The 66,573-nt window shown below is 44.3% G+C and overlaps 1 protein-coding gene across 2 annotated transcripts; it reads right to left on the reverse strand.

Moving 5' to 3' along the window:
- Nucleotides 1-13,285: 13,285 nt before the first annotated feature.
- Nucleotides 13,286-52,126, reverse strand: LOC139239486 (uncharacterized). Of its 2 annotated transcripts, XM_070868279.1 has the most exons (6): nt 52,039-52,126; nt 51,758-51,865; nt 43,774-44,220; nt 34,738-34,896; nt 18,081-18,171; nt 13,286-13,916 (listed from the first exon to the last, which is right to left on the reverse strand). In XM_070868279.1, exons 2-6 carry the CDS (start codon nt 51,816-51,818, stop codon nt 13,745-13,747), a joined length of 930 nt encoding a protein of 309 aa, XP_070724380.1. In that variant the 5' UTR covers nt 51,819-51,865; nt 52,039-52,126; the 3' UTR covers nt 13,286-13,744. The 2 variants fall into 2 exon arrangements, with proteins under 2 accessions (XP_070724380.1, XP_070724372.1); XM_070868271.1 differs by lacking the exon at nt 52,039-52,126 and having other exon boundaries at nt 51,758-52,013.
- Nucleotides 52,127-66,573: the final 14,447 nt, after the last annotated feature.

A 66,573-nucleotide genomic window follows, 5' to 3' on the forward strand; every position in this document is an offset into this window, starting at 1 on the left:
AAAATTCGAATTGGAAACTGACCATAAGCCACTTATATTCCTGTTTTCCGAGAGTAAAGGGATAAATACCAACGCATCGGCCCGCATCCAGAGATGGGCGCTCACGTTGTCTGCATACAACTACGCCATCCGCCACAGGCCAGGCACAGAAAACTGCGCTGATGCTCTTAGTAGGCTGCCATTGCCCACCACGGGGATGGAAATGGACCAGCCCGCAGATCTAGCCATGGTTATGGAAGCATTTGAGAGTGAGCAATCACCCGTCACTGCCCGGCAGATCAAAACCTGGACAAGCCAGGACCCCTTATTATCTCTAGTCAAAAGCTGTGTGCTTCACGGGAGCTGGTCCAGTGTCCCAGTGGAAATGCAGGAAGAGATAAAGCCGTTCCAGCAGCGCAAAGATGAAATGTCTATCCAGGCAGACTGCCTTCTGTGAGGCAATCGAGTACTGGTCCCTAAGAAAGGCAGAGATACCTTCATCAATGACCTCCACAGGACCTACCCAGGCATCATAATGATGAAAGCGATAGCCAGATCCCACATGTGGTGGCCCGGTATCGATGCGGACTTAGAGTCCTGCGTTCACAGATGTAATACATGCTCGCAGTTAAGCAATGCACCCAGGGAGGCGCCGCTAAGTTTATGGTCTTGGCCCTCCAAACCGTGGTCTAGGGTACACGTTGACTATGCAGGCCCGTTCTTGGGTAAAATGTTCCTTGCGGTTGTAGACGCGTACTCAAAGTGGATTGAATGTGAGATAATGTCGGCTAGCACGTCCGCTGCCACTGCTGAAAGCCTGCGGGCCATGTTTGCCACACACGGCTTACACGATGTCCCGGTGAGCGACAATGGGCATGTTTTACCAGTGCTAAGTTCAAAGAATTCATGACCCGTAACAGGATCAAACATGTCACATCTGCCCCGTTTAAACCAGCGTCCAATGGTCAGGCAGAGAGAGCAGTGCAAACCATCAAGCAAGGCTTGAAGAGGGTAACTCAAGGCTCACGGCCTATCCTGACTCCTGCTTAGCTACCGCACCAGACCCCACTCACTCACTGGGATCCCACCTGCTGAACTGCTCATGAAAAGAGCACTTAAGACAAGGGTCTCGTTAGTTCACCCTGATCTACATGAACAGGTAGAGAGCAGGCGGCTTCAACAAAGTGTATACCATGATAGCGCAAATGTGTCACGCGAGATTGAAATCAATGACCCTGTATTTGTGTTAAATTATGGACAAGGTCCCATGTGGCTTCCCGGCACTGTCACGGCCAAAGAGGGGAGCAGGGTGTTTTGGGTCAAACTTTCAAATGGACTCATTCACCGGAAACACTTGGACCAAATCAAACTCAGATTCACGGACTATTCTGAGCAACCCACCTTGGACCCTATCTTTTTTGATCCCCCAACATACACACCAATGGCAACCGGCACCACGGTTGACCACGAAGCAGAACCCATCATCCACAGCAGCCCAGCAGGGCCCAACACATCAGGCAGCCCAGCAAGGTCAGCTGCACAGCAGCCCAGCGGGGGCCCAACAAATGATTCAACAACACCAGCTTTCACACCGAGACGATCAACTAGGGCAAGAAGGGCCCCAGATCGATTCACATTGTAAATAGTTACACAATTGACTTTGGGGGGGGGGGGGAAGAGTGTTGTTATATATGTATACTTGTATTTACTCTGTACAGCCACCAGAGGGCTCATCCCCTGGAGTCTCAAGGGATCTTATAATCCCTTGGGAGCACAGGTATTTAAGGAAGCTTCACAGGATGGAGAGGCACTCTGGAGACCTGCAATAAAAGACTAAGGTCACACTTTACTTTGCGCTCACAGTGTTCAGTCCGACTCTTCTTGCATACACAACAAAAACATTCTATATCATCTGGACAAAGTGGGACTCAGGCTGAAATGTTCGAAGTACGTCTTCAAGGCACCGGAAGTCGAATTTCTGGGGAGGAAGATTGCTGCTGATGGCATCAGGTCTACGAACTCGAAAACCAAGGCCATCAAAAATGCACCCAGACCTCAGAATGTGACGGAGCTGCGTTCGTTCCTTGGTCTACTCAACTACTTCGGTTAATTTCTTACCTAGATTGAGCACTTTATTAGAGCCACTGCACATGCTGCTCAGAAAAGGTGACAAGTGGGTTTGGGCTGTGTCTCAAGGTAGAGCTTTCGAGAAAGCTACAAATCTGCTTTGCTCTAACAAGTTGCTGGTACATTATGATCCGTGAAAGCGTCTAGTATTGGCTTGTGATGCTTCATCATATGGGGTTGGCTGCGTGCTCCAACAAGCTAATGAGTCGGGTAAACTACAACCTGTTGCGTATGCTTCGAAGAGTTTGTCAAAGGCAGAAAGAGCCTACCAACATGGTAGAAAATGAAGCTTTAGCCTGTGTGTATGGGGTTAAAAAGATGTATCAGCAACTGTTTGGTCTTCGTTTTGAACTCGAAATAGATCACAAGCCACTCATTTCATTGTTTTTGGAAAACAAAGGTATCGATACCAATGCATCGTCCCACATCCAGAGGTGGGCGCTGACATTATCTGCCTATGATTATGTCATTCGCCATAGACCTGGCACTGAGAATTGTGCCGATGCCACTGAGCCGTCTGCCTTTGCCCACACCGGAGGTGGAGACGCCACAACCTGCAGATCTACTGTTAGTTATGGATGCTTTTGAGAATGAAGGAACCCCTGTCACTGCTCAACAAGTTAGGACCTGGACCAGACAGGACCCGATTTTATCGGTTGTAAAACGTTGTGTCCTTAGTGGTGATTGGTCTGCCATACCTATAGAAATGTGTGATGAGACCAAACCTTACAACCGTCGCAAAGATGAACTATCTATTCAGTCAGATTGTTTACTGAAGGGTAGTCGTGTTGTTATGCCTAAGAACGGCAGAGAGAAATTTGTACGTGATCTACACAGCACTCATCCCGGTATTGTCATGATAAAAGCCATTGCCAGATCTCATGTATGGTGGTCTGGAATTGACTCTGATCTGGAATCATGTGTGCATCAGTACAACACTTGCATGCAGCTAAGCAAAATACCAGTGGAATCTCCGCTGAGTCTATGGTCATGGCCATCCAAACCATGGTCAAGGATCCACATCGACTTTGCGGGTCCTTTCCTAGGTAAGATGTTTTTTGCTGTGGTAGGTGCATATTCCAAGTGGATAGAGTGTATAATCATGTCATCCAGTACATCCACAGCTACCATTGAGAGCATTCGTGTCATGTTTACTACTCATGGTCTGGCTGACATCGTTGTGAGCAACAACGGATCTTGCTTCACATGTCTGGAGTTTCAAGAGTTCATGAAACTCAATGGTATTAAACATGTGATGTCAGCACCATTCAAACCTGCTTCTAATGGTCAAGCAGAGCATGCTGTCCAAACAATCAAGCAGAGTATGAAAAGTGTAACTCAGGGTTCACTGCAGACTCGCTTGTCATGCATAATGCTTAGTTATATGACAAGACCCTAAACGCTTACTGGGGTCTCCCCTGCTGAACTATTGATGAAGAGAGATCTCAAGACCAAGCTCTCTCTCATCCAATCTGACTTGAACGATCGTGTTGAAAACAGACGTCAAAATCAGCAGTGGTATCATGATCATGCTGTTGTGTCACACGACATCTCTGTTAACGATCCTGTGTATGTGCTAAATTATGGTCAAGGTCCCAAATGGGTCGCCGGTACTGTTATGGCCAAGGAGGGTAACAGTGTTTATTGTCATGCTCAAGAATGAGCAAACATGCAGGAAACATATTGATCAGATAAAGCTCTGATCAGATGAACTAGAACAAGTTGAGGAAGATACGATCAGTGGCCAACCAACCTATATTCATTCATTAGAGGACTCCGCCGTCATCAATGAATCTGGACTTTCAATCTCTGACATGGTCATTGCCACTCCCATCAGATCGGCTACCCAGCCTCCAGTCATAACTGACTCAGAACGCTCGCCCAGAACTGGAGTTGAACTGAGACGATCAATTTGTGAGCAGAAAGCCCCGGACCGTCTTAACTTTTAAAAAGACTGCAAGAAGGCAACTGGACCCACCTCAGATGTTCAGAACTGGGACTTGCCTGGAATCCCCAAAATTGTTGGCAGTTATGTTTTTTTCAATCCCCTGGTAAAAGGGTACATACAGCATGTTTCCGGGGTATAGAGCCTTGACATCTCCCGCCCTCTCTCCACCACCCCCCTCCCCACTCCACCCCTGAAGCAGGCAACCTCTGTTGCAGTTTGTGCTAGTGTCAGCATCTCATTGAGAAAAAGAGACTACAATCTGATCTTGATGCGATGGGGGACTGGGCCTGCATCTGACTGATGTCATTTAACGTAGATAAATGTAGTGTCATGCATATGAGTGGGGCTAACACCAAGCATATATATTAAAAGGGACCTTGGAATTATAGTACGAGCCTCTGAAGATGCACGACCAGTGCTGAGGCAATTGCAAAGGCAAATAGAGTACTAGGATGTATATAACAAGGACGATCAAGAACCATAGTGTTCTTGTACAAGACCCTGGTTAGGCCTCGTCTGGAACAACTGTGCCCAGTTTTGGTCCCCGCACATGGTGGGTGATTTTGAGACCCTGGAAAAGGTTCAAAGAAGGACTATTAGAATGATTCCCAGTTTAAAAGCCTTTAGTTATCACGATAGTTTTACAGAGTTGGGACTCTTTACACTTGAAAGGTGTAGATTTTGGGTTGATTTAATTGATGTATTTAAAATTAGAAAGGGACCAGAACGTATCTGTGTGGACAAACTATTTGAACTAGTTAGGTTAGGTAAAATAAGGGGTCGTGCATGTAAGCTATGTAAGAATAAATGTCAGGAATATTTCCTATATGCAGAGGGTCATAGACCTTTGGAATTCCCTGTGGCTGGCAGATTCGCTGGACAATTCAAAAAGAAGCTGGATGAGTCCCTTGCTGCAGCTAATATAACTGCGTACAAAAGTGAAGTGGGTGTTGAGTATGTACCTCGAGGTCACAGTGATCTCCGGAACTTGTTTTGGGGTCAGAGAGGAATTTCCCAGATTTCTTTTCCCTGAATTGGCCTAGGGTTTTTGGTTAATTTGTTTTCTTCTCCTCTCTGGAGATTAGGTGACTGCTGATGAGAAGGAACATTAGGAGTCGTGATGCTTAGTTGTGTCATGACAGTTTGGGACAGGCTCAATGGACCAGCTGGTATTTTCCTGTCCATCTTTTTGTATGTTTGCATGTTCTATGTGACTGACTTTTAATGCCATCTAAAATGACTTAGTATGCCACTCAGAAGGTGGCCTTCTCAAGGCAACTAGTCATGGCAGTATATGCAGCCTTGACCGCATCACCCCACAACCTGACACCAAATTAAAATCGCAGTTAGAAACATAGAAGTTTACATCACAGGAGGCCATTCTGTTAGAGCGATGCTAAACTAGTCCCACACCCCTGCTTTCTGCCCATAGCCCTATGTTTTCCTCTTTTAAAATTGTTTTATCTACTCTTCCCTTAAAAGATGCAGTGATCTCAACTACACCCTATGGCAACATATTCCACGTTCTAACAATTCTGCAAGAGAGATCAATGGCAAGTAGCTTTAAATTCATCCATTTCAAAAGTAATTGATGTGGCAGAGTAACGCTTGCCATGGGCAACATCTCTACTCAGAACCAATAGGATCAGTATATTGAGACATTGCTGGCTGTCTACTTTTGCTATTTTCTTTTGTTCAGAGTTTTACCACAAGGAGGCCTCAGTTGAGCATAGAGTTCTCCGAGGTTGTGTCGAACCAGCATGTCCATTTCTTTGTAACAGTCAAATACAGGACTCTACAGAGGTTAGATGTAAATGTGAAAACTAGGAATTAATTCTAAAAATTAAAAAATAAGCTCCATGGCAGGCATGTTTAGAGGCAAATTGTTACCTATTCTGCTCCTTTAAGACAGGAGAATTCTATGATGCATCTATCAATGCCTTACTTTATTTTTCTTAAATTCTTCCTTTGCATTCAGTACTGTATTTTATGCAGGTTTAGGATGAGCAAGTATAAAGGTCCATCTGAGAGTCCAAATAATGCAGTAATTTTGTACTTTGTTAATAAAGCAACAGTCTTTGAGGAACAGTACTTTTGATTTACCCCAGTTGGATTTGGTTGCAATTATAATGCATGTTAGTATTGACTTAGGTGTGCATCAATGCAAAAGTAGCGATGTAATCTCAAATCAGGTCACGATCAAACTCCAGAATGTTCTGAAGCTAAGCACTTCCAGACCCCTTCAGGAGGCCATATTACACCACTTGAGCTTGGCAACATATTTGGAAATCAGTGATGGGATCGGTCCAAGTCAGCATGGATTTATGAAAGGGAAATCCTGCTTGACAAATCTTCTAGAACTTTTTGAGGATGTAACTGGTAGAGTGGACAAGGGAGAACCAGTGGATCTGGTGTATTTGAACTTTCAAAAGGCTTTTGACAAGGTCCTACACAAGAGATTGGTGTGCAAAATTAAAGCACATGGTATTGGGGGTAATGTACTGACGTAGATAGAGAACTGGTTGGCAGACAGGAAGCAGAGAGTCGGGATAAACGGGTCCTTTTCAGAATGGCAGGCAGTGACTAGGGGATGCCGCAGGGCTCAGTGCTGGGATCCCAGCTATTTACAATATACATTAATGATTTGGATGAGGGAATTGATTGTAATATCTCCAAGTTTGCAGATGACACTAAGCTGGGTGGCGGTGTGAGCTGTGAGGAGGACGCAAAAAGGCTGCAGGGTGACTTGGACAGGTTAGGTGAGTGGGCAAACGCGTGGCAGATGCAGTATAATGTGGATAAATGTGGGGTTATCCACTTTGGTGGCAAAAACACGAAGGCAGAATATTATCTTAATCGCGGAAGATTAGGAAAAGGGGAGGTGCAAAGAGACCTGGGTGTCATGGTACATCGGTCATTGAAAGTTGGCATGCAGATACAGCAGACGGTGAAGGCGGCAAATGGTATATTTGCCTTCATAGCTAGGGGATTTGAGTATGGGAACAGGGAGGTCTTACTGCAGTTGTACAGGGCCTTAGTGAGACCTCACCTGGAATATTGTGTTCACTTTTGGTCTCCTAATCTGAGGAAGGATGTTCTTGCTATTGAGGGAGTGCAACGAAGATTCACAAGACTGATTCCCGGGATGGCAAGACTGACATATGAGGAGAGACTGGATCGACTGGGCCTGTAATCACTGGAGTCTAGAAGGATGGGTTTAGAGGGGATCTCATAGAAACATATAAAATTCTGACGGGACTGGACAGGTTAGATGCAGGAAGAATGTTCCCGATGTGGGGAAGTCCAGGACCAGGGGACATAGTCTAAGGATAAGGGGTAAGCCATTTAGGACTGAGATGAGTAGAAACTTCTTCACTCAGAGAGTTGTTAACCTGTGGAATTCCCTACCGCAGAGAGTTGTTGATGCCAGTTCATTGGATATATTCAAGACAGAGTTAGATATGGCCCTTACGGCTAAAGGGATCAAGGGGTAGAGAGAAAGCAGGAAAGGGGTACTGAGGTGAATGATCAGCCATGATCTTCTTGAATGGTGGTGCAGGCTCGAAGGGCCGAATGGCCTACTCCTGCACCTATTTTCTATGTTTCTATTACAAACAACTCCAATCAGGTATATTGTTGGGTTCATAGAATCATAGAAGTTTACAGCACGGAAGGAGGCCATTTCGGCCCGTCGTGTAAAAACTGGTCAGGCCATCAATTGGATCTCCTTGGCCTTTTATAAACTTAGTACTGAATCTTTTTATTGTTATGATAAAACAGATATTGCTGCCTGTGTTCTCCTACCACCAAAAAAATAACAACGAGGAGGTGGGCAGAGCACTACACATGTGTCTCATCATGCACTCGCACACCTCACCAACACACTGTTTTTCATAGTTCACAACCTGGACTTGCCAGCCATATTTTGTACTCTATAGTTATCGGTCGTAGGCATTATATCTGCTGCCTTTAGTGTCCCTAGATTTTACATTCTCAAAGATTAGTTCCAGTATCAGTTTTAATGAGGTGAGCAATTTGGGTTTCATAGTAACCTTAGAAGGCCAATTGCGTACAGACAAATTGTAACAAGATCCCGTGGCACCGGATGAGCAGTGTGTGTCCTGACGACTATAGCAAAAAAAGTTGCAACACTAAAGCTACTTTTATACTGACCTTAGAGGAGTGCTAGTGCCGCTGGCACCCGGTAATGCAGGTTTTATGCAGCCAATAGCAACTTCAATGTAAACTCGCTGATCTTGCTGTGTCCAGCTGTTAGGAACTCCCAGTAAAAGCAGCCTGGGTGCTGGGTTTTTGCAAATCTACAGTAGACACCTCAAGTCGCTGGAGAAATACCACCAACGATGCCTCCGCAAATCCTACAAATCCCTTGGGAGGACAGACGCACCAACCTTAGCGTTCTCAACGAGGCCAACGTCCCCAGCATTGAAGCACTGACCACACTCGATCAGCTCTGCTGGGCAGGCCACATTGTTCGCATGCCAGACACAAGACTCCCAAAGCCAGCGCTCTACTCGGAACTCCTTTACGGTAAACGAGCCAAAGGTGGGCAGAGGAAATGTTACAAGGATACCCTCAAAGCCTCCCTGATAAAGTGCAACATCCCCACCGACACCTGGGAGTCCCTGGCCAAAAACCGCCCTAAGTGGAGGAAGTGCATCCAGGAGGGCACTGAGCACCTAGAGTCTCATCGCTGAGAGAATGTAGAAAACAAGCGCAGGCAGTGGAAAGAGCGTGCGGCAAATCTGTCCCACCTTCCCTTATCCTCAACGACTATCTGTCCCACTGTGACAGGGACTGTGGCTCTCGTATTGGACTGTTCAGCCACCTAAGGACTCATTCTAAGAGTGGAAGCAAGTCATCCTCGATTCCGAGGAACTGCCTATGATGATGATGAGTTTACATTGGAATTATCTCCAATTGTGCAGGACCTACACTGTCAGGTACTGATAGTAATAACACCCTCAGCATAGTATTTAAAGCACAGTACAATCATGTGCTGTCTCCCCTTTAACAAAAGAGTTCCTTTATACCATTCATTCTTTAGGATACACGAGGTGCCTAGTGGAAGGCGATCAGCTAAGTTTAAGCTCATGTTAAAATGATTTAAATTTATAATTATAGAATAAGCAAAATCATTCATCAAACTTTGTATTAAACTGACATAGGTTATTTATACCCTTTGTTTGAATTAAGTGTTTTGTGGAGTACTATCAATGGTGTAAATTCATTTAATCCTATCATTTTCACCATTGTCCTAAAGGAAAGTATCTCAGGTAGTGTCATTCGAATTCAGCAACCTGTTTCATTGGTTTCTCTCTGAAGCCTGGGCTGTCACTCAACCCAGATCAATGACTTCTCCATGTATAATCCTACCTCCCCTTACTAGTAATCTATCATATTGGATATACACAATTTTACTCCATAAGTCTTACGCCCATTCATCATAAACTGTGCCTTCACCTCTTCCAAGGAAATACATCTCTGCTTATAGCATTCTAGTTTCTTACTCAACTGCATGATTTACATGTTTTAAGTTATCTTTAAAAATCTGAAATACAAACAATTTTAATAAGTACGAGTGCATCTCTAGTGACATTGCTCACATAGCTTGGAGTATAGTTGAGATGTTTATCTTCTAAGATGGCGCTGTGCCTGTCATTTTAAGAGCACTCCCTGTGGGGAAGTGACCTACATTGGCAAATCCAAGTAATTATAGTTGTACCGATATCCCTGAGGTGCTTGAAGTAGCTGCTTGTGTAAATTCCAGGCTCCAGCTCATTAGAACACAGATTTCCCTGTGTTATGTATTTATGCTTGGGGTCACCAGATACCAGGGGGGCGCCACTGTCGGAGGTCATCGGGCTGTACGTGCGCGGTCACTATTATATAAGCGTGGGTACCATGTCATGCGGGTTACTTTGGGCGCAAATAAAGCTGGATCAGGTTTACGCCTGAGGCAGTTTAAAGTAACAAGTTTTGTGAGTCATTACATTCATTACGCCCTGACTGGGCTTCTTTCTCTTTTTAAGATAGTTTAGCACCTGTATCAAACTGTGACATCTAGATAATGATAGACTGATCTTTATATAATACAGATATAGGCCCCGGTATTTACGGGGGGGGGGGTTGTGGGAAAGCGCGGTAGCGCAGTAGCATGAGGAAAACTCGGCAAGCTTGGGGACGCAGAGGTGCTGCCGCATTTAATGGCAGGACCTCATAATCTTTTTCTTCCATTTCCCACCTGGCAGCCAGCCAAATTGACAAGCTGGCCGGCAGCCAGGCGGTAAAACCAGTGGGAGGAGGCCACAGCCACGGATCCTTAGGGACAGCATTGGGAGGGAAGGAGGGAGGAAGGGAACGAGAGATCAGGGTTTAGTGGGCAGGGGGCGGGGGGTAAAAAGAGCGGTAATTGGGGGGGGTGGGGGTGCGGACAGAGATCGGGACTTGGTAGGAGGTGGGGAAGAATGGTAATTGGGAGGGAGCCAGAGATCGAGGCTGATAGCAGGGATGGGGGGGGGGCATTCTCCAATCATGGCAGGGGGGGGAGAGAGAGGCCATGATCGGTGAGACAAGGCCGAAGGCTTCCTTGAGGAGCTGGGGGCAGCACTCCTGCTTCTTCTGGTTCACAAGGAATGCTGGCACATATTCTTGAGGCGGTAGTCCCACCTCCCTTTCACTGCTGGGTTTTTGAGCCCTGGGAAATCCACGTGGCAACTGTTAAATTTAAATCAGTCTCCTAATTGCACTGTGGAAGCCTAATTTAAATATATTAATGAAGTGTCCCACCTTGCACGGCTCGTGAAAATGGCAACAGGCGCGAATGTGGCAGGTTGGGGACGTGATCCCTATTTAACTGATGGTACATCAGTCATTGAAGGTTGGCATGCAGGTACAGCAGGCGGTTAAGAAAGCAAATGGCATGTTGGCCTTCATAGCGAGGGGATTTGAGTACAGGGGCAGGGAGGTGTTGCTACAGTTGTACAGGGCCTTGGTGAGGCCACACCTGGAGTATTGTGTACAGTTTTGGTCTCCTAACCTGAGGAAGGACATTCTTGCTATTGAGGGAGTGCAGCGAAGGTTCACCAGACTGATTCCCGGGATGGTGGGACTGACATATCAAGAAAGACTGGATCAACTGGGCTTTATTCACTGGAGTTCAGAAGAATGAGAGGGGACCTCATAGAAACATTTAGAATTCTGACGGGTTTAGACAGGTTAGATGCAGGAAGAATGTTCCCAATGTTGGGGAAGTCCAGAACCAGGGGTCACAGTCTAAGGATAAGGGGTAAGCCATTTAGGACTGAGATGAGGAGAAACTTCTTCACCCAGAGAGTGGTGAACCTGTGGAATTCTCTACCACAGAAAGTTGTTGAGGCCAATTCACTAAATATATTCAAAAAGGAGTTAGATGAAGTCCTTACTACTAGGGGGATCAAGGGGTATGGCGAGAAAGCAGGAATGGGGTACTGATGTTCAGCCATGAACTCATTGAATGGCGGTGCAGGCTAGAAGGGCCGAATGGCCTACTCCTGCACCTATTTTCTATGTTTCTATGTTAACATTCTTAACCGCTCTCCCGCTCATCAAGGTCAGGGTTAATATCGAAGCCATAATCACAATTAACTTTGCAGGATTTATTTGTAAAAGAAAATGATCAGAATGAGATTTCTGTTCGTGCCAATTCTGGTAACTCAGTGCTCTGTAAACAAAATATACTTTTAGAGCTGTCCAAGTAAGTGGTTAACTGCAGACTTGAATTTTTGCAAGGTTGACCTGATCTCCTGCCGTTACTTCAGCAGAAGCCCTTGGACAAATGGCATAAATGGGTATTTTCAGCTATTTATGACATTTATTCATAGAAACAGGTCTGTTGATCTCCTGCTGAATTTACGGTGGGAGATCGGGATAATCCCGGTGGACATGCAGACATTTGCTTTTATAAATTTTGATGAAATATCTCCAGTTCGTTAAAACACAGATAAAGTAATTTAATCCTGTGTTGAATAAGCATAGTTTAATTCAATTATTAGAAATCCTAATTAATTATGTATACAGAATAAAAGAAAAACTGTTCATTTTACTCACACTCTACAATTGTCAGGCCAGATACAATAACAAAAACAATAATCAGGCTATTACATCCGTGCATGGACCATGGACTCTACAGGAAATAGGGTTAACTTGCAAGGGCATGGATGACACATTACTATAATATTTCCAAACCAGCATATATCCAAAATAATGGAAATGTGTATGCTGGGAGTATATATTGGGAATTCACTTGTGCACACCCCACGAGTTTCCATCTATTTCCATTCATTGTAACCTGGATTGGCGGAGAAGATAAATCAAGCAGGGAGCTGGTCTGGTGGATTTCCACAATTTTCTGGTGGAGGTCATGTCAATTGTTTATAACATCTTCCCAAATATGGACAGACGTATAGCCACTGCCGTAATGTAGGAAAATGCAGCAGCCAAGGTCCCTCATACAGTAATGAGAAAAATTACCAGATAATGTTTTAGTGGTGTTGATTGAGATATAAATACTGGCCAACACACCAAGAGAAATCCTCTGCTCCTCTTTGTTTACTCCCACAGTCTTATAGCGCATCTGGGAGGGCAGATAGGATCTTGTATTAATGTCTTATCTGAAAGTACCGCACTTCTTCAGTACTGCACTGAAGTATCAGTCTAGATTATGCGCTCAAGACTCTGGAGTGGGACTTGAACTCGCAACCTTTAGAGTCTGAGGCGAGAGTACTACCACTGAGCCAAGGCTGACATCATAAAGGCTTTGCTATTTTTTTCATGGCCCTTCTGCATTTATATTGAGATTGAGGATAGTTAAATTGATTTGCTGGTCAAACATTAAAGTTAAAAGAAAGTGTAAGGATTCAATTACAGGTTGGACCTCTCTGGTCTGGCACCTTTGGGACCTGACTGGTGCCGGAACAGAGAATTTTCCGAACCACGGGAGGTCATGCCGAGCCGAGGCCTCCCGGTACCTGCAGACAGCGCCCAGGCTCCTGAACGCCACAGGTACGATGGGCCGAATGGCCTCCTTCTGTGCTGTAAGTTTCTATCATCCTATTAAATGATTTTTGTAAGATCAGGAGCAGCATTAAAGCTCTTCCTGGCCCCACAAAAATCAACTTCCGCCCTCCACAGCTCACCCCAACACATTAACCCCTCCCCCTCCCCCCCCTTTAAATTACTTGGACTGGCTGGGCTCCGCAGTGGAGCCGCCAGATTTCCCACTCCTTCCAGTCAGCAGGCTGCTCCAAAAGTGCTAACAGCTCACTGAGGAAAAGCTAATGAGGCCAAAACCATGAAAATGGTTCTGGCCTTAGACCACTTCCAACGGGTTGGCCGCGCCACCCTCCTTCCCACCCGACGGATGCGGTTACGTGAAATTCAACCCCATAATTCTGAGATCTTCTACAGGGTTATTTTGCAAAGAACTAAAATCATGGAAAACAGTCCGTTCTCCCAGAGTGACAGGCAGACTTGCAGAACAGGCTATTTTCACCCCACCCCCCAAAAGTGAAATAATGGCCTCATTCTGCAGTATCTAACCCACTGTCAGGGCACACAATATCGATACTGTAGAATGAGGCTGTACTTCACCATAGTTGGCAGGTCTGGTCCAACAACATAACAGTTGCCATCTTAATTGTTGTCAAAAAGAGGTGTTATCTTGCCATCTTTCCATTCAATCAGTATTTCTCCATGTCTTAAAGATGGGGAGCGAGAAGCATCATGTTGGAGTTTGAGTCCCGTTGTCAAGGATGTTTTTTCATCTGCTGAGTCAGCAACAATTCCAGCACTTAACTTCTTTTTACTGTTAAGAGAAGTCAAGACACACATGCTTAACAGTATTATTGATAAATATGGTTTGAGTTCATTACATGGTTAAGGTAAAGCTTTACCACTTGTGCCTTAAAATCTACAATTAAATTGATTAAAATTACAAAGTTAAAAACAGATTACCCTCTTCTTAAAATTTAAAATTTCAACTAATCATGTACCAAATCCTGTTTATAACAGTGGGAAATAAACAACATTCAACCTCCAGTCTGTAAAAAAAAAGTTTATTGTATGCAGTGTTTTCCTTCATCAAAACAAAATCTGGTTGAGGGAAGCCTGTTGCTGGAACCTCAGGAGAACTCCTTGTTCTTCTTCAAGTCGCGGCATAGGAGGTGGTGGATGGTATGTCATGGTGTGGTGGGTAAAAGAAGCCACTAACGGCTGAAGGCTGCACTTGGGATGCAGCTTTAGAGAAAATGTGGTCCTCGTCAGCTCCCTTACCATCCATTCACCACTGATTCATGCTTCTCTATACTCTCTCGCTCATATCACTTACCCTACCCCTTCATCTTCCCGCTACCACTTCACTTCCTATCACTCCCATCACTACCTCGATTTATTCTGTGAACTATCTGCTCAATTCCTGTATCATCACTCTCCCTTGTTCCACCGTCATTCACCTCACCCTTAACCCTCTATCCAGTTATCCTCTCCACTTCCACTTGCTTTCTCCAAAAGCAGGTTGCAAGAGGCCAGAGGCCTTCTGATTCTCAACCTACTGCCCTTCTACCTCCCTTTTTGCCTCAAAGAGACTTTGTTTGCTATCAAAATTCAACAATCTTTTTGTGGAATATATCAATGATCTAGACTTGAATGCAGGGGGTATGATTAAGAAATTTGCAGATGATACTAAAATCGGCTGTGTGGTTGATAATGAAGAAGAAAGCTGCGGACTGCAAGAAGATATCAATAGGTCAGGTGGGCAAAACAGTGGCAAATGGAATTCAATCTGGATAAATGTGAGGTAATGCATTTTGGGAGGGTTAACAAGGCAAGGGAATACACATTAAATGGTAGGACACTGAAAAGTGTAGAGGAACAAAGGGACCTTGGAGTGCAGGTCCACAGATCCCTGAAGGTAGCAGGCCAGGTAGATAAGGTGGTTAAGAAGGCATACGGAATAATTGTTTTTATTAGCCAAGGCATAGAATACAAGAGCAGGGAGGTTATGCTTGAACTGTATAAAACACTAGTCAGGCCACAGCTAGAATACTGCGTGCAGTTCTGGTCACCACATTACAGGAAAGATGTGATTGCACTGGAGAGGGTACAGAGGAGATTTACGAGGATGTTGCCGGGACTGGAGAATTTTAGCTATGAGGAAAGATTGAATAGACTGGATTGTTTTCTTTGGAACAGAGGAGGCTGAGGGGAAACCTTATTGAGGTGTATAAAATTATGAGGGGCTTAGATAGAGTGGATAGGGTGGACATATTTCCCTTAGCAGAGGGGTCAACAGCTAAGAGGCACAGATTTAAAGTAATTGGTAGAAGGATTAGAGGGGATTTGAGGGGAAATTTCTTCACCCAGAGGGTGGTGAAGGTCTGGAACCCACTGCCTGAAAGGGTGATAGAGGCAGAAACCCTCACCACATTTAAAAAGTACTTAGATGTGCACTTGAAGTGCCGTAACCTACAGGGCTACGGACCAAGAGCTGGAAAGTGGGGTTAGGTTGGATAGCTCTTTGTTGGCTGGTGCGGAATGGCCTCCTTCTGTGCTGTAAATTTCTATGATTCTATGATTAAAAGAAGAAATCAAATTAAAATGAGGAAAGAAACTGCCTACCTTCCTGTTCCAAGTTTTGGGTATATCATAGATATGCTTCTGGGTACAGTGATGCTGGTCACTCCTGTAAGCAGTATGTGCATCTTATGTTTAGGGATGTGCCCATGCTGCCCAATGTCTAATTATATGATAGCATGGTCTGGGGGTATAACAATTGGACGACCTTGTGATCTAAACTGGATATTGCATCTTTCACAGCTGGTCTCACTAGTGTAGCTCCATTTTGTTGGCCCGGCAACAGTTGCCGCCAGGTGAGAAAATCATGTCAGCTGACCTGTGCAGTCTGCGGATCAACATTGAAGTCAGGCCCTGATGAGGTAATCAGAGTCCGATCAGCATAATTAAAGAAGGACCCTGCTATCTTCTGATGGGTGTCCCACTGATGCCAAAACAGCAGGTTAAAATTGCAACCTACGTAAGGCAGTGGGATCAGGTGGGGGTGGGGTGAGTCACTACAGGCATTTTAACTGCCCTAACAACCAGTTTCTGCTGGGTGAGCAGGGTTAAAATTGGCCCTAGAATCTTCCTGGTCCGGGTTGCTCAGTACCAAACACTCACATTTAAGCAAAAATGTTTTTTTTACACAAAAATAGAAAAAAGAAAAGCAGAAGTTAATATAATTCTATTTACCAAGAAAAGGTATTAACATCATGTGGTAGGTAATCCTGGTGTTATTCACAAACATTAATCTGAAATGATTTTCCGGCTACATAGGAATCAGTGGCAAAAGAATGATATAATCCAGGGCAAGCCTATTATTTTCAGATGCTTTAAATTCCTTTCATTTAATTTTGACTCAAAAAGTATTGATTAACTATGGTTTGTGCTGAGTTTCTTAACAACTACAAGTGACAGATCTTTGCTTTTGTATCTTACCTTCACAAGAGGACAAAATGTCTTATATTGGGTCAGTTGTAAAGTACTCAAGGAGAATATAGATATGAGGAAACAATGCTACAAGATGTGAAACTTCCCTACACAGAGTCACATGTCCTCCCCACACGGCTTGGCAGACTGCTGATTGAGCCATTTCTTTGCCTCCTGCATCTATTCTACTCTATTTGTGGAGATCAGAGTTTTATTCTGTACCACTGGAAGATTTCCAATCCTCAGTTGGGGTGATTGGAATAGAAATGAATTGCTCCTTTATGCAAAATGCATTAAATGCTGAAATGTATCCTGTACCATTAGAATGGGCTTTTAGATTAGGAATGCTGTACAAGTGTTAGTGCTGGAAGATGGAAGTTTTCCAGTAATTTTATAAATCTGTCCTCCTGGGACAGATATTATGGGGGAGGGGTATATAAAGAATTTGGGTGCGCATTCCCATGACTTTCTATCAATAGTAAACAGAAAATTCATGGGGAGCACGGCCTGTATTCCTGATATGCACTCCCAACAGAAAAGCTCTGTGCTCGGATCAGAAAATCATAAATTTACTACTCATGTCAGTTTGGATACACATGATGGTCAGAAAATCAAGTGCACTGTGAAGGAGAATTTCAACATGTACTCTAAATGGGTGAAGCTCGCCACCGGAAGTGCAAAGTCAGATGGTGCCAAATCAGGAGCAGCTTTGTGCCATGGCCCCCCACACATTCGGAACTGAATAGAAAATGCCCACGGTCATTTCACAAGATTGAATTATTTAGCATTTCTATTTTTTTTTAAATAAAAGAAAACTTCCTCTCCCTTTCTTAAATCTTTTCCAGAAAGAATGAAAAAACTTACATTTAAATAGTGCTTTTCACATCCTCAGGACATTCAAAAGTGCTTCACAGCCAATGAATTACTTTTGACATGTAGTCAACATTATAGGAAAACACAGCTGCCAAAATGTACACAGCAAAGTCCCACAAACGAGCAATAAGATAAATGACAAGATCTGTTTTAGTGAAGTTGGTTGAGGGATAAATATTAGACAGGGCACCGGGAAAACGCTATTTTCTCACCTCCTTTTGTTTTCATTGGGCCCGAGTTTGGTGAAAGCAAGTCTTTAATTACCTTAATTTTCAACCGCCTCCACTCATAAATTTAGTTTTGCATAAATAAATAATTTATAAATTTAGCCTTTCAACCAATACAGTTGTTTTGAGATGTAACTATTTTAGAGGACAAACTGAAATTTGGCTAGCATGCCACTTAGTACTGTGGTTGAACAATGATAGTTAGGGATAGACTGCACCACCTTTTTCTGAGATGTTGCATTATCATTAGCACAGAGACATTTAACCGGTCGACAAACTAATTACACATGACTGATATTTGTCTTTAATCCAAGTCGACAATTTATGCAAAAGTGCAAAGGATACTCTTTAATAACAAGATTCACCATTAATGTTTTCACACTTACTTATTATGAGTGATATTCAGGATCAGTATAATTAGTCCTAGAATCAATGCGATCGCACCCAGAACCAGCGTGGCAATTTTCCAAGTAGTTCCTTAAAGGACAGAGATATATTATATTAGTAATACCTATATAATTTTAGGAGCACTCTATCCACTGGATTATAGAAAATATCAATTGATTAGCAAGTGCACAGTGAGGCAATCTCTGAGGAGAGTTTACATCATCATCATTGGCAGTCCCTTGGAATTGAGGAAGGCTTGATTCCGCTCTTAAAATGAGTCCTTAGGTGGCTGAACACCTAAGCAATAGACACCTACCTGAACTGTCACTAATTTTCAGGGAAACCTGTCCATATGTGAACAAATGCTTTTTTAATCTTATTCATGACAGATATCACCTTCTTAACAGTCATGCATATGTGTATATGGATTTCATGGCAGACTAATCACAAAAGTAAAAGCCCACGTGATCCAGGGCAAACTGGCAAGTTGGATCCAAAATTGGCTCAGAGGTAGGAAGCAGAGGGTAATGGTTGATGGGTGTTTTTGTGACTGGAAGGATGCTTCCAGTGGGGTTCCACAGGGCTCAGTACTGGGTCCCTTGCTTTTTGTGGTATAAGTCAATGATCGAGACTTGAATATAGGGGGTATGATTAAGAAGTTTACAGATGATACTAAAATCGACTGTGTGGTTGATAATGAAGAAGAAAGTTGCAGACTGCAGGAAGATATCAATTAATTGGTCAGGTGGGCAGAACGGTGGCAAATGGAACTTAATCTGGAGAAGTGTGAGGTAATGCATTTGGGGAGGGCTAACAAGGAAAGGGTATACACATTAAATGGTAGGACACTGAGAAGTGTAGAGGAACAAAGGGACCTTGGAGATATGTACACAGATCCTTGAAGGTAGCAGGCCAGGTGGATAAGGTGGTTAAGAAGGCATATGGAATACTTGCCTTTATTCGCCGAGGCATAGAATACAAGAGCAGGATGGTTATGCTTCAACTGTATAAAACACTAGTTAGGCCACAGCTAGAGTACTGCTTGCAGTTCTGGTCACCGCATTACCTAGAGCTGGTAAGTGGGATTAGACTGGACAGCTTCTTGTTGGCTGGCGCAGACACGATGGCCAGTATATTATAAGAATATAAGAACATAAAAAATAGGAGCAGGAGTAGGCCATACGGCCCCTCGAGCCTGCTCCGCCATTTAGTACGATCATTGCTGATCCGATCATGGACTCAGGTCCACTTTCCTGCCTGCTCCCCATAACCCCTTATTCCCTTACCAGTTAAGAAACTGTCTATCTCTGTCTTAAATATACTCAATAACCCAGCCTCCACAGCTCTCCTGGGCAGAGAATTCCATAGATTTACAACCCTCTGAGAGAAGACATTCCTCATCTCAGTTTTAAATGGGTGGCTCCTTATTCTGAGATTATGTCCCCTATTTTTAGCTCCTTATTCTGAGATTATGTCCCCTATGAGTGGAAACATCCTCTCTGCATCCACCTTGTCGAGCCCCCTCAATATCTTATATATTTCGATAAGATCAGCTCTCATTCTTCTGAACTGCAATGTGCATAGGCCCAACCTACTCAACTGTTGTGTATGTAATAACTGTTAGACTGAGTACTGTTTAACTCCAAGAGGTACGACCTTGGCTCTGCTTTATTAAGGCCCAAAGTGACTAATATACAAAATGGCTGGCCTTTTATACTTGGCTGCACACACGTGCGTGCAGCCCAATGGCTTCCAACAGTGACGCCATCTAGTGGTTAGTGATCCCAAAAGTACATACATGACAATACCCCCCTCTGAGATATTAACACAGTCTTTTACAAATTGAGGCGGTCTGGTGTTTTACGCTCCTGGGTTGACAATCTCAGTTCAACTCCAGCCTTGGGTGAGTGTTCAGAGTCTGTTGTGACTGGTGGCTGGGTGGCTGACCTGATGGGTGTGGCAATGGCCATGTCAGGGATTGAAAGTCCATTTTCATTGAACATGTCAGTGTTTGAAAATCCCGATTCACTGATGACCACCGAGTCCTCTGATAACTGGGAATATGTTGGTTGGTTGTCGATTGTCTCTTCCTCGGACTGTTCTGGTTTGTCTGTGTGCCGCAGCTTTGTCTGATCCATATGTTTCCTGCATGTTTGTCCATTTTTGAGCTTGACAATAAATACTCTGTTGCCCTCCTTGACCATGACAGTACCAGTGATCCACTTGGGACCCTGACCATAATTCAGAATATATACAGGATAATTCGCAGAAATATCGCGAGACAGAGCTGTGCGATCGTGATACCCTTGCTGACTTTGTCTTCTATATTCAACATGATTATTCAAGTCAGGGTGTACAAGAGATAGCTTGTCTTAAGACCTCGCTTCATCATTAGTTCAGCAGGCGAGACCTCGGTAAGCGTGTGTGGTCTTGTCCTGTAACTAAGCAGTATGCATGACAAGCGGGTCTGCAGTGACCCTTGGGTTACTCGCTTCATACTCTGCTTTATAATTTGGACAGCAAGTTCTGCTTGCCCATTGGATGCAGGTTTGAATGGTGCTGACCTTACATATTTGACACCATTGAGTTTCATGACCTCTTGAAACTCCTGACTGGTGAAGCACGATCCGTTGTCACTAACAACAATGTCAGGCAGACCATGTGTCACGAACATGACACTGAGATTCTCAATGGTAGCTGTGGATGTGCTGGATGACATGATTATACACTCTATCCATTTCGAATATGCATCCACTACAACTAAAAACATCTTCCTCAGGAAGGGACCTGTAAAGTCTATGTGGATCCTGGACCATGGTCTGGACGGCCACGACCACAGACTCAGCGGCGATTCCACTGGTGCTTTGCTGAGCTGCATGCAAGTGTTGCACTAATGCACACATGATTCCAGCTCAGAGTCAATTCCCGGCCACCATACATGAGACCTGGCGAATGCTTTCATCATTACAGTGCGGGGATGTGTGCTATGTAGCTCACGTACAAATTTTTCTCTCCTTTTCTTGGGTATAACAACACGATTGCCCCACAGTATACAATCTGACTGAATAGACAGTTTGTCTTTGTGACGAATGTAAGCTTTGGTCTCCTCACACGTGTATGGTAGATCAATCACCTTTGAGGATGCAACTCTTCACCACCGATAAAATCGGGTCCTGGCTGGTCCAGGTCTTAACTTGTTGAGCCGTGACAGGGATTCCTTCATTCTTAAAAGCATCCATAACTAACAATAGGTCCACCAGTTGTGGCGTTTCCACCTCCGGCTCAAAGCATCGGCACAATTCTCGGTGCCAGGTCTATGGCGAATTACATAATCATAAGCGGATAATGACACATTGATATTGATGCTATTGTTTTCAGAGAACATTGAAATGAGCGGCTTGTGATCTGTCTCCAGTTCGAACTGAAGAACAAACAGGTACTGATGCATCACAGAAACATAGAAACATAGAAAATAGGTGCAGGAGTAGGCCATTCGGCCCTTCGAGCCTGCACCACCATTCAATATGATCATGGCTGATCATTCACCTCAGTACCCCTTTCCCGTTTTCTCTCCATACCCCTTGATCCCTTTAGCCGTAAGGGCTATGTCTAACTCCCTCTTGAATATATCCAATGAACTGGCATCAACGACTCTCTGCGGTAGGGAATTCCACAGGTTAACAACTCTCTGAGTGAAGAAGTTCCTCCTCATCTCAGTCCTGAATGGCCTACCCCTTATTCTAAGACTGTGTCCCCTGGTTCTGGACTTCCCCAACATCGGGAACATTGTTCCCGCATCTAACCTATCCCGTCCCGTCAGAATCTTATACGTTTCTATGAGATCCCCTCTCATCCTTCTAAACTCCAGTGTATAAAGGCCCAGTTGATCCAGTCTCTCCTCATTTGTCAGTCCAGCCATCCCTGGAATCAGTCTGGTGAACCTTCACTGCACTCCCTCAATAGCAAGAACGTCCTTCCTCAGATTAGGAGACCAAAAGTGAACACAATATTCCAGGTGAGGCCTCACCAAGGCCCTGTACAATTGCAGTAAGACCTCCTTGCTCCTATACTCAAATCCCCTAGCTATGAAGGCCAACATGCCATTTGCCTTCTTCACCGCCTGCTGCAACTGCATGCCAACTTTCAATGACTGATGAATCATGACACCCAGGTCTCGTTGCACCTCCCCTTTTCCTAATCTGCCACCGTTCAGATAATACACTGCCCTTGTGTTTCTGCCACCAAAGTGGATAATCTCACATTTATTCACATTATACTGCATCTGCCATGCATTTGCCCACTCACCCAACCTGTCCAAATCACCCTGCAGCCTCTTAGCATCCTCCTCACAGCTCACACCACCACCCAGTTTAGTGTCATCTGCAAACTTGGAGATATTACACTCAATTCTTTCATCCAAATCATTAATGTATAATGTAAAGAGCTGGGGTCCCAGCACTGAGCCCTGTGGCACTCCACTAGTCACTGCCTCCCATTCCGAAAAGGACCCGCTTATCCCGACTCTCTGCTTCCTGTCTGTCAACCAATTCTCTATCCACGCCAGTACATTACCCCCAAAACCATGTGCTTTGATTTTACACACCAATCTCTTATGTGGGACCTTGTCAAATGCCTTTTGAAAGTCCAAATACACCACATCCACTGGTGCTCCCTTGTCCACGCTACTAGTTACATCCTCAAAAAATTCCAGAAGATTTATCAAGCATGATTTCCCTTTCACAAATCCATGCTGACTTGGACCGATCCTGTCACTGCTCTCCAAATGCGCTGCTGTTTCATCCTTAATAATTGACTCCAACATTTTCCCCACTACTGATCTCAGACTAACCGGTCTATAATTACCCATTTTCTCTTTCCCTCCTTTTTCAAAAGTGGTGTTACATTTGCTACCTTCCAGTCCATAGGAACTGATCCAGAGTCGATAGACTGTTGGAAAATGATCACCAATGCATCCACTATTTCTAGGGCCACCTCTTTAAGTACTCTGGGATGCAGACTATCAGGCCCCGGGGATTTATCGGCCTTCAATCCCATCAATTTCCCGAACACAATTTCCCGCCTTATAAGGATATCCTTCAGTTCCTCCTTCTCACTAGACCCCCGATCCCCTAGTACATCCAGAAGGTTATTTGTGTCTTCCTTCGTGAAGAAAGAACCAAAATATTTGTTCAATTGGTCTGCCGTTGCTTTGTTCCCCATTATAAATTCACCTGAGTCCGACTGCAAGGGACCTACGTTCGTCTTTACTAATCTTTTTCTCTTCACATATCTATAGAAGCTTTTGCAGTCAGTTTTTGCAGACAAGATAGAGGCAGAAAGGTTGTTTCCACTGGTCGGGGAGACTAGAACTAGGGGGCACAGCCTCAAAATACGGGGGAGCCAATTTAAAACCAAGTTGAGAAGTAATTTCTTCTCCCAGAGGGTTGTGAATCTGTGGAATTCTCTGCCCAAGGATTCAGTTGAGGCTAGCTCATTGAATGTATTCAAATCACAGATAGATAGATTTTTAACCAATAAGGGAATTAAGGGTTACGGGAAGCGAGCGGGTAAGTGGAGCTGAGTCCACAGCCAGATCAGCCATGATCTTGTTGAATGGCGGAGCAGGCTCGAGGGGCTAGATGGCTTACTACTGTTCCTAATTCTTATGTTCTTATGTTCTTATTATATTTATGATCACGGCAAGCTTCCTCTCGTACTCTATTTTCCCCCTCCTAATGAAACCCTTTGTCCTCCTCTGCTGAATTCTAAATTTCTCCCAGTCCTCAGGTTTGCTGCTTTTTCTGGCCAATTTATATGCCTCGTCCTTGGATCTAACACTATCCTTAATTTTCCTTGTTAGCCACGGTTGAGCCATCTTCCCTGTTTTATTTTTACTCCAGACAGGGATGTACAACTGTTGAAGTTCATCCATGTGATCTATAAATGTTTGCTATTGCCTATCCACCGTCAACCCTTTAAGTAACATTTGCCAGTCTATTCTAGCCAATTTGCGCCTCATGCCATCGAAGTTAAGGACCCTAGTTTCTGAATTAACTGTGTCACTCTCCATCTTAATGAAGAATTCTACCATATTATGGCCACTCATCCCCAAGGGGCCTCGCACAACAAGATTGCTAATTAGTCCCTTCTCGTTACACATCACCCAGTCTAGGATGGCCAGCTCTCTAGTTAGTTCCTCGACATATTGGTCAAGAAAACCATCTCTAATACACTCCAAGAAATCCTCCTCCACCGCATTGCTGCCAGTTTGGTTAGCCCAATCTATATGTCAATTAAAGTCGCCCATGATAACTGCTGTACCTGTATTGCACACATCCCTTATTTCTTCTTTGATGCTGTCCCCAACCTCTCTACTACTATTTGGTGGCCTGTACACAACTCCCACTAGCGTTTTCTGCCCTTTGGTATTCTGCAGTTCCACCCATACCGATTCCACATCATCCAAGCCAATGTCTTTCCTTACTATTACATTAATTTCCTTTTTAACCAGCAACGCCACCCCGTCTCCTTTTCCTCTCTGTCTATCCTTCCTAAATGCTGAGTATCCTGGATGTTGAGTTCCCAGCCTTGGTCACCCTGGAGCCATGTCTCCGTGATGCCAACCACATCGTATCCGTTAACTGCTATCTGCGCAGTTAATTCGTCCACCTTGTTCCGAATACTCCTCGCATTGAGGCACAGCGCCTTCAGGCTTGTCTTTTTAACACACTTTGACCCTTTAGAATTCTGCTGTAAAGTGCCCCTTTTTGTTTTTTGCCTTGGGTTTCTCTGCCCTCCACTTTTACTCTTCTCCTTTCTATTTTTTGCTTCTGTCTCCATTTTATTCCCCTCTGTCTCCTGCATAGGTTCCCATCCCCCTACCATATTAGTTTAACTCCTCCCAAACAGCACTAGCAAACACTCCCCCTCGGACATTGGTTCTGGTCCTGCCCAGGTGCAGACCGTCCGGTTTGTACTGGTCCCACCTCCCCCAGCACCGGTTCCAATGTCCCAGGAATTTGAATCCCTCCCTTCTGCTCAAGCCACGTATTCATCTGAGCTATCCTGCGATTCCTACTCCGATTAGCACGTGGCACTGATAGCAATCCTGAGATTACTACTTTTAAGGTCCTACTTTTTAATTTAACTCCGAGCTCCTTAAATTCATCGCGTAGGACCTCATCCCGTTTTTTACCAATATCGATGGTACCTATGTGTACCATGACAACTGGCTGTTCACCCTCCATTTTCAGAATGTCCTGCACCCGCTCTGAGACATCCTTGACCCTTGCACCAGGGAGGCAACATACCATCCTGGAGTCTCGGTTGCGGCCGCAGAAACGCCTATCTATTCCCCTTACAATCGAATCCCCTATCACTATTGCTCTCCCACTCTTTTTCCTGCCCTCCTGTGCAGCAGAGCCAGCTGCGGTGCCATGAACTTGGCTGCTGTTGCTCCCCCCTGATGAGTCATCCCCCCCAATAGTACTCAAAGCGGTGTATCTGTTTTGCAGGGGGATGACCGCAGGGGATCCCTGCACTACCTTCCTTGCACTGCTCTTCCTGTTGGTCTTCCATTCCCTATCTAGCTGTGGACCCTTTACCTGTGGTAAGACCAACTCACTAAACGTGCTATTCACATCATTCTCAGCATCGTGGATGCTCCAGAGTGAATCCACCCGCAGCTCCAATTCCGCAACGCGGTCCGTCAGGAGCTGGAGGTGGATACACTTCCCGCACACGTAGTCGTCAGGGCCACCAGAGGCGTCCCTGATTTCCCACATGGTACAGGAGGAGCATAACACATGTCCGAGCTCTCCTGCCATGACTTAACCTCTAGATTAACTTGATTTGGGAACAACAAGGCTAAAGGTTACTTACTGAAATAGAAAAGAAAAAGAAAAGCTACTTACCAATCACCAGCCAATAACTTACCCCCTTAGTTGTGACGTCACCTTTCGATTTCTTTCTACTTCTTTTTTGCCTTCTCACCCCGTTGCAGCTGCACAAGCCGCGCCTCTCCATCGCACTCCCCGAACTGCCGCCGCATTGGGCCTTTTATAGGCCGGCCTCAGCGATCTCCCGCCTCTCCAACGCACTCGTTTTAACCCCATACACACAGGCTAGTGCTTCTTTCGCTACCAGGATGTAGGCTCTTTCCGCTTTAGACAAACCTTTTGAAGCATATGCGACTGGTTGAAGTTTACCTGACTCATTAGCTTGTTGGAGTATGCAACCAATTCCATATGACGAAGTATCACAGGCAAATAGTAAACATTTACATGGGTCATAATATATCAGTAGCTTTTTAGAGCAAAGCAGATTAGTGGCTTTCTCAAAAGCTCTGTCTTGAGACGCACCCCACACCCAGTTGTTGCCTTTTCTTAGCAGCATGTGCAGTGGTTCTAATAAGGTGCGCAATTTAGGTAAGAAGTTACTGAAGTAGTTGAGTAGACCCAGGAATGAATGCAGCTCTGTCACATTCTGCGTCTTGGGTGCATTCTTGATGGCCTTGGTTTTCGCGTCCATGGGCCTGATGCCGTCAGCAGCAATTTTCCTCCCGAGGAATTCGACCTCTGGTGCCATGAAGACGCACTTTGAGCATTTCAGTCTGAGTCCCACTTTGTCCAGACGATGTAGAACCTCTTCCAGGTTGTTCAGATGTCCCTCGGAGTCACGACCTGTGATCAGGATGTCATCTTGGAACACGACGGTTCTGTGAATGGACCTCAGTAGACTCTCCATGTTCCTCAGAAATATTGCTGCAGCCGAGCGAATTCCAAGATGGCACGTGTGATAAATAAACAGACCTTTAAGCGTGTTAATGCACGTAAGTTTCTTCGACGTCTCGACCAGCTTTTGTGTCATGTAGGCCGACGTCAAGTCCAGTTTGGTGAACGACTCCCCCCCCCCTCCCCCCCCGCTAGCGTTGCAAACAAGTCATCAGCCTTTGGTAATGGGTACTGATCCTGTTTCAAAACCCTGATGATCGTATCCTTGCAGTCTCCACAGATTCTGACTGTGCCATCACTTTTCAGCACAGGAACAAAGGGGCTGGCCCATTCATTAAATTCGACCGGTGATATGATCCCTTCATGCTGGAGTCTGTCCAGTTCAATTTCGACTTTCTCCCTCATCATATATGGAACTGCCCGTGTTTTATGATGGTCGGGTCTTGCATCTGAGTGCACGTGGATCTGTACCTTGGCTCCTGTGAAGTTGCCGATGCCTGGTTCAAACAGCGAGGGAAACTTGCTCAGTACTTGGACACATGTATCTTTCTCCGGCGACAATGCCTTGATGTCGTTCCGATCGCATCTGATTTTTTCAAGCCAGTTCCTGCCGAACAGCGGTGGGCCATTGTGTGGGACATTCCATAGCGGTAACTCGTGAACCGCACCGTCATATGACACTTGAATTGTGGCATTGCCAATCACTTTTATGAGTTCTTTGGTGTACTTGGCATTGACTGGACTCAGCCTGGGCCTCAGAGCCTTAGTATCCCACAGCTTGTCAAATGCCCTCTGGCTCATTATTGATTGACTCGCCCCCGTGTCCAGTTCCATCGATACCGGCACCCCATTAAATTTCACGTTGATCATTATCAGTTTGCTCTTAGTTAGGAACGAGTACAGTCCATACACTTCCTTCTCTGTATCTCGGATTGCGTATCATCATCCTCCACATGGTGTGTTGCAACACGCTTGCTCATCTGCGGACACTTGCGCTGGAGATGCCCCACTCTCAGACAGCCTTTGCAACTATATTGCTTAAATCGGCACTGCTGATGCCAGTGATTTCCCCCACAACGCCAACATGGAGAAATCTGATGCATTCCCACTGGCGGACTTTGGGCAGCCACAGGTTTCGCGTACGCAATTGGGTAGGCCCTGCTTTGTGCCGCTCTGCCGAACGCCGAATGAATCATATTTTCAGTACTTGCCGAGTTTCAATTTTTCATTGATATCTGCTTTAGACTTCTATGTATGACTGAGCGATCCTGATGGCCCTGTTCAAGTCCAACGTCTCCGCCACCAGTAGTTTATGCAGGATCACCTCGTGGTTGATGCCGATTTCAAAGAAGTCCCGCAGCATGTCTGCCAACACAGCCCCGAATTTACACGGTCCCACTAGACGTCTCAAGTCGGCAACGAATTCCGTCCCCTTCTGGCCCTCTGAGCGAACGTGCATGTAAAACCTGTATCTCGGATGATGATGCCTTCGTCTGGCTTTAGATGGTCCTGTACCAGTGTACACAATTCTTCATACGTCTTCTCTGTTTGACTCACAGGCAGGAGCAGATTCTTTATCTGACCATAAATTTTTGGACCGCAAACCGCGAGGAACACCGCCCGGCGCCGAGCTGCGTTGCTGACCTCCTTCATTTTGTTGGCGATGAAGAACTGGCTCAAACGACTTACAAAGTCTGCCCAATCTTCTCCTTCCACAAATCGCTCCAACAATGCTCATTTTTGCATGCAAGGGTTCTTGTTGCCTCGTCGCCAAATGTTATGTATGCAATAACTGTTAGACTGAATACTGTTTAACTCCAAGAGGTATGACCTTGGCTCTGCTTTATTAAGGCCCAAAGTGACTAATATACAAAATGGCTGGCCTTTTATACTTGGGCTGCACACACATGCGTGCAGTCCAATGGCCTCCAACAGTGACGCCATCTAGTGGCTAGTGATCCCAAAAGTACATGCATGACATCAACCTATCTGCATAAGTCAACCCCCTCATCTCTGGAATCAATCTAGTGAACCTTCTCTGAACAGCCTTGAATGCAAGTATATCCTTCCTTAAATTCGGAGACCAAAACTGTACGCAGTACTCTAGCTTTGGCCTTACCAATACCCTGTACAGTTGTAGCAGGACTTCTCTGCTTTTATACTCTATCCCCCTTGCAATAAAGGTCAACATTCCATTTGCCTTCCTGATTATTTGCTGTGCATGCCTGATTATTTGCTGTGCCTGCATACTAACTTTTTGTGTTTCATGCACAAGGGCTCCCAGGTCCCTCTGTACTGCACCACTTTGCAATTTTTCTTCATTTAAATAATAATTTGCTTTTCTATTTTATCTGCCAAAGTGGATAACCTCACATTTTCCCGCATTATATTCCATCTGCCAAATTTTTGCCCACTCACTAAGCCTGTCTATATCCTTTTGCAGATTTTTTGTGTCCTCTTCACAATTTGCTTTCCCACCCATCTTTGTATCATCAGCAAACTGTCTTCTGGGGATGTGTCTTCTGGGGAGCCCTGTCCTCTAAGGAGGACACAAACAACCTTCCGGATATAAAATGGGTCAGAGGGTCTAGTAAGGAGGAGGAACTGAGGGAAATCTTTATTAGTCGGGAAATTGTGTTGGGGAAATTGATGGGATTGAAGGCCGATAAATCCCCAGGGCCTGATGGACTGCATCCCAGAGTACTTAAGGAGGTGGCCTTGGAAATAGCGGATGCATTGACAGTCATTTTCCAACATTCCATTGACTCTGGATCAGTTCCTATCGAGTGGAGGGTAGCCAATGTAACCCCACTTTTTAAAAAAGGAGGGAGAGAGAAAACAGGGAATTATAGACCGGTCAGCCTGACCTCAGTAGTGGGTAAAATGATGGAATCAATTATTAAGGATGTCTTGGCAGCGCATTTGGAAAATGGTGACATGATAGGTCCAAGTCAGCATGGATTTGTGAAAGGGAAATCATGCTTGACAAATCTTCTGGAATTTTTTGAGGATGTTTCCAGTAAAGTGGACAAAGGAGAACCAGTTGATGTGGTATATTTGGACTTTCAGAAGGCTTTCGACAAGGTCCCACACAAGAGATTAATGTGCAAAGTTAAAGCACATGGGATTGGGGGTAGTGTGCTGACATGGATTGAGAACTGGATGTCAGACAGGAAGCAAAGAGTAGGAGTAAATGGGTACTTTTCAGAATGGCAGGCAATGACTAGTGGGGTACCGCAAGGTTCTGTGCTGGGGCCCCAGCTGTTTACATTGTACATTAATGATTTAGATGAGGGGATTAAATGCAGTATCTCCAAATTTGCGGATGACACTAAGTTGGGTGGCAGTGTGAGCTGCGAGGTGGATGCTATGAGGCTGCAGAGTGACTTGGATAGGTTAGGTGAGTGGGCAAATGAATGGCAGATGAAGTATAATGTGGATAAATGTGAGGTTATCCACTTTGGTGGTAAAAACAGAGAGACAGACTATTATCTGAATGGTGACAGATTAGGAAAAGGGAAGGTGCAACGAGACCTGGGTGTCATGGTACATCAGTCATTGAAGGTTGGCATGCAGGTACAGCAGGCGGTTAAGAAAGCAAATGGCATGTTGGCCTTCATAGCGAGGGGATTTGAGTACAGGGGCAGGGAGGTGTTGCTACAGTTGTACAGGGCCTTGCTGAGGCCACACCTGGAGTATTGTGTACAGTTTTGGTCTCCTAACTTGAGGAAGGACATTCTTGCTATTGAGGGAGTGCAGCGAAGATTCACCAGACTGATTCCCGGGATGGTGGGACTGACCTATCAAGAAAGACTGGATCAACTGTGCTTGTATTCACTGGAGTTCAGAAGAATGAGAGGGGACCTCATAGAAACGTTTAAAATTCTGACGGGTTTAGACAAGTAGATGCAGGAAGAATGTTCCCAATGTTGGAGAAGTCCAGAACCAGGGATCACAGTCTAAGGATAAGGGGTAAGCCATTTAGGACCGAGATGAGGAGAAACTTCTTCACCCAGAGAGTGGTGAACCTGTGAAATTCTCTACCACAGAAAGTAGTTGAGGCCAATTCACTAAATATATTCAAATGGGAGTTGGATGAAGTCCTTACTACTCGGGGGATCAAGGGGTATGGCGAGAAAGTAGGAAGGGGGTACTGAAGTTTCATGTTCAGCCATGAACTCATTGAATGGCGGTGCAGGCTAGAAGGGCTGAATGGCCTGCTCCTGCACCTATTTTCTATGTTTCTATGTTTCTATGTCCTCTGTCGCTTCAGGAAGTCAGGAAGACTTACAATTTGCAAAGTCAGTGAGACCTTGGGATGGGCGGTTCCAGTGAAACTTCAGGGTGTGACTTATCTTCCAAGGGGACCAATCATATACAAAGGGTGGAGCATGTCCATTTTCACAGCACAAATAAGCGCGTCCATAAAATTATGAGGGGCCTAGATATATTGAATAGAAAGGGCCTATTTCCATTTGCAGAGGGGTCAACAACCAGGGGGCATAAATTTAAAGTAATTGGTAGAAGATTTAGAGGGGATTATGGGGAAATTTCTTCACCCAGAGGGTTGTGAGGGTCTGGAACTCACTGCCTGAATGGGTGGTAGAAGCAGAAACCTTCACCACATTTAAAAAGTACTTGGATTTGCACTTGAAGTGCTACAACCTGCAGGGCTATGGACCTATAGCTGGAAAGTGGGATTAGGCTGGATAGCCTCTTATTGGCTGGCACGAACACGATGGGCCAAAATGGCCTCCTTCCGTGCTGTAAATTTCTATGATTCTATGATATATATAGATAGGAAAGTGAGAGTTCAGAAAAAGATAAATCAAAATTTCTATTACAATTTTCGACTTAAAGTTAAAATACTAAGTGAAAAGTACAAAATGTAATGTCAGATTTTCACTTTAAACATAAAGTCTAAATAATTTACATAAAAATACATAGAAGTTACAAAAGGCCATTCGGCCCAACCAATCCACACAAATAAATAGTCCTAATCACATTTACCCGCCCTGTTCACATATCTCTTCCACTCTTTTTCCTTCATCCACCTATCCAATCCAATGTTGATATTGTTTCTGCCTCAACCACAAACCGTGGAAGTGAATTCCACAGCCTCATAACTCTGTGCAAAGATGTTTCTCCTGCCCTATGTTCTAAATGTCTTACCTTCGCTAGTATCTTCCCTTTTATAATTAGTCCATTTGATTTTATTGCTCTAACTAAATTATTTTATTCCGTGCAATTTTTTAATGATCTCATAGAAGAGGGGTGGAAGAGATGAACTTGGATGGCTGCTCTGGTAGCAGTCATGCAGCCAGACAATTGGAAGGAAAAGCAAGAAGCAGTGATTGGGAACAGGAAGTGAAGGGCAGGACATGACAGAGTCACTGGAGGAATGTACGATGTGGAGGAAGAGACTATAGCCTTGCCTAATTAGGATCAGATATTTTCCAATTTTTCTGTCTTTAATTGTATCTATATGTTAATTTCTTACTGTGTGTGCTTTAATTTTGTATCAGTTTTTTTTGTCACTTTATTTTATGATTTCCTAGTTTATTGCTTACTCCCCCTACTTTTCTCTCTTTCCATTACCATCTTTGTAATTTTTTTCATTATTTCTATTCTTTCTTGTCCCTCTCTCAGACTAGTCACCTTTCATAGTTGAGGGAGCAGACACCAGCCCTACTCATAAACCGATCTAAATTCCGCTAGGAAGTATGCAAGGCAACACAGGATGACTGGCCTCTGAATTTGTGAAATAGAACATCAATAACAGTAGAATTATTGAAAGCACTTCTGTTCCCACAATTATTTAGGCACCATTTTTAAAAAGCCATAAATGCACTGACCCTGAATTTGCACGGTGTGCTCCGCTGGTGGTGGTAATCTCTGCTTCTGGCTCCATACAGGGTTAGGAGCGGTCACCTTATCAACATGGTAGGGGTGGATGCTTGTGCCTGAGGGTGGTGGGTGGGAAACATGAATCCGAGTGGGCTGCTTGGTGGAAGCCGCTACAGGCTCCCCTCGCTTCCCCCTGCCCCCAACCCCAAAAAGTGCTGGCACACAGATGGATTTCCCCCATCCCACTTTATAGGATGGCCAATCCAATCAGGTAATAATCTAGTTTCTAGGGGTTTTCAGGCCAGGACTCCATGAAACCTTGGTAGGCAACACATCCACTGCTGAGATGACACCAGGTATGTCCTGACGTCCAGGTCACTCGGTGTTAGAGAGGTAGGGACTGAAGAAATTCCCAGTCTCCAGTCCCGCCATTCCTACATCATGGGCTTATGTTTGGGATGGAAAAAGGATTTGACCCAAACAGGTCTCGATGGAAACTTAGTTTCCTGCAGACAAAAAGCAGGAAACTATAGACCAGTTAGCCTACATCTGTGGTTGGGAAAATGTTGGAGTCCATTATTAAAGAAGCAGTAGCAGGACATTTGGAAAAGCAAAATTCGGTCAGGCAGAGTCAGCATGGATTTATGAAGGGGAAGTCATGTTTGACAAATTTGCTGGAGTTCTTTGAGGATGTAACGAACAGGGTGGATAAAGGGGAATCAGTGGATGTGGTGTATTTAGACTTCCAGAAGGCATTTAACAAGGTGCCACATAAAAGATTACTGCACAAAATAAAAGTTCACGGGGTTGGGGGTAATATATTAACATGGATAAAGGATTGGCTAACTAACAGAGAACAGAGAGTCGGGATAAATAGTTCATTCTCTGGTTGGCAATCAGTAACTAGTGGGGTGCCGCAGGGATCAGTGCTGGGACACCAACTATTTACAATCTATATTAACGACTTGGAGGAAGGGACCGAGTGTAACTTGGCCAAGTTTGCTGACAATACAAAGATGGCAGGAAAAGCAATGTGTGAGGAGGACACAAAAAATCTGCAAAAGGACATAGACAGGCTAAGTGAGTGGGCAAAAATTTGGCAGATGGAGTATAATGTTGGAAAGTGAGAGGTCATGCACTTTGGCAGAAAAAAATCAAAGAGCAAGTTATTATTTAAATGGAGAAAGATTTCAAAGTGCCGCAGTACAGCGGGACCTGGGGGTACTTGTGCATGAAACACAAAAGGATAGTATGCAGGTACAGCAAGTGATCAGGAAGGCCAATGGTATCTTGGCCTTTATTGCAAAGAGGATGGAGTATAAAAGCAGGGAATTCTTGCTACAGCTATATAAGGTATTGGTGAGGCCACACCTGGAATACTGCATGCAGTTTTGGTTTCCATATTTACAAAAGGATATACTTGCTTTGGAGGCAGTTGAGAGAAGGTTCACTAGGTTGATTCTGGGGATGAGGGGGTTGATTTATGAGGAAAGGTTAAGTAGGTTGGGCCTCTATTCATTGGAATTCAGAAGAATGAGAGGTGATATTATCGAAACGTATAAGATTATGAGGGGGCTTGACAAGATGGATTCAGAGAGGATGTTTCCACTGATCGGGGAGACTAGAACTAGAGGGCATGATCTTAGAATAAGGGATCGCCCATTTAAAACAGAGATGAGGAGAAATTTCTTTTCTCAGAGGGTTGTAAATCTGTGGAGTTTGCTGCCTCAGAGAGCTGTGGAAGCTGGGACATTGAATAAATTTAAGACAGAAATAGACAGTTTCTTAAACAATAAGGGGATAAGGGGTAATGGGGAGCAGGCAGGGAAGTGGAGCTGAGTCCATGATCAGATCAGCCATGATCTTATTGAATGGCGGAGCAGGCTTGAGGGGCCATATGGCCGACTCTTGTTCTTATTTCTTATGTTCTAATGTACTTATCCAAGTCCCAACTGATTTGTTACTATTTCCACTGCCAATCTATGCTGGAAGTACGCCATTTTAAGGTCCATTGTGTCTAAGTATTAATGCCATTTCCTGAAAGCACATATTTTCCGAAAGCAAATCATTGTCTTACCATCAGTGAATTTGAATCTCACTGTTTTATCATTTTCTTTAGAGTATGTGATGTTTTCAAAAGTAGGGTCGGAAGAGTCAGAGACATAATTAGTCACAGGGATGTTTGTTGATTTTTCAACATTTTCTGTCTGGGCTTCTGAAACTTCAATATGATTACCTGAAATAAAGAGAGTAAACATCAGATTACATCAACAGTGATCCAAATCTTTATCTTTACTGCCTTGGCTTAAAGACCCATTTGGGCATAGCACAGGGAGCAAAATTAGGTGCAAAGGGTTGCACTCCTATTTAAATAGATGGAAAATTGGGCTGTCTCCATTATGAGAATGCAATCTACCCTGTCCGATTTTACTTTCGGCACTGCACCGAGGCAATGCTTCATGGTCAAGTACTGAAGATGAAAAACTACTTCTTCGTTTCTCAAAGTGTTGGAACTAAAAGGGATGATAGCACGGAGAGGGGGCGATTTCTGGTTTTGGGCGAACTTCAGGTGAGCGGAGCGATCACACCGCCTGCTCGATACCTTTGGCAGTAGACATGATCGATTTTGGTGATTGGGCCCTATTATAATAAACCTGGTGAGCTGCTGACAGACAACTCACTGATCGGGCAGTGCATGGGTGGGATGGGGGAGCATAAAATCTAGCGGTTCCTCCATAGATCCCAGCTGGCAGACACACCTTAAGGGGAGGGGGAATGGAGAAACTGGCAGCGAGAACAATGAATTTTGTGGGGCCAATAGGAGTATTCACACTCCTTCTGGCCACTAACAGAATTTAAAAGATTTACTTGCGGCTTGCAACAGTCCATTTAACGAGCACTGGTTAAGCCATTTGATGTTCAGTTCTACTGGGTGGAGCATGCGCAGTGTGCACTCCACCCGTTGGAAGACCAAAACTGCATCAGGGTCTGAATTACATCTTAGAAGCCCGCTTTAAATAAATTAATGAGGCTTTCACTTTTTTTGGGTGGGAATGCTGGCCACGTTTTTGAAACCCCCTCCAAAATTTCAGCGGGTGTGAAGGTGGCAGGAAGTGTGCAGGAAGTTTTGTTCTGTGATTTATATCTCGCTACTGCCCTGTTCCTACTTCCTGCCGATAAACGGAGCGGGAGTGAGATGAAAATCAGACTCAGTGAAATATGACTTTATGTTCAGATCAAAAATAACAAGAGAGATGTTTTTCATATCATCATTTTTTTAACTTGACATAACTATCCCTTCATAAATTGGCAAGAAGAGGTAAGGAAAGGGGAAAAGGGAATGGAGATTTTACAGTGAGTATAGGACTCCTTTCTCACCCAGTACGTACGAAGCCCAACCAGAAAGGCATCACTGCTGGATCTAGTAATTGGAAATGAACCAGAACAAACAAGAGAAGTAAGCGTAGGGGAACATCAAGGTAATAGTGATCACAACATAATAAGGTTTAAAATAATGTTTGAGAAAGACATAAGTAATACAAAGACCAGGTAGTAGATTAGAAAAGAGCTAGTTTTGAGGGGATGAGAGTGGAACATGGGAAGGTAAACTGGAAAAAAATGTTGACAAAGCGATAGAACAGCAATGGGAAACATTTAAAACGGTGATCAATAATTTAGAAAAAATGTATTCCTCTAAAGAAAACAGAACAAACACCATCGATGAATAAAGACATAAGGGTAAAATTGAAACTAAAGAAGGCATACTCTAGTACATAGGCAATAAAGGAGAGGATGACAAAAGTGAATAAGAGGTTAGGAAAGAAGTCAAAGAAACTTAGGAAAGCAAAGAAATTAAATTATCATGGCAGATAAAAAGCAATAGTAAAGTATTTTACAGACACATAAATAACAAAAAAAATCAGGATAGCGATAAGTTCCCTCTAATTTATTTGGGTTGTGCGGCCCATTCGCAGATTCACACATGTGCAAAATTTAATGGGAAAAGCCAGTCCTGGAATGGGCAGGACCAGCATGGTCATGCAGCTGAGAGGGAATGTTGGATAGAGCCTCTAAAGGATGCACAGATAAATTCACAGCTAATGACAGTGAAGTGGCAGAAATATTGAAGAATTGTTTTGCTTCAGTACTTACCAGGGAGACTAGCAAGATGGGGATTACATTAGAAGAGAACAAAAAACAAATAGACATTTAAGATAGAAAGGGGAAGATAATTGATAAACTAATCAAACTTAGAGAGGATAAAACCCCTGGTCCGGATGGATTGTACCCACGCATATTAAAAGTTAGGGAAGAAATAGCAGAGGCACTATTACACACATATATATATGTATATAAAATCATTAGAAAAGGGAATAGTGCCAGACGACTGGCAGACAGCTAATGTGATTCCTATATTTAAAAAGGGAGGTAGAAGTAGCCCAGGGAACTATAGACCAGTTAGCTTAACATCGGTGGTAGGAATGATAATGGAATCCTTACTCAAAGATGTAATTGAAAAACATCTAGAAACTGAAAATATAATAGAGAAGTCAGCACGGATTTAAAAGGGGAAGGTCATGATTAACCAACTTTTTGAATTCTTTGGAGAAATAACAAAAAGAGTAGATAAGGGTAATGCAATAGATGTAATATATTTGGATTTTCAAAAGCCTTTGATAAGGTACCACATTGTAGACTCATGAATAAGGTTAGAGCATGTGGAGTCAACAGACAGGTGGCAGAATGGATAGCAAGCTGGCTACAAAACAGAAAACAGAGTGTATGGATTAAGGGTAGCTACTCAGACTGGCCAAAGGTAGAAAGTGGTATCCCGCAGGGATTGGTGCTGGGACCAATATACATTAACGATTTGGATTCAAGAATCAGAAGTACAATTTCAAAATTTGCAGACACCACCAAATTGGGGGTACAGTTAACACAAAGGAAGAATGCAACAAAATACAAGAAGACATTAATAAACTTGCAGAATGGGCATGTAATTGGCAACTTAATTTCACAGATAAGTGAGACCATATACTGCTTGGATAATGAGTCTGAATACGGTAGAGGCGCAAAGGGATCTAGGGGTATACAGTCACAAGGCACTAAAAGTAGCAACACACATTAATAAGGCCATAGAAAGCAAACCAAGCACTGGGGTTCATTTCTAGAGGAACAGAATTGAAAAGCAGAAAAGTTATGTTCAACTTGTATTGAACCTTGGTTAAACCACACTTGGGGTATTGTGCACAGTTCTGATCTCCATATTATAAAAAGGATGTAGAGGCACTGAAGAAGTTGCAAAAAAGATTCAGAAGAATGATACCAGGTTATAGTTATCAGGAAAGACTGAAGAGGCTAGAGCTCTTTTCTCTAGAAAAGAGAAGGTGACCTGATTGAAGTCTTTAAAATTCTGAAAGGGTTTGATAAGGTAGATGTACAGAAAATGTTTCCACTTGTGGGGGGACTCCAAAACTAGAGGTCATAAATATAAGATAGTCATGAATAAATCCAGTAGGGAATTCAGGAGAAATTTCTTTACTCAGAGAGTAGTTACGGCAAATAGCATAGATGCATTTAAGGGAAAGATAGATAAGCACATGAGGGAGAAAAGAATAGAAGGATATGTTGATTGGGTTAGATGAAGAGGGGAGGGAGGAGGCTCATATGGAGCATAAATGGCGGCATGGACCAGTTGAGCCGAATGGCCTGATTCTGTGCTGTAGAATCAATGTCACTCGCTGTAACTAGATATTGGAAAATTCACACTGGTAGCATTAAGGCACAATGACAGGGTAAAGTAGAAGAAGATTTACTCTGCATCTGACCCAAACTATACCCAATCTGGATTGGCTGATGATGACAATGGGTCAAAATGTTCTACTTTTTAATACTGACTTCACTCACCTTGATGAGCATAAAAGTTAACCAAAAATAGTCTTTAAATAAGAAGTAACAAGTAAAAGAGCGGTAAAGTGAAAGAGCTGGCACAGACTCGATGGGCTGAATGGCCTCCTTTTGTGCTATTCTATTCTATGAGGTGAATGGATTAATGACTAGAGATTCTATAGCATTGTACATTGAAATTAAAAGTTAAAATCAACTCGTTAGTCACAATGGATGAGGTTTATCATGGCATATGGAAGGCAAGAGTAAAATATTCTGTCAAATAAATGTGTGGATGTGGGATCTCCTGGGGCTTGCCTACTCGCCCATGTGGAGTCCAAGAGGAATTTTCAAAAGAGAATTCCTGAATTGGCTGCTGTTGTTTTCTTGCCTCTCCCAGGAGGTGGGGGCAGGATGGTTTATGCATGTGCATGAAGTTGGCTGAAGGACCTTGGTAGAGGAAGCACATTGGGCCTGATGGTCTTTTCTCATCCTAGATACATAAATATAAACACCAAAAAGGATCTCAAGTGTCCCTCAATATTTGAAAATATACTATTTTGACCATTTGGATCTCACAATCCAAAGATGCTTCTATAATAAAAGTAGAAAATGTTGGAAATATAAAGCAGGTTGTTTTTATTTCAAATTTACAGTATTTGATTTTTTTTTTATACTCCAAAATTCTCCTGAGGTGTCCCGGAAACTCAGACAATTCCATCATGTACACTTTGCCAACAGTTTAGTAAGTTCTCGAATTTCACACCTTCCAAGTTCTTGGCATGGGGTCTATTTTTCAGTGCTAATTCGTAAACAGATATTTATTGTGAATTGTTGATTTTAGGCTGAAGTGTCCTGGAAAAAGTATTTGAAAAAAACTGAGTTGTCTTTGAGGGAGATTTAAATTTTTTTTAAATGGAAAATAATTGTCAGGTTTAGAAACAAACCTAATTTAATGAACATGATGGTGAAAAAGTTCAATTTGTTTTAAATTAATGTTACTTTACATAAAGGCAGTGAAAACTAGATGGTATCATGGTCTTAAGAGTTATTGCAGACACAAATATGAGTTAACCTGGCACAGTAAAAGCATGTCATTCAGAATACTGTAACATTAACTTTAGAACCGGGGGGAAATAATAAAGAAATGGCAGCAAGTTATATTTTACTCCTTGTAATATCTTAAACTATAAGATATGCTGTACTCTGTTGAATAACACTGGAGTAGTTTTCACTCAGAGTATTTTCCTTTGGTTATAGTATCTACAATTTAATCTGTGGTTCACTGTTTCCAAAGATTGTAAAGTAGAATTTATTTTAAAAAGAGCTGACACTAATGAAAAATGCAAGTGCAACCAACACAGGGTTAAATAGAAATTTGCTGGTAATCAGCAGAGGGTGTTCATTGGAGAAATGCTTCATGAGAATGTGCTTTCTCCATAGCAACACCAGAGTAGAACAAAGAGAGTGAGTCTAATAAAGCAACAGAAGCTTTAGTAGCCACCAAACAAAAATCAAACGTGAAATATCCACAGCAGACTTGTTTTTCATCAAGACTAGACTGGGGTTACACTTGTAACAAATCCAAACTATGAAAAAATCTCAATGTATAGAAAAGAGAACACTTAGTTAATGATAGCATGAAAAAAAACTACTTCTGTCAGCACCAGTAATCCACTAGCCACCTAAAATGCACAGAATTAGAGGAACGCAGATATCTCGGGAGTTGGGGAGGGGCGGGTGGCAGGGGAGGTGGTGGTGGGGGAGTTGTGGGCTGGAGAAGATTACAGAGATCGGGAGGGGTGGGGCCACGAAAGGATTTGAAAACAAGGATGAGAATTTTGAAATCGAGGCATTGCTTAAATGGGAGCCAATGAAGGTCAGCGAACACAGGGGTGATGGGGAATGGGAGTTGATGTGAATTAGGACACGGGAAACTGAGTTTTGGATGACCTCAAGTTAACGTAGGGTAGAACGTGGGAGACCAGTGAGGAGTGCGTTGGAATAGTCAAGTCTAGAGGTAACAAAGGCATGGATGAGGGTTTCAGCAGCAGATGGTTAAAGAGATACATAGTTGCTTGCCACGTTCACTCACGTCCCAGATGCTTTGTTGCCATTGCTGCCCACACTTTCAGCAACTTGATACACAAAAAAACAATTAAATGTGCAAGGGCAAGTCTAACTCACGGCAGATGCCTTTCGATGCCCTGCTACAGCAAAATCTGGGCCATTATGTCTTTCACTTCATGTTTTTAATTACTGCAGTCCTCCTGAGGGAGGGATTTACTCACATCCAGAAAGTATGGCATCTTTGTGGCTCTCTGTAGGCAAGCCCCAAAGCATTGAGAGACCAAGCACAGTGCAGAGTTCTGGCATCATCAAAATCTTGGGCACCCAGTTACAGAAGTTTATCACTGGATGCACAAGGTGCAGTGATGACGGGCTTCACATCAGAAACACCCTACAGATTGCACTCATGCAGATCACAAGGCATCCAGCTGGTAGACCCAACCCCGAAAGCTTACCAGGGAAAGAGTCACATGAACATTCTTTTCTCAAGAAGACCATACCATTTCCCTCTCTAGACAGGGTCCTGAAAGGATTCAGGAGTTGTCAAAAAGCAGAACACAGGCCGGTGGTCACAGCATCAGTGCCAGCTGGCATATTGTTTGAAACTGCCCCCAGAGGTTCCAAGCATCTGTCAGCCATACAACCTTTACTGCCAAGAAGGACAACTGCAGCAACATTCTAGAAACATCATCATCTCTAAGTTCCCCTTAAGACACATACTATCCTGAATTGGACATATATTGCCACCAATCCTTCATCGTCACTGGCCCTCTGAGCCCTCCTGGGTGGCCATCCTTCCTGTCTGCCCTCTCCCCATAGAATGCTCAAGGTAAAGTTTTCCCCTAACCCACTTTCATTTCAACCTGTGTTCCCTCCAGAAATGTCTTACAAGGAGGCCGCTTTTAATTTAAAAAAATACTCCTCTTCTGAAGTAAAGACCACATCCTGGCCTAGATCCCATAACCACCGGTGAGGCTTGACTCAACCAACACAATACTAGGTCCCACTGAGGGTCAGGAGAGCAGGAAATCCCAGGGATTACATAGGGGGAGTCCCCCTGCTAGGACAACAGGCAGGTTGGGGTGGGTTCCATCCCAACAGGCCATTCAGAATCCCGAATGTAATGTCTGACCCTTAAGTAGTTACAACAGGAGTATGCTGGAAGGACTATGGACTTTCAGGCCCATGGTGTATTTAAGTTTTGTCTCCTTCCAGGCAAATGATAAAAATGTGGGATGTAGTTTTTGTTTGAATTAAAAACCTGAAAACAAATAAAATCATGAACTTTGGGAATTTTATTTATCTGAAATAAATAATATTTTCTAATGTGAGCTTTAGAAACTTTCCTACAAGACTGGCTATTCATAGACGTCTTGTTGGAACATAAGAAATAGGATCTGATCTTGGGCTCAGCCCCACTTCCCTGCCCGCTCCCCATAACCCTCGACTCCCTTATCGGTCAAAAGTCTGTCTATCGCCACCTTAAATATATTCAATGACCCAGCCTCCACAGCTCTCTGGGGCAGAGAATTCCATAAATTTACGAACTTCTGAGAGAAGAAATTCCTCCTCATCTCAGTTCTAAATGGCCGACCCTTTATTCTTAGTATGCCTTGCACCAGAAACTTTCCAAATGATGTAAACATTGCTGACAGAACCCTTTTCTACAAAACCTTAAACAAATCTTTTTTTTTAAATCCCAGTTAAAATGTTTCTAAAATGTAATTGAATAATAAGTGTTATCAGTAATCATATGTGAGACATTGAGCTCAAATTTGGCCCTTGCCGATTTTTGGCGCAACTCACCCAAGGTGCGCCGACTTTCTAGGATAAAAACGGCACCAAAAAGTTGTCCCCGCATTCTGGCCGCTCTGTGGCCTCTCCCATGGCTTGGCGCGGCGTGGCAATTCAATTAGGGGGCGGAGCTAGGGCCCTGCTTTCGAAAGAGTGCCGGCAGCTCAATGCATACGCACTGGAGGTTTCGCACATGCAGAGTAGCTCCTCTGCAACGTGGGACCCGATATCCTGCCCCTATCCCAGGCCAAGTGGCGTCACGACGCGCGCCAGGCTGCTGCATGCCAGTGAGAGAGCCCGCACCTATCCCCGGCCGAGTGGCCTCCCACACCGGCCAGCCGGCCTGCTGACTTCCCGGGCCGAGGTAGGACGAGTTTTATTTTTTATTTATTGATGGTTGTGCTTTGTTTAGTGAGGGGGGAGGAGGAGAGTTTTGATGGTGGGGGGAGGAAGAGTGTTTTGATAGGGGGGTGGTGGGGTGGGGAGTTTTGATATGGGGAGGAGGAGGAGAGTTTTGATGGGGGGGAGGGGGTAGAGTTTTGATCTGGGGGGGGGAAAAGAGTATTTTGATCGGGGGGGGAGTTTTGATGGGGGGCGTGGGGGGATGATAACTGTTTTTATTTGGATATTTTGAAAAAATTATGTAAATATGTTTTGTCTCTTTAGTTCTTTTATTTTTGTACTTTAGGCTCCATGAAGGCTTCTGTTGTATAGTAAATTAACTTTGCGAAGTTTGTCATATGTCCTGTATAGCTGCTTGATCCGATTCACATTCTTTAGTCAAGTCATTAAGTACCTACCTGCGCTGATTTCTTAACTCTCCGCAAGAGTTTTCTGTGCGGCCACACATAGGCACATTTGCTGGCCTAAGTTAGTTTGGAGCAACTATTAGCTGTGTAAACTGGCTTAAATGGCCAAAACCGGAGTAGGTGGCCCCCTTTTGAAAAAAAAAACGAAACTAAAAAAAATCCTAACAAACTCACTTACACTGGCGCAAATTAAATGTGAAGAATGGGGATTTTTAAGATACTCCAGAAAAGTCAAGTTGCTCCATAAAAAACGGAGCAATTCCTGGGCAAATTTGGGCCCGTAGAGTTTAGTCTAGAGAACAGAAAAGGAAACAATTTGAATGTCACGATTTCTAGTAGTTAAGTTGGAATTCTTTGGTTAGCTGAAAATCTAAAATGTAATTTGTACACACAACAAAAATCTATACCAGGCATATTATTGGAAAATGAAACAAAAGTGAATATTCCTCTTCGAGTATTAGTTACATTAAATGAAGATGTGCAAGCGATTGTTGGATGGACGATATGGTTTTCTATATTGGTTGATCTGAATGCTGCCAATATCTAAATCTTACTTGGCACCACAAGTGGTTGCAAGGCCAAATCTTCTGACGTATCTTCATGCTGCCAAATATGATTAGCCTCGGTACAGATGATTTTATCTTTCAAGGTTCGCCACTTGCTTAATTTGCCTTTTTCATGTGAGACGTGCACTTTGTTCGTGTTGTGCTTTACATTGAGATGCAAGTTGAAACCTTCAAGAGTTAAATGACCCCGTTTGCTGCAGATCCATGTCTGAGATTGAGCACTGCCACAGGGCTCCAGTTTCACAGCTCCGAATTCATTGGCTTTATGAACAGTCAGACACTGCTCGGTTTTAAGGCTGACTATGGAGTTTATGCGGGAATCCCATCTCCACTGCTGCTGTTCAGAATCTGGGTTGCACTCAGTGAGGGATATTCTATTGTTCTCATTGTTTGCACGGATACATTTGTCTACACGGACATTTTTGATGTTGAAGCCTAGGATATTTAATAACAAAATAAAATTGAAAAAGGCATCAATTAAAATATACATCAAGGAGGAATGTTTGAAGCATTAAACATACACGTTGGTTAGAATTATGCATATTCAATTATTAACTTTATTTTTGTAATATTACAATGTACCTACATTCTGAAGGAATGGGCTCGATGGACTGAATGGCCTTATTATTTTTGTGCTAAAATTGTTTGTTCCATTATCATCAAATAACTATGCCCAGATAAGCTAGTTTATAATTCTACACATTTGTAAACATTTAACCAAAGTATAATTTTGGTGAACAAATTAATTTGACTTACAACAGCATCAACAAGAACTTATATTTATATAGCACCTTTAATGTAATAAAACATCTCAAGGCGCTTCACAGGAACGTTATATAATTTTTTTTTAACCTCAAGCCATGTAAAGTGATGTTAGGGCAGATGACCAAAAGCTTGGTCAAAGAGGAAGGTTTTAAGGAGCGTCTTAAAGGAGGAAAAATAAGTGGAAAGGCGAAGAGATTTAGGGAGGGAATTCCAGAGCTTAGGACCTAGACAGCTGAAGGGATGGCCAATGGTGGAGCAATTAAAATCAGGGATGTTCAAAAGGCCAGATTAGGGGGATTATAGGGCTCGAGGAGATTATAGAGATAAGGAGTGGTGAACCATGGAGGAATTTAAAAACAAGGATGAGAATTTTAAAATCGAGACATTGCTTAACTGGGAGCCAATGTAGGTCAGCGAGCACAGGGGAAATGGGTGAGAGGGACTTGGTGCGTTAGCACACGGGCGGAAGAGTTTTGGATGACCTCATATTAAAGGAGGGTAGAACTAGGGAGGCTGGCCAGGAATGCGTTGGAATAGTCAGTTCTAGAGGTCACAAATGCATGGATTAGGGTTTTGGCAGCAGATAAGGTGAGGCAAGGGCGGAGACGGGGAATGTTATGGAAGTGGAAATGGGCAATCTTAGTGACACCAAGGTTGTGAACAGACTTGATTACCCTCAGACAGTTGTCAGGGAGAGGGATTGAAGCGTTGACAAGGGAACGAAGTTTGTGGTGTGAACTGAAGACAATGGCTTCGGTCTTCCCAATATTTAATTGGAGGAAATTTCTGCTCATCCAGTGCTGGATGTCGGACAAGCAGTCTGTTAGTATAGAGATGGTGGAGAGTTCGAGAGAGGTGGAGTAGAGATAGAGCTGAGTATCATCAGTGTACATGGGAAAACTCACACTGTTGCTGGATGATGTCACCGAGGGGCAGCATGTAGATGAGATATAGGAGGGGACGAAGGATAGATCCTTGGGGGACACCAGAGGTGACCATGCAGGAGCAGGAAGAGAAGCCGTTGCAGGCGATTCTATAGCTACGGCTGGAAACATAGGAATGGAACCAGACAAGTGCAATCCCATCCAGCTGGACGACGGTGGAGAGGTGCTGGAGCAGAATTTTGTGGTCAACAATGTCAAAGGCTGCAGGCAGGTCGAGAAGGGCAAGAGGGATAGTTTACCTTTGTCACAGTCAATTAGGATGTCATTTGTGACCTTGGTAAGAGCTGTTTTGCTACTGTGCCAGGGGCGGAAACCTGATTGGAGGGATTCAAACAAAGAGTTCCAGGAAAGATGGGCATGGATTTGGGAGGTGACAACACATTCAATGTCATAGGAGAAGAAAGGGAGTTTGGAAATGGGGCAATAGTTTTCAAGGAGGGGAGGGGGTGTAAAGGGTTAGATTTTAAGAGGGGTGATGATGGCAGATTGGATGGAGAGGGAGACAATACCTGAGGAGAGAGAACCGTTAACAATATAAGGTAACATGTGAACCAGGAAGTGAAGTTGGCTGGTCAGCAGTTTAGTAGGAATAGGGTCGAGAGAGCAGGAGGTTGGTCTCATTGACAACATGAGCTTTGAAAGGGCATGTGGGGAGATAGGAGAGAAACTAGACAAATATGCAAATTTAGAGCTAGGGCAGGGAGGAAATGGAGAGGAAATAAGGTCCAGTGGGCTAGGGGAAGGGAGGGAAGTAGCAGAGGCAGCTGAACAGATGTTCGCGATCTTTCGAACAAAAAGGCCCATGAGCTCCTCACATTTATTGTTGGGGGTAAGGGAGGAGAAGGTAGGGGTGGGTGGTTTGAGAAGACAGTTAGCGGTGGAAAAGAGAACCATGTTGTTATCTTTGCCTTCGGGTATGATCTTAGAATAGTGAGCAGTGTTAGTAATGGCGAGCAGGACCCTATAATGCTTTATATGATCTAGCTATATCTGCTAATGGATGGTTAGACCAGTTGTCCACCAAAAACATTTAAGTCTGCATCCCTTAGACTTAAGGGAGCAAAGATGAGAAGTATACCAGGAGGAATGACTAGGGTGAGAGAGTATAATGATTTTAGTGTGGACAAGGGCACTAAAGATGTGGAGAGGGGGTGATTTAGCAAATCACTAGCTGCAGAAATGTCAGGAAGAATTGTAGGCCAAAGGCTCAATAGTTGGGAATTAGAAAGTGTAGTGGTAAGGGATTTAAGGGAATTTTTTTCCAGGGTCGGACACCGAAAGAAGTGAGGTTTGGAGGAGGAAAGGGAATATGGGTAGAGAGCAATATAAGGAAATGGCCAGAGATTGGCTTATCTGTGAAAGTTACGGTGGGGGTAGTGAGGCCACATGAGATAAGAACATAAAAAATAGGAGCAGGAGTAGGCCATATGGCCCCTCGAGCCTGCTCCGCCATTTAATACGAGCATGGCTGATTCAATCATGGACTCAGGGCCACTTCCCTGCCCACTCCCTATAACCCCTTAATCCCTTATCGGTTAAGAAACTGTCTATCTCTGTCTTAAATTTATTCAATGTCCCAGCTTCCACAGCTCTCTGAGGCAATGAATTCCACAGATTTACAACCCTCTGAGAGAAGAAATTCTTCCTCATCTCAGTTTTAAATGGACAACCCCTTATTCTAAGATTATGCCCCCTAGTTCTAGTCTCCCCTATCAGTAGAAACATCCTCTCTGCATCCACCTTGTCAAGCCCCCTCATAATCTTATATCTCTCATTCTTCTGAATCCCAATGAGTAGAGGCCCAACCTGCTCAACCTTTCTTTATGTCAACCCCTTCATCTCAGGAATCAATCTAGTGAACCTTCTCGGAACTGCCGCCAATGCAAGTATATCCCTCCTTAAATAAGGAGACCAAAACTGTACGCAGTACTCTCGGTGCGGTCTCACCGATACCCTGTACAGTTGTATCAGGACTTCTCTGCTTCTATACTCTATCCCCCTTGCCATAAAGGCCAACATTCCATTTGCCTTCCTGATTACTTGCTGTACCCACATACTAACTTTTTGTGTTTTATGCACAAGGACCCCCAGGTCCCTCTGCAGCATTTTGTAATCTCTCTCCATATAAATAATAATTTGCTTTTTTATTTTTTCCTATCAAAGTGGATAACCTCACACTTTTCCACATTATATTCTATCTGTCAAATGTTTGTCCACTCACTTAACCTGTCTATATCCCTTTGCAGATTATTTGTGTCCTCCTCACAACTTGCTTTCCCACCCATCTTTGCATCATCAGCAAACTTGGCTATATTACACTCGGTCCCTTCATCCAAGTCATTAATATAGATTATAAATAGTTGAGGCCCCAGCATCGATCCTTGTGGCACCCCACTAGTTACCATTTGCCAACCGGAAAATGATCCATTTATCCCGACTCTGTTTTCTGTTAGCTAATCAATTCTCAGTCATTGCTAATATATGACCCCCAACCCCATGAGCTCTTATGTTGTGCAGTAAACTTTTATGTGGCGCCTTATCGAATGCCTTCTGGAAATCCATGTACACCACGTCCACTGGTTCCCCCTTATCCACCTGCTCGTTACATCTTCAAAGAACTCCAGCAAATTTGTCAAACATGATTTCCCTTTCATAAAACCATGCTGACTCTGCTTGACTGTATTATGCTTTTCCAAATGTCCTGTTACTGCTTCCTTAATAATGGACTCCAGCATTTTCCCAACAACAGATGTTAGGCTAACTGGTCTATAATTTCCTGCTTTCTGTCTGCCTCCTTTTTTAAATAGGGGTGTTACATTTGCGATTTTCCAATCCGCTGGGACCTCTCGAGAATTGAGGGAATTTTGGTAGATTGCAACCAATGCATTCTCTATCTCTGCAGCCACTTCTTTTAAGAGCCAAGGATGCAGGCCATCAGGTCCAGGGGACTTGTCCACCTTTAGTCCCATTATTTTACCGAGTACTACTTCATTAGTGATAGTGATTGTATTAAGTTCCTCCTTCCCTATAGTTCCTTGATTATCCATTATTGGGATGTTTTTAGTGTCTTCTACTGTGAAGATCGATACAAAATATTTGTTCAAAGTCTGTGCCATTTTCCTGTTCCCAATTATTAATTCCCCAGTCTCATCCTCTAAGCGACAAACATTTACTTTAGCTACTCTCTTCCTTTTTATATACCTGTAGAAGCCCTTACTATCTGTTTTTATATTTCTTGCTTGTTTACTCTCATAATCAATCTTCTCTCTCTTTATTATTTTTTTAGTCATCCTTTGGTGGTATAAAAAATTTCCCAATCCTCTGGCCTCCTACTAATCTTGGCAACATTGTATGCCATTGTTTTCAATTTTATACCATCCTTTACTTCTTAGTTAGCCACGGATGGTTCTCATTTCTCTTAAAGTCTTTCCTTCTCACTGGAATATATTTTTGTTGAGTTATGAAACATCTCCTTAAATGTCTGCCACTACTTATCAACTGATGCAATGTTTCAACAGAATTGTTTGATTATTTGTTAAAAAGTAAAATATTGTAATATATTGTAATATATTAGAATACTGGGGAGGAAGTCTGTGCTTGAAGCAAAATGTTTTATAATATAAAGGGGGAAATATCTATTACGATATATTCTGCTAACTTTTGAAATCCAGATCACAAGGTAATATTGGATGAGGGCCATTCAGTCCACTTTGGTTCATCCACCCAGAAAAATCTTACACTCCCCCAATGCAGCATCTAATTGTTTTTTAAATAATTCCAAGTTTTTCTCCTTCATTAGACCATTTGGGAGTCCATTCCATGTTTTGATCACTCTTTGTATTCAGCAGAACTGGAGGGCATTGAAGGCAGAATGAACAGAGTTCCGAGTGTGAATGCTAGGAAGCATGAAATTCATGAAACGTGGCACTGGCACTGATTGCCAACTCCTTTACCCTCAGAACTGCAGAACTGTGCCGCAAAGAGTTCTACACCTTCAGCAGCACAGGCAAGGTAACACTCTGGACACCTCTCCATTTTCTTCCTTGCCCACCATAGAGGAATTTTCCTCCTCTGAAATCAATACTTGCACAATCAATCCTTTACAATGCTCTCTGTTCTAACTCGACACCTTGCACTATCTCTACTCAGCTCCATTCAAAGCAGTAACTTACATGAACAAGCCTGATATTCCATCCACTTTAACAGCCACGTATCCCCACATCTTCTAGAAATATAGAAACATAGAAAATAGGTGCAGGAGTAGGCCATTCGGCCCCTCGAGCCTGCACCACCATTCAATAAGATCATGGCTGATCATTCCCTCAGTACCCCTTTCCTGCTTTCTCTCCATATCCCTTGATCCCCTTAGCCGTAAGGGCCATATCTAACTCCCTCTTGAATATATCCAATGAACTGGCATCAACAACTCTCTGCGGTAGCGAATTCCACAGGTTAAAAACTCTCTGACTGAAGAAGTTTCTCCTCATCTCAGTCCTAAATGGCCTACCCCTTATCCTAAGACTGTGTCCCCTGGTTCTGGACTTCCCCAACATCGGGAACACTCTACCTGCATCTAACCTGTCCCGTCCCATCAGAACCTTATATGTTTCTATGAGATCCCCTCTCATCCTTCTAAACTCCAATGTATAAAGGCCCAGTTGATCCAGTCTCTCCTCACATGTCAGTCCTGCAATCCCGGGAATCAGTCTGGTGAACCTTCGCTGCACTCCCTCAATAGCAAGAACGTCCTTCCTCAGATTAGGAGAGCAAAACTGAACACAATATTCTAGGTGAGGCCTCACCAAGGCCCTGTACAACTGCAGTAAGACCTCCCTGCTCCTATACTCAAATCCCCTAGCTATGAAGGCCAACATACCATTTTCCTTCTTCACTGCCTGCTGTACCTATATGCCAACTTTCAATGACTGATGAACCATGACAACCAGGTCTCGTTGCACCTCCCCTTTTCCTAAACTGCCGCCATTCAGATAATATTCTGTCTTTGCGTTTTTGCCCCCAAAGTGGTTAACCTCACATTTATCCACATTATATTGCATCCGCCATGCATTTAGCCACTCACCTAACCTGTCCAAGTCACCCTGCAGCTCCTAGCATCCCCCTCACAGCTCACACCGCCACCCAGTTTAGTGTCATCTGCAAACTTGGAGCTTTTACACTCAATTCCTTCATCCAAATCACTGATGAATATTGTAAAGAGCTGGTCCCATCTGTCACACACTCCTCAATTGTTGGCCTTTCCCCCATTCACTGTATCTTCTTGTAGGACAAATGGACAGACAATGCTCATAAAGGTAGACCACCGGAGCGGCTCTGCACTGTCACGCTCCTCATCCCCTTCAAAGAGAATGCCACAGAACTAATGGGGACTTACTCAACTCGTGTTGTGGGAGATAACAAAGAGATTGGTGAAGGTAATGCAGTTGATGTTGTGTACATGGACTTTCAAAAGGTGTTTGGTGAAGTGCCGCATAATGGACTTGTTAGAAAAATAGAAGCCTGTGGGTTTAAAAAGCAGCAGCAGCATGGATATGAAATTGGCTCCCAGAGACAGAATTGGAGACAGAATGTGGAAAGTAACGAACGTTTTGTTTAGACAGGGGAGAAGTATACAATGGTGTCCCTCCCCTCCCCACCCCAGGGGTTAGTATTAAGACCACTGCTCTTTATGATATATATTAATGGTTTGGACGTGTATAAGGGGTATAATTTCAAAACTTGCAGGTAACACAAAACTTGGAAATGTAGTAAATAGTGAGAAGGATGGTAACAGACTTCAGGAGGTCATAGACAGGCTGGTAAAATGGGTAGACACGTGGCCGATAAAATGTAATGCAGAGAAGCATGAAGTGATATATTTGGGGAGGAAGATGAAGGAGAGGCACTATAAGTGGTGCAATTTTAAAGGGTTGCAGGAAGAGAGGGACAACATTTGTTTCATAAAATAAATGTGGATAGGTGCACTAAACATTAGACGGTTTACCCTTATTCCAGTTAAAGCAACTCTGTGGGCAACTATGATGACAGTTTTTTATATTTTGTTGCCGAGCACATCACAATCTTGCAATTGGCCACTAATACCACGTACAATTATTTGTCTTCACCGGGGGCACTTGACTCCATTACGGCCAGCAATGTTTTCTGTCGCAGTTCTAGATTGCAAATTTGTACTATCTTGTTTGGGACGAAAGTTAAATCTTGCATCCTGCAATGATGTAAAATATAAACGGAGAAGTCCGCCTTACCTTCAAACCACGCTGTCTGAAGAAAGTAGAAGAGAAACAGCACCAAAGTGAGCCTCCTCATTTTGCCTTCTCCTCTCTTGTTTCCTCACGTCTTTCTAACGGTAATGACTGCGAGGGGGAAATAAGTTGTTATTGTAATTATGTAACAGAAAGAACATTAAAATGTTTTGCATTTAGCGGAACTTTTTCGTTGCTTGGATAATAAATATCTTCAACAATTAAAACAGGCTTCACAACTCTCCCCCCGCCCCGTAGATTTCTCTTCGCAAAATGTTACTCACCAAGTTGTATTGTTGGTTCCTGCTTCAAGGCTGCGAGATAATGTTGTAACGATTTACTTTCTTGGAGCAGATGGATTGGACCGACTGCTGGAACTTACATTTTAAAGTAACAGTCAGAATCGCTGACTAGCTGAGTTAGATATGGGCCCTCTAGCGCTTGGTTGAATCAGTTCTGGGGGGCGGGGGACAATTACAATAGAAAATAGATGCTATTTATTATGATTAAAACATTTCACATCAAGTGACAACGGTCCCTAGAGTGCCATTCTTATTTCAAATAATGTCTTTAAAGATATACTGAGGAATATGCAGCATACATGTATACCTAAGATTAGCAAGGGCACACCCATTTAACAATACAATCATAAGAGAGGCAAAGATGGAACTGGGAATGTGTATAACTTCAGGTACTTAACAGAACAGCAGGAAATTCTTCGAGTTACGACATTCACAGTGAAGGGAAAGGTGAGAAGCTTAAAGGATCCTACATTACAACAGTGACTACACTCCACAAGTACTTCATTGGCTGTAAAGCGCTTTGGGACATCCCGAGGCTGTGAAAGGAGTTGTATAAATGCAAGTCTTTCTTTTTAAAGAGCACGAAACTGAAGATGAGCAAAGAGTTACTAATTATATTCAATGAATACTCCCCTACATTAAAAGAAGTAATTCATGAAGATCTACAGACTTTCAAGGGATGGGCACAATTAAAGGGTACTGTCAGAATAACTGGACACAAATTCTGTAAATTTTTGGAAAAGCTCCAAAACACGAAAGAGGAGTCGATTGAGAAGTGATAGGCAAAATTGAAGAGAAAGGAACCTGAAATTCCATGGGAGGCCATTTTGAGATAGGTGACCTGCCCCCACCCAGTTCCATCTTTTGGGATCAATCACATAAATCTGGAAGATGCCTACACCATTTGCGGCACAGCTAGGGCACCTGTTGTGGGGAAGGGAGGAAACTGACTGTGCAGCTGTGCCACAACTTTAAAGAACTGGGTATGCCAACCAAATGATTCTTTTTAATCTTCAAAGAAGAGGCTAGTTTCCAAATGACAACCAATTGTTCTGATGGAAGTTATGGAAAACCTCATTAAAGATAAAATCATGGAGCATCTGGATATATATAAAATCATAAAAGATATCCAATATGTGTTCATGAAAGGGAGGTCTTGTCAACCTAATTTAGTAGTTTTCTTTGAGGGTATGACAAAAGAGAAAGGTACTTTGATTTCATAGGATTACATATACTGTATGGCACAGAAACAGGCCATTCGACCCAATCAGTCCATGCCAGCATTTATGCTCCATTCGACCCTCCTCCTGTCTTTCCTCATCTAAATCTGTCAGCATAACCCTCTATTCCTTTCTCCCTCATATGCTTATCTAGCCTCCCCTTAAATGCATCTATACTATTTGCTTCAACCACTCCCTGTGGTAGCAAGGTCCACATTCTCACCACTCTCTGTGTAAAGAAGTTTCTTCTGAATTCCCTATTTGATTGCTTGGTGACTATCTTATATTGATGGCCTCTAGTTTTGCTCTTCCCCACAAGTGGAAACACTCTCTCTCTGTCTACTCTATCAAAACCTTTCATAGTTTTAAAGACCTCTATTAGGTCACCCCTCAGCTTTCTCTGTTCAAGAGAAAAGAGACACAACTGTTGATCCTTTCCTAATGGATATAACCACACATTTCTGGTATCCTTGTAAATCATTTTTGCACCCTCTCCAGTGCCTCTATATCCTTTTTATAATCATCATCATCATAGGCAGTCCCTTGGAATCGAGGAAGACTTGCTTCCACTCTAAAAATGAGTCCTTAGATGGCTGAACAGTCCAGTACGAGAACCACAGTCCCTGTCACAGGTGGGACAGATAGTCGTTGAGGGAAGGGATGGATGGGACAGGTTTGCCACACGCTCTTTCCATTGCCTGCATTTGATTTCTGCATGCTCTCGGCGATGAGACTGGAAGTGCTCAGTGCCCTCCCGGATGCATTTCCTCCACTTAGGGCTGTCTTTGGTCAGGGACTCCCAGGTGTCAGTGGGAATGTTGCACTTTATCAGGGAGGCTTTGAGGGTGCCCACTTTGGCTCGTTTGTTGTCAAGGAGTTCCGAGTAGAGCGCTTGCTTTGGGAGTCTCGTGTCTGGCATGCGAACAATGTGGCCTGCCCAATGGAGCTGATCAAGTGTGGTCAGTGCTTCAATGCTGGGGGTGTTGGCCTGGTTGAGGACGCTAACGTTGCTGCGTCTGTCCTCCCAGGGGATTTGTAGGATCTTGTGGCGACATCGTTGGTGGTATTTCTCCAGCGACTTGAGGTGTCTACTGTACATGGTCCATGTCTCTGAGCCATACAGGAGGGCAGGTGTTACTACAGCCCTGTAGACCATGAGCTTTGTGGCAGATTTGAGAGCCTGGTCTTCAAACACTCTTTTCTTCAAGCGCACTGGAGGCAGTATTGAATCTCGTCGTCAATGTCTGCTCTTGTTGATAAGATGGTGACCAGAATTGTACGCAGTACTCCAAGTGTGGTCTAACCACGGTTCAATACATGTTTAGCATAACTTCCCTACTTTTCAATTCTATACTTATAGAAATAAACCCTAGTGCTTGGTTTGCTTTTTTTATGGACTTATTAACCTGCATCACTACTTTTAATGATTTGTATCTTTGTACTCAGAGATCCCTTTGCTCATCTACGTCATTTAGATTCTTATTTTCCAACTAATATGTGACCTCCTTATTTTTCTTACCAAAATGTAATATCTCACATTTATCTGTGCTGAAATTCATTTGTCAATTATATGCCCATTCTGAAAGTTTATTAATGTCTTCTTGTAATTTGTTGCAGTCCTCCTCAGTATTGACTATCCTGTAGTAAGGCCTTTGATAGAGTTGCTTGGGAAATGCTGGTACTGAAAATAAAAGCAGGAATCAATGGAAATATTTTATAATGGATGCATCATTGGTTGACCAATAGAACCCAGATGAGGGTACAGGGATTGTCAGCCTGGGAAGAGTGTTACCACTAGGATACCACAAGAATCTTTTATTCAATATCTTAATAAATGAAGATTGGAGCTAGGTGTCACAATCATAGTGGCTAAATTTGCAGATGATGCAAAGCTAATGAAGGTGGTAGACTGTAAAACTGAACATGATAAGCTACAAAAGGATTTGAATATACTTGGGAATTGTGCAGACAAATGGCAGATGAAATTCAGTGTAGAGAAATACAAAGTGCTTCACATGGGGACAAAAAAAACCAGGAAGGGGCTATTATTTAAATAGAAAGAAAATGTGTATGTAAAATGAAAGAGATCTATGAAGTCCTGATTGACAAATTGAAGCTGTCGCAACAATGCAACAACGCAGTGAGGAAAGTAAATCAGAGGTTGCGAAGTATTAATAGGTCAATATTGATCCAAAATAGTGAGGTAATCCAGTCACTTTATAAATAATTTGTATAACTACACTTATAATACTGTGTACAATTCTGATCATAAAAAGGATATTACAGCGATTGAAAGAATGCAGAAGAGCGCAACCAGAATGATTATGTGGAAATCGAGGGATTGGATGATGATGAGAGATTACCTAAATTGGGCATCTTCGCACTTGAAAAATGAAGGTCGAGAGGTGACATGATTGCTGTTTATAGGATTCTAATGTAGATAATGTGGACCATGACAAACTATTTCATTTTGTCCCGGAAGCGTAGATAAAGAGAACACAATTAATGCTTGAATGTTGGGTAAATTCAAAACTAATCTGCAGAAAATTATTTCAGTGAGCAAGTTGTAAATCTATGGAGCAGACTCCCTAAAGAGATGGTGGAAGTAGATAGCTTTGATTCATTCAAATGCAAATTAGATAATCATTTTCAGGAAATAATATTTTCAGATACAAGTTGAGTAATTTGTTTGATTTTACTCTTGCTTATTCAATTGCAGACAAAGCAGCTTCAGCAATGGCTTCTATTCCTGCCCCCACAGCATTACCTCTGCAGTCCCCAAAGATCTATCCTTGGCCCCATTTCTTCCTCATCTACATGGAGACAATATTCAAAAACATGGATCAGCTTCCACATGAACATGGACAATGTTGTGTCCTTAGATGCTCTAACAATGACTCCACGAGGCAGTGTGTTGTACTTGAACTGTAGTGACCTTAATCCTTTATTAGTTAACTCCAGAGTGAGCGTCACACCTGGTGGCCTGCCTTTTATACTAGGCCAGGCACATCTGTACAGGTAACCTACGAGTCTCCCACTGCTGTGCCCTCTGGTGGCACACCTTGATATAATACCAACAGTGGCCATATAAGATACATGACATCACTCCCCCCTGAACCCTCAGTGCAAATCGCCTCTGCATTAACTATGCTCTGGGCTTAGCTCTATATGGGTTCTGTCTGGTAGAGCTCTAGTGGGCCGGCTCAACCTTGGGTGGGTCATTGGTGCAGTAGCGTGCTGGTTGTTGCTGTTTGTGTGTGTTCCTGACCACTCCATTCTCCCCCCTTTCCACGTTGGTGTGGCGGAAGCTCCTGGCATTCATGTACCTACAAATTCAGGTGAGTGGGTTTTGCATTTCTTTTTTTTTGTGGTTCTGTGGTGCGACAAGAGCGTTAGATGCCTTGTCGATGCGGTGACCGGTGCGTAAGGACTGCTGGGTGGTATCCCTGCAGTCTGGTGGCGGTTCAGTGCCCGGTGCTGGCAGCGGGAAGCCGGTTGACTCGCATTGCCTGCTCTCGGGGCTGTTGTCATGGTCCCTAGCAGCAGGCAGGTTCACGGATGTCTGTGACTCCCCCCCCCAATCCTTTCTTTACACCCTGGGTCCCAGCTACTCCCTGAGGAACTGTCGTCTCGCAGTGCACAAGGAACTGCTGATGCTCTGGCCTGAGCGTTGCTTGGTTCGTGATCTGGTTGGTGCTTGTTTGCTCTGGGGAAACATTGGCGGGTGACCCTACATCTAGGGGTATGGCCTTGGGGCAGTCTGCTCCTTCAGGCTCATGGCTGTTGGTGCCATCAGTTGCCTGAGATATGGCCGACCCAGGGCAGGGTATCACTACCGGTGCCTTTGCCCTGCTGAGGTTGCTTGCCTCGCAGCTCGTGTGTGTTGGCTGCTTGTGGCCACACTTCGTGGTGCCTGACTCTGGTCGCTGGGACGTAGGCTACAACATTAGGTAGCCTGCTGGACCTGTGTACACCCGACAGGTGTCTGCCCGCTGCATTGGCTGCGTGCAGTGGGAATCCTGCATCGCACAGCTTTTCTTTGCTTATGATGGACACTTTAGGGGTCCGAACATGAACGCGTGACTTTTCCTCGCTGGTTACATGTGTACAATTCCGATCATCAGTTACACATTTTACATGGTCAGTTACACCTTTACTTTCTATCTTACAATTCTTGTTACATTGCTTAATTGTGTGGAACTGTCCCTTTAATTGAAGTGGGTTGCAGGCCTCTTTCAAGAGAGCCTTGCTTGCTTTACGCCAATCTGCTTCTCCATTTGGTGCCACGTGTTGTTCCATCAGCGCTGCACCTCGTGGTCTGGTCGCGGCCATCTTTGTCTTCAGCGCGTCGCCTCGTAGTTCGAGCGCCATCTTTTCTTCGTCCACGATGTCGACTGCGGTGATCCTCTTCTCCCCAGGTTCTGCCTCCGCAGTTGGGAAATCGCTGCTGGATCCGTTTTTTTCCCTCCCGTGGTCCTGCCACTGGAACCTGAAAGGTGCGTTCGGGTCGTCTCAGCTGGGTCATCTCCACGCAGTCGTGCTGAGTGGTCGGTGCCTCGGGTGCCGTGCTAGTCAGCTCATCGGTGCCGGGTCCACCCTCAGGTGAGGGCTGGCTTTGCCTGTGAGCGCAAAGGGCTTCGATCGCTGGAGGGGTGAAATCTTCCCACTTCTCCATCCACCTTCTGCTGATAAGCGTTGGTCCATCACCTGCAACAATCCACAGAGGTAACTTGTGCACCGTGCCATCATGGAGTACCTTTACATTCACACTACCAATGTCTGGGATGATTTCATTGGTGTCGGTGCGCAGTTTTGCCTGAACTGGGGCCAACTCGGGTTGTTCCGCTGGAATGTCCCATCGCCTCTCTGTCATGTATGTAACCACAATGTAACACCACTATATTACTGTATACACTCAACCTAGATGCATGCCTTGACCACAAACGGTGAACTTGTGACAGACACTCCTTACCTGATCACACAGGTGTAAAAAGGGAGGTCCCACGCAGGGTCATCGTCTTTGGAGTCCTGTGAATAAAGAGTCAAGGTCGCAGAGTGGCCTTGTCCCCAGAATGTGCCTCGTGTGGTTTCATACTGTAGAGTAAGGACTTTACATTGGCGACAAGAAACGGGAATTCACGACCCACTAGAATGGCCACCGGTAGCACAGAGGAACAGTACTGTGTTGGGAAAGACTGGGACGATTTTGTCGAGAGGCTTCAGCAAAGCTTCGTTTCAAAAGAATGGCTGGGGGATGCAGTGGCCGAGAAGCAAAGGGCTCATCCTTTGACCATAGAAACATAGAAAATAGGTGCAGGAGTAGGCCATTCGGCCCTTCGAGCCTGCACCGCCATTAAATGAGTTCATGGCTGAACATGCAATTTCAATACCCCATTCCTGCTTTCGCGCCATACCCCTTGATCCCCCTAGTAGTATGTATGTTCTTAGCTCCTGAGGTTGTGTTTCTGGGCAGGAGGGATGCTGCAGATGGGATTCGGCCCACCGAATCCAAAACAGAGGCGATTCGACGAGCACCCAGGCCCTGCAACACATCGGAATTGCGTTCATTCCTGGGACTGTTGAACTATTTCAGGAACATTCTGCTGAACTTGACCATGTTGTTGGAGCCGCTACATGTGCTCCTGCGTAAGGGTTGCGATTGGTTTTGGGGGGGACTGTCAGGAACGGGCGCGAAATCTACTTTGTTCAAACAAGTTGTTGACCCTGTACGACCCGTGTAAAAAATTGGATCTGACATTTGATGCATCGTCCTATGGGGTTGGGTGCGTGCTGCAACAGGGCAATGCTGAGGGTCAACTACAACTTGTGGCTTATGCCTCCAGATCGCGCTCTCAAGCAGAACGGGGATATGGGATGGTCGAGAAGGAAGCGCTTGCATGTGTCTATGGTGTAAAAAAAATGCATCAGTATCTCTTTGGTCGGAAGTTTGAATTAGAGACGGACCACAAGCCATTAACATCCCTGTTGTCAGACAGCAAGGCTATCAATGCCAACACATCAGCTCACATACAGCGATGGGCCCTCACGCTAGCTGCTTATGACTACTCCATCCAGCACCGGCCCGGCACTGAAAATTGCGCTGACGCGCTCAGCAGGTTTCCACTGGCCACCACTAAGGGGGCAGTGGAGCAAAGCGCCGAGATGGTCATGGCTGCCGATGCCTTTGACAGCGCAGGCTCCCCCATCACAGCCCGCCAGATCAAAATCTGGACAAACAGAGATCCCCTCCTATCCCTGATTAAGAAATGTGTCCTGACTGGGGATTGGGCGCCCGCACATGGAGCATGCCCTGAGGAGGTCAGACCGTTCCACAGACAGATGGATGAGCTCTCCATCCAAGCCGACTGCCTACTATGGGGCAGCTGGGTAGTTATACCACAGAAAGGCAGGAAGGCATTCATCAGGGAACTCCACAGTGAGCACCCAGGCATTGTGCTGATGAAGGCCATTGCCCGGTCACACGTTTGGTGGCCTGGAATTGATTCACACCTGGAACACTGTGTTCGCAGGTGCACGTGTGCCCAACTGGGTAATGCCCCCAGGGAGGCCCCGCTCAGCCTGTGGCCCTGGCCCACCAGGCGATGGTCACATATTCATGTTGACTACGCGGGCCCGTTCATGCGAAAAGATGTTCCTTATTGTGGTGGATGCGTACTCGAAATGGATCGAGTGCATCATTCTGAATTCATGCATGTCATCCACCACCGTGGAAAGCCTACGTGCGATCTTTGCAACCCATGGCTTGCCGGACATCCTGGTTAGTGATAATGGCCCATGTTTCACAAGCTACGAAATCCAAGAGTTTATGTCGGGCAATGGCATCAACCACGTCAGGACTGCGCCGTTCAAGCCAGCCTCCAATGGCCAGGCGGAACGTGCGGTCCAAATCATTAAGCAAGATATGCTCAGGATTCAAGGAGCCTCCCTACAATGCCGCCTATCGCGTCTCCTGCTGGCCTATAGATCCTGCCCGCAGAGCTATTAATAAAATGGACACTCAAAACTCGGTTGCCTCTCATTCACCCAGTCCTGACCGACATAGTTGAGTAAGCGCAATTCACAAAATGAGAACCATGACCATAATTCGAGGGGGAGATGTATCGAAATAAATGATCCTGTATTTGTCCTCAATCACGCCATGGGTCCCAAATGGCTTGAGGGCACTGTAATTGACAAAGAGGGGAATAGGGTCATCGTGGTAAAACTCAACAATGGTCAGATATGCTGTAAGCATCTGGACCAAGTTAAAAAAAGATTCAACATCGAAACGGAGGAACCTGAAGAAGACCATGAGATGGAGTTCACAACACCGCCAGTGAACGAGCAACAAGAGCAATCAGAAGAATGCACAGTCCCTGCGGTCAGCCTGGACAGGCCGGAATCACCACAGGTGACAGACACTCACATCAGTGTCCAACAACCAGAGCCCCAACAGCGGCGCTCCACGAGGGAGCGTAGACCACCTGAAAGACTAAACCTATGATCCCAATAAGACTTTGGGGGGGAGGGGGGTGATGTCATGTATGTAACCACAATGTAACACCACTGTATTACTGTATACACTCAGCCTTGACCACAAGGGGTGAACTTGTGGGAGCCACTCCTTACCTGATCACACAGGTATAAAAAGGGAGGTCCCACGCAGGGTCATCGTCTTTGAAGTCCTGTGAATAAAGAGTTAAGGTCACAGAGTGACCTTGTCCCCAGAATGTGCCTCGTGTGGTTTCATACTGTAGAGTAAGGACTTTACACTCTCAAAGGCTCCTTGATTCATCACTGACTGGCTCGCCCCCATGTCCACTTCCATGAAGACTGGACGTCCCTCTATCACAACTTCCATCTTCAGTGGTGAGCACTCGGTGGTGCAGGTAAACATGTTATGTATCTCCCCGTGGGACTGGGCTGCCTCTCTGTCTAACGATTCATAATCCACGCTGGATTCATGGCCATCTGCAGACTCCTCATCAACACAGTGAGTCCTATTTCTCTTACACATTTGCTGGAGGTGGCCCTTTGTACCGCAGCCTTTGCAATCATAGTCTTTAAAATGGCACTGGTGAGCTCCCTCCGCAAGGCCAGCATGGTGCTACTTGATTAGCCTCCCTCGGCGGACTCTGAGTTAGGGACTCGGGGGCCTGTTCTCTCTCCAGAGAGGATGCGCACTCGACAGTCCAGCTCCTGAACGTGCACAGTAACTGCCTGATTTGAGTCCTGAGGATGAGACATCTGCCTAGAGCAGCAAGTCAAGGTCATGAATGCCTGGCTCACAGAGATGGCCTTCTGCAGTGTGACTGTGGTATCCGCAGACAGTAGCTTATGAAGAAGGTCCTCATGGCCAATGCCAATGACAAAAATGTCCCGCAGCGCTTCGTTGAGGTGGGTGCCAAACTTGCACGGTGCCACCAACCTCCGGAGGTCTGCAGCATACTTCGCAATTTCCTGGCCTTCGGGCCGTCGGTGGGTATAGAACCGGTGTCTGGCTGTGAGGATGCGCTCCTTGAGCTTGTGTTGCTCCTAAATCAGGGTTACGAGCTCCTTGTACGACTTGGTCGTTGTCTTCGCTGGTGCCAGCAAGTCCCTGACGAGGCCATAGTTGTTGGGCCGCAACTGGTCAATAGGATAGCGCGGTGCTTATCAGCCAGCGCGGCCGGGTCATCTCCTGCCAGGTCATTTGCTGTAAAATAGTGTTCTAGCCTCGCCACAAAGGCGTCCCAATCATCACCATCGGCGAACTGCTGCAATGTACCAAGGGTAGCCATTTTCGTGTGAAAGTTCGTATTCTCGTCGCCAGTTGTTGTGTCCTTAGATGCTCTAACAATGACTCCACGAGGCAGTGTGTTGTACTTGATCTGTAGTGAACTTAATCCTTTATTAGTTAACTCCAGAGTGAGCGTCACACCTGGTGGCCTGCCTTTTATACGAGGCCAGGCACACCTGTACAGGTAACCTACGAGTCTCCCACTCCTGTGCCCTCCGGTGGCACACCTTGATATATTATCAACAGTGGCCATGTAAGATACATGACAGACGATACTCAATTCGACTTCTTCACTCCCTCGCTCGACCTGGTCATTGCCCGTGTTGTAAAACTGCTTGCCTAACATTCAGTCTTGGATGAGCTGAAACTTCCTCCAGTTAAATGCTAGGAGGACCAAAGCCATCGTCTTCAGCCCCCATCACAAACTTCATACCACCAATTCCTTCCCTGTCCCTGGCCACTGTCTCAGGTTGAACCAGACTGTTTGCAACCTTCATGTCCTTTTGAGCCCAAGCTGACATTGCAACTCCATATCCTCACCAGCACAAAGATTGCTTATATCCACCTCTGTAAAACCATCTGCTTTTATCCTTGCCTCAGCCAATTTTCTGTAAATCCATGTTTGTCCCCTCCATACTCAACTATCTAACAGTCTCCTAGCTAGCGTCCCATCCTCCATGTTTTATAAACTTTAGTTTTTCCAAAACTTAGCTGCCCTTATCCTATCCTGCACCAAGTCCCGCTCACCCATTACTCACATCCTTGTTGACCTACATTGGCTCCTGGTCCCCAACTTTAAATCCTCATTTCCATGTTTAAATCCCTTCTTGGCTTTGACCCTTTTTGTTGAGGTAACTGAGAGGGTTGATGAGGGCAATGCGGTTGATGTGGTGTACATGGACTTCCAAAAGGCATTTGATAAAATGCCACATAATCAGTTCGCCAGCAAAATTGAAGCCCTTGGAATAAAAGGGACAGTGGCAGCATGGATACAAAATTGGCTAAATGACAGGTGAATGGTTGTTTTTCAGACTGGAGGAAGGTATGCAGTGGTGTTCCCCAGAGGTCAGTACTAGGACCACTGCTTTTCTTGTTATATATTAATGATTTGAACGTGGTGTACTGGGCGCTATTTCAAAATTTCCAGACGTTGGAAGTATAGTGAGCAGTGAAGAGGATAGGGATAGATTCAAGAAGACATAGGCAGGCTGGTGGAAGTTTAATGCAGAAAAGTGTGAAGTGACACATTTTGGTAGGAAGACTGAGAAGAGGCAATATAAATTAAAGAGTATAATTCTAAAGGGGTTGCAGGAACAGAGAGAGCTGGGGATGTATGTGCACAAATCTTTGAAGGTGGCAGGACAAGTTGAGAAGGCTGTTAAAAAGCACATGGAATCCTTGATTTCATTAATAGATGTGTAAGAGTACACAAGCAAGTAAGTTATGATGAACCTTTATAAATCACTGGTTAGGCCTCAGCTGGAGTATTGTGTCGAGTTCTGGGTACCACATTTTAGGAAGGATGTCAAGGCCTTCGAGAGGGTGCAGAGGAGATTTACTAGAATGGTACCAGGGATGAAAGACTTGTTATGTGGAGAGACTGGAGAAGCTGGGCTTGTTCTCCATAGAGCAGAGAAGGTGAAAAGGAGATTTAATAGAGGTGTTCAAAATAGTAGCCAAAGGGTTGCTAACCAGAGGATAGATTAAAGTGATTCGCAAAAGAACCAGAGGCGACATGAGGAAACTTTTTTTTAAAAACACAGCGAGTTGTTGTGATCTTATATGCATTGCCTGAAGCAGATTCAATAATAATTTTCAAAAGGGAATTGGATAAATACTTGAAGGGAAAAAAATTGCAGGGCTATCAGGAAAGAGCAGGGGAGTGGGACTAATTGGATAGCTCTATCAAAGAGCTGACATAGGCACAATGGGCTGAATGGCTTCCTCCTGTTCTGTATCATTCTATGAATCTATCTATAAGGCTTTCCAGGAGTTTAATGGAATAATTACCACTTGCTTGGAAGGGTGTATCCGCAACACAAGAAGCTCGGCATTCGATTGATTGGTGCCCGTGTCACAGTTGCTGAGTGCCCAACCTTCGATCTCTACCTATCCTCCCATGAAATTGTATGCAAATTTACCCTCAGCTAAAGGCCATTATGTCATATCTCTCCCATGACCCTTACTCCTGGTTTACATTAGCTCACTGTCTAATGGCATGATGGGGTGGAAGGCTCCACAGCATGGTCTCAGGAAATAGCAAAGTAGCCTATCTACTTAGATATACAGAAAAGGGTGAACATATAGTTTTTAAAACATTCGTTCTGGGATTTGGGCGTCAGTGGCAAGGCCAGCATTTATTGCTCATCCCTAATTGCCCTTGAGAAGATAGTGGTGATCCACTTTCTTGAACTGCTGCAGTACTTGTGATGAAGGTACTTCTACAGTGCTGTTAGGGAGTGAGTTCCAGGATTTTGATCCAACGATTTGAAGGAATAGCAATTTATTTCCAAATCAGCATTGTGTGTAACTTGGAGGAGAACTTGCAGATGTTCCCATGAGCCTGCTGACCTTGTCCTTCTAGGTGGTAGAGATCGTGGGTTTGAGGTGCTGCCGAAGAAGCCATGGCGAGTTTTTGCAGTGCATCTTATAGATGACACACACTGCAGACATGGTGGTGGAGAGTGAATGTTGAAGGTGGTGGATGGGGTGCCAATCAAGTGGGTTGCTTTGTCCTGGATGGTGTCAAGCTTCTTGAGTGTTGTTGGAGCTGCACTCCTGACTTGTGCCTTATAAATGGTGGAAAGGCTTTGAGGAGTCAGGTTGCGAGACACTCGCCACAGAATACCCAGTCTCTGACCCACTCTTGTTGCCAGTGTTTATGTGGCTGGTCCAGTTAAGTTTCTGGTCAAAGATGACCCCATGATGTTGATGGGGGATTAGGCGATGGTAATGCCGTTGAATATCAAGGGGAGGTGGTTAGAATCTCCCTTGTTGGAGATGGTCATTGCCTAGCACTTAAGTGGCAGCTTACATTCACACTACATATCAGCCCAAACCTGAATGTCATCCAGATGTTGCTGCATTCGGGCATGGACTGCTTCATTTCCTGAGGAGTTGCACAGTGTTCGGTTCCATTCACAATCATCAGTGAACATCCCTACTTCTGACTTTATGATGGAGGGAAGGTCATTGATGAAGCAGGTGAAGATGGTTGGGTCTAGGACACTAGTGATGTCCTGGAGCTGGGATGATTGACCTCCAACAACCACAATCGTCTTCCTTTGTGCTAAGTATGACTCAAGCCAATGGAGAGTGTTCCGCCCCAATTCCCATTGACTCCAATTTTATTAGGGCTCCTTGATGCCACACTCGGTCAAATGTTGCCTTGATTTCAGGGACAGTCATTCTCACCTCTCCTCTGGAATTCAGTTCTTTTTGTCCATATTTGGACCAAGACTGTAATGAGATCTGGAGCCAAATGGTCTTGGCAGGACCCAAACTGAGCCTCGGTGAGCAGATTATTGGTAAGTGCCGCTTGATAGCATTGTTGACAATACTTTCCATTACTTTGCTGATGATTGAGAGTAGACTGATCTCAGCGGTAATTGGCAGGATTGAATTTGTCCTGCTTTTTGTGGACAGGACATACCCGTGCAGTTTCCCATATTGTCAGGTAGATGCCAGTGTTGTAGCTGTACTGGAACAGCTTGGCTAGAGGTGCAGCTAGTTCTGCAGCACAAGTTTTTAGCACAACAGCCGGGATGTTGTCGAGGCCCATAGGCTTTGCTGTATCCAGTTGTCAACCAGATAGATGTATTCATTAGGCCAGAGCTTACATGAGGAATCCAAATCTATCTTGGATGCCGACAAAGGTACCAAGTCTTACAGATTAGACTGTTTTATTGACAGTATCCAGATACTAGCGGTTTCAGCACATTTCTGAAGCTGTCTATTGACAATAAAATTGAGTCTTTAATTTGAAATGGAATTCGAATACAACATCACCTAGCATAGCTTCTTTAACAACTATTATCTACAGGATGCACTGCAGCAACTCACCAATGTTACCTCAAAAGCATCTCCCAGCTCTGTAGCCTCTACCACCAAGAAGGACAAGAGCAGCCTGATCCTTTCCAAATCACACACCATCCTAACTTGAGCAAAGATCACTTTTCTTTCAGTCATTTGGAAATCATGGAATTCCCTACTTAACACCATCATGGGAGAGCCATCAGCACAAAGATTGCAGTGATTCAAAGTGAATGGGCAGTAGCATCTTCCAAGGGCAATAAAAATGTGGCTTTTCCAGTATTACCCACATCCTGAGAAGTTAGCACTTTCGGACACCCTCCCAGGAGGTAAATATTGCAACTTGTCCGTCAGGAGATACCAACTATGCTCAACGGTTTGTATAGTATATGGGTGCCAATTTATGATACTGTGCAATAAACTCAGTAAACTGGGGTGGACTGTTCACGAGTAAACCTACAGACAAAAGTAGAAGGGAACAGAAAA

This window comes from Pristiophorus japonicus, chromosome 2 (genome assembly GCF_044704955.1).
Source record: "Pristiophorus japonicus isolate sPriJap1 chromosome 2, sPriJap1.hap1, whole genome shotgun sequence".
In the NCBI taxonomy this organism is placed as follows: domain Eukaryota; kingdom Metazoa; phylum Chordata; class Chondrichthyes; family Pristiophoridae; genus Pristiophorus; species Pristiophorus japonicus.

Coding starts and splice junctions, on each gene's coding strand:
- LOC139239486 (XM_070868279.1), bottom strand. CDS start 51,818: ATGAGGAGGCTCACTTTGGTGCTGTTTCTCTTCTACTTTCTTCAGACA. Junction 34,897..43,773: donor GCAACCACTTGTGGTGCCAA/GTAAGATTTAGA, acceptor TCTTTATTTCAG/GTAATCATATTGAAGTTTCA. Junction 18,172..34,737: donor GAGATTCAAATTCACTGATG/GTAAGACAATGA, acceptor CTGTCCTTTAAG/GAACTACTTGGAAAATTGCC.